We start from the raw sequence: 65,458 nt of genomic DNA on the forward strand, positions 1-65,458 counted from the left end.
CACATTCAAAAGTAGAACGCCACTATGATTTTACTTTAACATTTGCTTCTCTGTGTCAAGAATAAGGCTCAACATAAATTTGTCACTTAAATTCGCTGTTGATTGGCGTCAGAGTTATTAACTTTGAACTGAGTGAACTTATTTGCTGTGTCTAAACGGAGAAAATCCAAACCCAAATAGACTGTTTTCACTACCCAATGTTTGTCTCCAGAACACTGCCAAACCAGTAGTCAGAGAGGAAATAGGCTCTCAAATATGCGGTTGTGTGGACACTCTAAAAGGAAAGCATAGAGTGATTCTGTTATTATAACAACATTTGACTTGACATATTTGAGCTTCTCTGACCAGGCAAGTTGTCTCCACACCACCATATCCAAAGTTAGACACACATTTGACACAGGTAATATACTGCAATGCGCCGGTATGTCACAGAGCCCTAACTAAAGCGGGGTACTCTAGTCTCTCGTTGAACGTTTAACTCGTAACTGACCGTTTGCGTTTTAGTGACTTTTGACCCAACTCCCGTTCCGTTGTGTTTGGCTGTATCATAGCAACCAGAGGAGACAGCATATGGTTTCCATAGAAACCCTCGATGGCTAACTGATATAGGCTTTGTAGCTAACATTTTCTTCGGAAAAAGCTTGAAATACACGGTAAGTTTGCAATTAAGCTCATATATAGAAAGAAAATAGTCCGTTATAGAAAAATGTATGGTGCAGCTATGTTCCATTGATGAGGGAAAGCTGCTGTTGTAAGGGCTGTAAGTTATCAGCTTTGCTGATAAGCCTGACGGCGTAGTTAACGTTGGCTACAAAGTTTTAACTTAGTTCAGCTAGCTAACTTAGTTAGCCACACTACCTAGCTTAGTTAGTTAGCTAACGAAAATAACTCTGGGAATACTATAATATATTTTGAAGGGATACTTTACAAATATCGCAGCCAAATTACAAGACACTACAGGAATATTACAGAATACCATAGGAGTTAAAAACACCATAAAGTACCATAAGGTCACTATAAACTCACTATTGAGTACCACAGACACACTTTAAGTCCCTTTTGGAACATTATAACAATTTTACATTCATATTACGTAACTAAATGCATGGTAAAATATCTCGGATTTAGCGCTCTACATTGATATTGTTTTCAGTAGTTTCAGTTGTCCTAGTCTTGTTTATTTGATGAAATGCTGCTTTAACATTAAAGTTAAAAACTGAGGTGAGTCTTCTTCCTCTCTGTGTTGCACTGGACCTGATGATTCTACACAATATATTGGAAGAAACACTATACAAGTGGAGCTAATGATTAGAGTAAGGCTTTATGCTGAGCCTCTGGCTCGCCCATAGTAAGTCATATACTGGAATATAGTGTTGTTATTGATATTACCCATTTGAAATTTCAGAAGGTCCCAGCCGCTGCTATGGGGGCATCACTGACCAGGGCAGCCCAGTGGACCACGGCCAGCTCTGCTACTGGCAAACTGGAGATCACACCGCTCAATGAGTCCCTGTTGAAAGAGATCCTGCGCTTTGTGGAGCAGTTCAGCTCCAGACACCCACAAGAGGCCAAGCATGTGTTCAAGGAGCCGCTGCAGTGGAGTACCACCTTAGTGGCTTCTGATTTCAAAACAGACTATGACATCAGGTAGGTCTAATCATGAGGCAGGCAGCCGACTGGCCAAGTGCTTTCAGTATTATGTGTCTGTGCAGGATATGTTGTCACCAAAAGTGTCCAAATGTATTTTATCTTAGTAATACTCATGGCAGTAGGCTATAATTAATTTGTTTTTCATCATTCTAGCCCATCTCATCAGAATGTTCTGTTCTGCTTTCTATTTGTGGTTAGCTTTATACCTGATATCTTGGAGGCGGAGTGCAAAATGCTTATACAGACTCTGATTTTTCTAAAGTGCATAAGCATTTTTAAGCCCGGCACAAGTATTGCATGGCAAAATGATAATAGAAATGAGGCTGTGAGTGATATTTGTTTTTGTTTTATTTTCCCTTCAGTGGCCCGACTGTACAGTCCCAGGAAAAAGACAGTGAAGGGCATCCCTTGTTGCAGCTCTCCCCCCCTACTATTTCTGTGCACAGCTTCAGTCAGCTTTCTAAACTAGTTCAGCTGGCAGACGATAAGAAGCTGAAGGAGGTTCGAGCATGTCTCGAAGGTAAGCATGGTGACCACAGGATGAGATTTGAATCCCATTTGCATCCTAAGCAGTCCAGCCGCCAGCATACTTCCATAACCCACAGACTTAATTTGTTTGTCCTCCTTGTTATCCTCTACTTCCATCCAATTATACTGCCATCAGATTATGTTTGTAATTCTTTACAGATATATATTTACTGTAGGGCCAATGCCAAAAGCAGCTATGGTGATATATATTTGTCTGGGAGAGGAATACATGATGAAGATGGTATAAAATAGCCCATTTCCATTGCCAGTGGATGTTTTGTAAAAAGAGTGTGTTAACTTAGTTTGCTGTATTTTCAGTTTGGGTTCCAAATCAGGTAAATTTAGTCATGGACCCAGATTTAATTTAACCTAGACTTAAAACACACAAGTGCTGTTGTTATGCGGGGACCCACTAGACACATTTTGAGTCTCAACCCACATTTTCAGAAACACTGATGTAAAGTATACAGCATTGTACAGCATTGAAACAAGGGCTTCATTTGAAGAGTTGGTAAGGCTACCCTTTATTTAACCTTATTCAGAAAATAGAGACCCTGTGATAAAGATTCTGGGCCCCAGCTTTGCCACTGTGCTGGAGGGGGAAGACACCTCTGTGCTGCGTCTGGTGGACAAAGTGAAACAGGGGGACCAGGCAACGGACTCGGATGTCCAGGTCAAGCTGTTCCTCTTGCTGCAACATCTGGACAACCAGCTCCTCAGCAACTCCCTCAAACAGATCTCCCAGTGGGTGCCTTTCTTATCTCCTACCCTTTCTGCATTCAATCAAGCTATCTATCCATCTTCCACGGCAATCCTCTTTCACTCTGATCCAAGCAGACTTGCTGCAACATGTGGTTTTTTCTGATTAGAATAGGCAGCCGGTTAAGAGACAGAACCACGAATGGACCAGATAAATTGGCTGTTTGTTTTGTTTTGTTTTGCTGCGTTTTCATTACAGAGAAGTCAGGCTCAACCCCGCTGCGGTGAAGACTGAAGTGGAGCTGTTGAAACGCTTCTGCAGTGAAGGGGAAAAGAGGGTGTTGAAGTCGGTTCGATACACATCAGGTTTGAATTATCTCCACATTTCACTGGGTTGCAAGAAAGGCGATTGCTATTAGGGCTAATACTAGATATTCCAAAGTATAAAAAGTCTGTGTTCTGTCCGCCACAAAAAACATGGAAGTCATTATATCTGTCAGATTTCAGTTTACCAAGACATTAATCAATTTATTTACTCGCCTCGGTGCAGCAGATCTGTCGTGGCATAACAGCTAACCGTTCATGGAAATGCACCATGCTCACCAAGTGATAAATGCAGCCTTTGAAAAATGTGTCCCCTTTTGCTGAGGTTGAAATGAAACCTTCTATGCAAATATTGTGACGCCAAGCAGCCTTAAAATAATGACGGTGTCACGATGTGGCTGTTGTTTGGTGAATGATTTATAAAGGGAGTGAAACTATGGCTCTAACCAGGCAAGGCTCATGTCTGAGACCTGTGCTGTGCAGAGTGATATGTCATCCTCTTTGGCAGCACAGGCACTTGGGATGATTTCTCCTTTTGCTGCTGTCTTATGAACCAATAACATTTTCCTGCGTCCATTGGGGACAATAATGCTGTGACCTGATTTCAGGCAGCACTACACAATATAAAGTTTACTGCAGTGTCGTTCCTTATCTGTTTTTTTTAGATTATGAATTTGGCAATGGCTGTCACACCCCTCCGTGGCGGCAGGTGCATGGAGAGATTTGTTACCTTGTGATTGAGCCTTGTGACACTGAGACCCTCTACATCACCTGCAGCACAGCGGGAGTCTTCCTAAATGGGGTAAGGCTTAGAAGATAAAGTCAGTGTGGATTGGCAATAACAAAGACTAGAATTTTGATTCTTCTTTCTGTGTGAGAATATGTTAAGGACCAACTTTTTTTGGGCAGATATGCTTGTTGACAGACCAATTTCCATCGTACAATCAGTTAATTGGCAGCAATTTTTGTATGTTCAGTAATTTTCAGTGCTAGCTCATACTATCCTTTAATCATATACATTTAGCTTAAGCACTAGAACTTATTATAATTGATTTATGTATCCTGACACCAAACAACTGCTACCAATCTTCTACCAATCGTCATGTTACACAATGGAAGGTTGAATTAAGACCTTATTCGATTAAATCATCCCATTCAATTAAAGTTTAACAAGATACTGAAATAGCCACGCTCAACTGCAAAATTGGACAGGCAACGTAATATCATATTCAGTACAGTACAATGCTCCTTCTTTAATCTCATAGTAATGATGATGAAAATTTCCAAAACATTAGGTAAGTGTCCCTAAAAAGCAGAGAGCTTGTTTTCCAAGCTTGTATAGAGAGATTCCAAATGCTTTCCAAATGCTAGGAATCACTGTGAATGTGTGTGCAATCAATCCTGAGAAGGTTTTGCATGCCGCAGCATCTTTCACTCTTTCAGCGACTTTGCTGACAAGCCCTACGTTTCCTGTCTCTATTTCTTCACCTGGAAATGGTTCAGCTAAGGTCAAAAAACTACACCCTAAAACCCAAATGTGTCCAAATGGGTGACATTGATGCGAACGAAAACCTCAAAGAGCAGGAGTGTCTTAAACATAATTTAGTGGTTTACACGGTTTTACACTTCCCTTTTTTAGGCTGCCTGGTGATACTCTGAGCTCCCTAACCTCAGCTATTCCAGCAGACATGTGGGTCACATTATAATTGTGGTTTTAGTATTAATGAAGCTGTTTTCAACGTTGTTTTCACAGGGCATAAAACAGGAGGGGGAAGAGAATGCCTACGAGCGAACGAGTGATATGCACAAAGACTTGGTAACACTTCTGAGGAACAGGTCTCCCCATTTTGCTGAGAACATAAACAAGCAGGTACAGTGGAATTTAGGCAGATGCGATTAACATCAACATATCAAGCCCCCCTTCATGGCCTTGGGTTTTAGCTCCTGAAGCATAGAAGTGGGGGTGTTGAAATGCCTCTTTGTCCCGTGAACAAGGCCCTTCTCTCTAAAGCGTTGATTTGATCATGGATGCTATATGACTCATGTGTATAGAGCGAGTTAGGATTGTGTAATCAGTGTCTGTGCTGTTCCTCGCTAGTGAGCTAGTGTCTGGTTGTCACTGTGTTGAAAAATTTCTGATGCGACCTCCTTCGTGTTCCAACGTCAAAACAGCCCAGTTAGTCACACACAAACACACACACACACAAACACACACACTCACACATACACAAACACATGCACAAAGTCATTTGCAGACACCAAAATCCGCGTGATTCATTCAGTAGTGCCGTTTCCTGCTTAAGTGATTTGATGACATAACAAATCGCCTCAATGATAGATACCAGCTGCTCTCAGAAATCTGTTAATCATTTAAAAATATGAACATGTTTTTTTCTCACTCACTCTGATGTGTGTTGGAAAATGTGGCATCATCACAAGCTCATCAGAGACATCCAGACTGCACAGACGGTGCCTGCTGTATATGGAAGTCGCAAGAGAAGAAAAGGCGATCACTATGATCATTTTTTTTTACTCTTCTGGTATAGTTATGTGGTTACTTGTGGCTAATGTTATTCTCAGCCAAACAAAATGTAAATATGATTAAGGACCATATGATTTACCCACTGTGCAAATCTCGCTCTCAAAGAAAGAATCAAAAGTACATCTATCAGAGTAATAGTATTTGCAGATGTAAACTAGGGTTGACATGGATATGTATTTTTCCCAATGATTTTTCAAAACTATTCTGCATGTGAGGGGCCAAATGATTTCACTGAACTATTCTGCATGTTAAGGGCCAAATGATTTCACTGAACTATTCTACATGTGAAGTGCCTTGGGGACAAAAGCTCAAGACAAAAGAAATCTCGTACCAAAATGAAAATGCTTTTCGAATTCTAATTGCCCTAAGGGATTTTCTGTGCACTTTATAGTAAATGCCAGGATGTTACTGGGACATTTACTGCTGTAAGTAGTCTTTAACAGCCATCAATGTTCATCCATTTTGAAATAACATTATACTAGACCTATATAGCATACATAGAAGAATAGGGCTTGCCTGATACCTGTCAAAATGTGGTCGGTCAGTGTGACTTTTTTACAGTAGGTGATAGAACTCAGGGTGCCACAGAGAACTGGGCTGGGGCAAGTGAAGGCTTTAATAAACCAATGAGTAGTGCCAGGCTGAGCTGTGTAAAAAAAAAAAAAAAGACATCCAGGCTTTTATGTTTTATGACTCCTGTGTGAAGAGTGATGCCTTCAGCCTGAACGATCTAAAAATGATAGACAGCGGCAATAAAAAAGTGCTGTGAATGAGTTTGCGCAGGCACAAATCATTGTCAAGGTCTTTTTCTCTTCGTGTCTTCAACTCCTTTGAAGTGTGCCTCGCGTGGTCCAGCAACATTTGTTTCACTTGCTGCCATTATTGAATATTTTCTCCCTGCCCTAACTTGAGCTAATCGCCTTTGTACGATTGGTTCAAGTTAACAAAGTTTTTGAAATTAATTTGATTGATTGCTGACAGTATTTCAAATGAGTAGACGGCGGCGCAATAGGCATCCTACATCTTCGATTATGAAATGCTAAGATATTAAGTGATTGCAGTCACTCATGAGGACAAGATCCATTCCAGTTTTAATTTGAGAGAGGAATAGCGGCGGCGTCTGTCAGAAACACGATCCCGCGCAGCTCCGGCCCAGTTCTCTGATTGCAATGCGGAGAGCCCAAACTTGGAAGGCGATAGCCAAAGATAACAACACCTAATCTCCAAACATATCTGCTCGCTTCCAATGTGAGGAAGCAGATCTTTTTTAACAGTTGTATTAGATTAGACAGCTTCAATCAAATACGCAGAGGCAGCCAAAGGAGAGGAGGGCTGCAACACAGGGAGGAAGCAGACTCCACTTCTCTGTTCAGTGTTGTGGATTCGTTTTGACATCACAGCGTGATTGGAAATTGGACATGCTGTGTATTTGCATGCACGACACACACACTGAAAAGCAAACTCTACTCTCTGGGTTGTAGATTTATTTATTTTTTTGTTATTCAGATCCTGAAATTAATATAGACTGCTTCACTGTCATAATCGCTCAGTAGACACTGCTTGAGTCTCGCCACTGACAGATATTTTATGGCCAATGGCTGCAGATTTGCTGCCCTGCTGATTTTCCATCATTGTGGATCAAGTAATTAGATACAAGTCTACCCCCAAACATATGTAAATAGTTGGGGTTTTAGGTTTTAGTACCCAAATGCAGGCTTGGAAGAAACAAGACAAATGAAGAAAGAAGTCAAGTGCTAATGATTGAATGTCGCCTGCTATAAAAATGTTTGCTGAGAAACATTTGGGGCTGCAGGCGTCAGTCCTGCTTAACATGGCATTTGTCTGCTGGCCTTTACTGTGTTCTGATGCAGAAAGGCACCTGTAATAGGGCCCTTTACTGTGGCATGCCATAGAATTTGGAGTGTTTCCTCCTGCTGCAGCACATGGACTTTGTCCATTTCACGTATAATAGAATTAAAGAAGGTCGGATACCTTAATAAAATCAGACTGTGGCACTGCTGTGGAGTGAATTGGCTTGTATGTTTCCAATAGCAGGTCACTTTGTGTTTTATGAAAAACAACTCTTTGGAAAAGTGACTGGGCATGCTTGGCTCCAGCTAGTGTGCGAACACAACCCATACAAATACATCTCAATTCTTTTTTTCCCTGCCCGTAAAAAAATCAGAAACAGTTGAGCTCCTAGCGACCAATGACAGTCCGAGCTATTTCTGCATAGCAGGTGTCTGTGATTAAAAACTCTCCTGCCTGCAAACCATTCATATGTGTCTTGTTGGCATTCTTATGTAGGTTGTAAAGTTAGGCAAAAAGACCTTCAAAACTTCAAAAAATCATTGCTGAATAACAGTGACACAAAGGTTCTACTTTGTGTGTGCCAAGCTGCAAGGTTTTAGGTCAAGGAATGTACAGAAACAATAAACTTTTTGATATTGTTCAGCCAATTAACAGAGGGGGACCTCTTCTGTGTGAAGCATTGGGAATGTGTTATTTTATTCCAATGGCTCAATAAAGGCTGAATTGTTACCCAGGCCTGGGGATTGTTGAGAGAGACTGTTTTTATGTGAATTTTATGTTTTTATGTGTCATTGATACTGTTTCAGAACCCTGATTAGTTTTTATATGGCTCTTCTTGGACTGCGGTGGCCAGCACCCTCTCACACATCAATATGTTATGTGTCTCAAATAATGAAGAAAGAGGCATCATGTCAGATGTTGGGTGGAAAATACGGCTCACAGCTTGAGAAGAATCACAATCAGAATGGCTACTTTGTTTAAAGAACAATCATTCAGAGGAAGAACTTTTTTTAACAGCCCAAGTTCATATAATTTTACGACCCAAATTTATTGTATATATCTCGCTGCTAGCATTTTGGTGCAGATTGAGAGCGGTCTTTTTCCTCACTCTCCAACCCCCGTCTTTTTTCCCCTCACCAACAGGATTTTGCAGTTCAAGAAGAACTTCCATCAACACAAAAGATCCAACATGTGGAATCGGTTGATGCGGAGGAACAAGGCCAACCCCAGAGGTCTTACGAGCATCAGGAAAAGAATGTGCATGAGAGGGCGAGACAACAGCATACACTGAACAAGCCAGGCGGCAAGAAGAAATTAGAACCATCTCCGAGGTGGAAGAATCTCGGTCTCATGTCTCCCTATGAGTATGTGATAATTCCGCTCGTAAGATGTGTTTTGAAATATTGTCAGGCTACCACGTACTGTGCGTGGTGGGGCTCTCTCCGCTTCAAGACATGAGCCTTAGATGGGGGGGGTGATGCCGGAGTCAAGCCTGAGCCACATGTGCGCAGTGTGTCTGCTCTGCATGCCAGCAGTCACACATTATAAAGAGATGGTTATATGGTTTATAAATTTTAGGGCAAGCGCAAATATTCCTGATTATACAGTGATCTAAGTTAATAGATGCGTTCACAGTGTGGAAACCCTTTCTGCCCAATTACAGACAGAAAACTTGGGAGAAGCCTTAGAAAAATCCCCAAAAAGATCTATCACATATGGTCTTTGATTGATAAATAGATCTAGCAAGGGCTGAGCTGTTGCAGCTGTACCTTGTGATAACTGTACCCATTTGAGGAGAAACTGGCCCGGGATAAAAGTAGCCAAATTGCTAAAAAAAAAGCCCGCTGAACCCTCATCTCGAATTATTAAATAATGATTATGTTCGAAAAATAACAATTTTCAAAATAGAAACAGGCATAATGACTCTTATTTCATGTCATTACAGTAAAGCAGAGGAAAAAAAAGCCAGCAAGGGCTCCGGGAAGGAGAAGTCTGGTGAGGTGCAGAAGAAGATGCTGAGGTCGGACAGCAAGAAAAAAGCTGAATTCTCTGTGTCCTCCTTACCTGGGCGCCAGTCCTCCCAGAAAACGTAAGAATCCTGAATGAGTTCACTTTGGTCAGACCTTATAATGGCTATCTCTTCCTCTGCAGATGGAGTAACATACATGAGATTTAGTCACAGAAAGAAAGATTAGCCAAATGCTCTTTCACCACCAGTGATATTTGCAGTGGAAAGTGGAAACCATTGTATAGAACAAGCGCCAATGTATAGACTGATGTACACTTTTCCTGCCTCCGGCTCCTGGCAGCCAAAGCTCCCCAGCTGTCTCCATAATTGCGTCTGCCAATGTATACAGGCCACTAGCATAATAAATTCACTTGGTTGATTCTAGCCACCGTTCTGCGATAGCGTTTTTTGCCGCTCATCAGTCGGCACACATGTCACTGGGACCCGAGGGAGTGTTCACCCGGCGCCCAGCACCCGGGACGGTGTGTGTAGGCCTGGCTGCTTAATGAAGGCCTTGTTCAGTGTTTATCGCGCCGCTGCCGGGAAAACGCTCACTCCCATCGGCTGGCTTCTTCTGATAATGGGCTCCCCTGGAAATGCTATCTGCGCGTACATGGGAACCGTCTCCCCGCGGCCTCATTTGAATGCGTACCAAATTTCATTGCTCCGCAGTGCCCAGTTTGCGTGATGCAGTTATCCAAGTGGCCCGAGCGACTTTCAAAAGCCATCTGCATTTCTGTTTGCATGTATGGTTGCAGCGAGAGTCCCTGCACGGCGTATGATGACGACTCCAGTCCTCCCGTTACTTTATTCCAATCTTTATTTCCCTGCTGCTTAGATTGTGAGGAAGTTCAAACTTGACACTTGAATTTCAATGAGAAGCATTAATGGCTCTCCTTGTGTAGGATGACCAAGCTGTTTTTCCGTTTAAAACACAGGAAAAGAGAACTTGGAACCGGGGCACGAACAAATTGTGTTTTTGATATTCACGATTTCACGATATTATACTTTCCATCCCTTTGTCTGAATATGCCCTGTTTAGTTGTTACTCTATCCCTTCGCTTTTGCAGATTGTTATCTGCTGCCTTAAGTGCACTGCTCTTTATCTGCTCTTTGTGTTCAGTAAGACCCCAGCAGGAGTCGTGCCGGTGGAGGATTTCAGCGAGAGTTCATCGGAGAGTGAGGAGGACGAGGAGCAGCCAGAGCGCCGTCCAGAGAGCAACACGGACCTGCCCTCCGAGTACTGGCAGATCCAGAAACTGGTCAAGTACCTCAAGGTACAGTAAAGCCACCCTGCACACCGCCGCACGTTGCCTCGGCTGGAATTCGACCCAAAATAGTGCTTTGTAGAGAGACTTGTACTACTGCAGGCAAAGGCGGTCGGCAACTGACAGGAAACGGTAAAATCCGTGCTCATTCCTGTGATCCGTACAGGAATTTTGATGCTGACCTGGGTCAATATTCAGACTTCAAAAACTTCTTGAAGTGCCTCTCGATAAGATTTAGTCATGATTGTAGAACGTAGGATGGCTGCATAACAGCACACAATCTCACTGAAAATAATTCCACCTGTCTGTTTTGCCTCAGTGACATTATATAAACTTGCCAATCATTAAGAAAGGGGGTGTCAGATGAAATAAAGTATAGGGTGCTCCCGTTTAAAGCAGTGCTTTATAGGAGGATGCTTATTGAAGTGGTTGGCCCGGCTCATGGATTCCTGGTTTCTGACACAGGCCTGTTTGGTTGCACATGTGAGCCAAGGCACAGGGGGAAAGAGCTGTCTGACGGCAGCAGCTGTACGCTCTGTTTGCCCACACCGCAGAAGCATAAAAATGAAGCGCGCCTGCGATAGGTCTGACAGGGCATATGGTGAATATTAATGTGTCAAAACATGGGAGGAAAAGAAAAGAGGACAGAAACGCCAATGACCCAGACTGACTGGGAATGCCTCCGACCACTTGACTTGGGAGATCAGCCCGCCTCCCTCAGCGGATACCCATTCATCTGGGCAGTATCATTTAGATAGAACATGTTAGAACTGACTGCCTTCACTTTATTTTAACAGGATTCTGTTTAGCTACACATTGCAAACCTGTCCCTACCCATTCAGCAATAATAAAGAGCTTAAATGCTGCAGCCCTAGCACAAGTGCTTTCAATTTAAAGGAAGAAAATTCAATGAGTTAATGTCATTTCAGTGTGGAAAAATAGTCTACATTACCCTATTTTTTTATGAATTTATGAATAGGATTATTAGACATTACCAAAAGATTTGTGTGCTGAGTTTTGTGGCTTAGTGCTTAATAAGATCATTCACAGGGCAACCAAGTAAATCTTGTATAGCAAACACTGCTGCAAAGTTGAACTCAAGGTAGATATTTTTAGCTTAACAAAATAGAATATAATGGAAGGAAATTCCCATTCTAAAAGCAGGCTGCTACTCCTTTCCAGAAAGGAAGGGGAAGATGTAAATGATATGAAAGAGGCAATTTCAGATAAAGAAACCTCACTGGGCTTGTATATGTATACTTTTCAGCGGGATTGTGGTGTGAGCTTTAGGGTTGCGTGTGTGGCTGCTTCAACAAGATGCAGCACTGCAGTAACCGACATGTCCCAGCCTTCTATCTGTCTGAAAACCACACAGTGCAGTTATTTATAGGGTTTGTCCAGTAGTCATTTTATAATATCATTACCATCAGAAGCTGAAACTTACCATGGGCCAAGTTAAATATCTGCCTTATTTTAGAAGGAGATTTTTTTTCTTCCTCCAACACTATAGACAGACGTTTGTACTGTAGGAAGTTTAAGACTTTCATAAAGCGACACGTGGATATTTACCTAAGGTTCTAATGTGTTTGCTTATATACCTGTATGACTGGAGGTCTATGCCCGTAACATTATTATATGGGCTTCCCCAAAATCCGGCATGTGGATATCAGTCTCTGTTTGTGTAACGTGTGTGCATGTCTAAATATAAAAGAGGCATAGTGACATCCAAAACAAGTGTTTACATAAATCACCCACCTGAGTCCAATCTATAAGCCATCGATGCCACAATTGCCACAACATTTTAACATACCATATAGTAAAGTATACAGTATGTGTATGTGTGTGTAACAAGGCACAGTAAGCCTCATTAGTGAGGACATGCAACTAGGCTAACCAATGTCACATATTTTATTATTTCACCAAAGCTGTTAACATTTAGGCTGCTGTGCTGTGCTGTTTTTGATCAATGGCAGGTGAGAAAGAGGTTTGTCTAATATATTTTACTGGTTAACAGATAAAAATGTCAATATTGTTTACTTTAAAAATTTGCAGAATTTATAATTTTCTGCTTTTTTATTGTGCAGATGGCCTTTTCCCATCTCATTTTTTACAGTGACAACAAAATAATGATTCATCAGACAGCTTTTTTAACTAAATAGTGTTGATAGAAACCTTTCCCCAAAGCTTAAATATGGTGTTTGTATGAGTATAAGCACAGTTTGGTGAGAGCAAAGTGTAAAAGTATATTAGCAAGCTTTACTCACATGGATGTTGTGTTGAACCCTTATTAAGGTTGCTCCCCCTCTGCTGGGCAGTCACAGTACTACTGCCCCGGTCTTCTCTCCTGAGAACCATTCTCCTAATTGCTCCACTAAAAGTTATCCTGCCTCCAGTGCAAAGGAGCCAGTATCAGCTAATTTTCTCACCAGAGGTGAATTTGTAGCTAATTATACTGTAAGCAGTTAAGCATCAGTGATGCTATTTCAAGAAACATAACACTCAATTAAAAACCTTAAAATTTTAAACCCTTGTAATGCATTTACAACATGTCTAATCTGGAATTTTCTAACAAGAATAATTGCACAATTTCATTTGCATGAGTTAAGCAACTTTTCATAGCGAGAGAACCTCACTAGACGTTTGCTCAGCGTGCACTGCTCTAATTGTAAGACAGCGGGGCCAGTTAAGTGATCAAGTTTTATTTTATAGGAGCTCTTATGTCAAATATGAAGTAAGAAACAACCGCTAATCATTCATTCTTTCCTTTTTCCTTGCCCATAATAGAGCAGGGGGTCAGGTTTGCTCTTTTCATTAGAAGCCTTCCCTCTGAGTCTGCTCTAGTCGGCAGAGAAGTATGAAACCTCATGCATCCTCCAGGACTCGACCTCTGCCAAGCCCCGGCACTTCTCTCTTACACCGAGGTCTGTGAAGCACAGGCAGTGGCCCGAGTCCACCTGTCACTGGTCCAGCGTTACAGACATGCACTCATATGCATGTGGGCACGTACACTCGGCGTGCGCGCTCACCCCCGCTGGCACGACACAAGCCCAAACACACACACATACACAGTTACGTCGTTAAGGAAGGGGCCTGGGGTCAACAGGGTATCATTGACAGCCCTATTAACCTCATCCCTGCTCCCACATGGTTAGTGCTGTGATTTATTGGCTTGGAGTGGCTCAGGCAGTGCAGTCTCTGTCTGCAGAATACAGTCTGCTGCTCCAGAGGAACCAGACTAGAATAAGAACTCCATTCAGTAGTGCGAAAGGCTTCAGCTATTTAGTAGTGAAGACGGAGACACCTGCAGTAAAGGAAGAGACAACATGCGTAAAGCATCTTTAAGTGGCTCATATCAAGTTCACACCATGAATGAAATTTGATTCTTCATAGTGCTTTACCTCTTGTAAATCCATTTTTAATTCCATAATTGCATCAGATGAGGAGATAAATCATTTATACAACATCAGCAGAGGGATTACAATTAAATTGCTGATTAATGATTATTATCTACTTATATCGTATGGTGTAAATGCCACAATGATAATAATATAAATTATCTTTATGGGTTGTGTTAATGTAGAGGCAGTTGCTATTACATTTTTGTACTAAAACAGTTTAGGAATAATTGTTGTTATATACATTTTACAAATCTCTCTTTCCTTCCTACCTCAGTAATTTGTGCTGTCATTTAAAGGTATTTTCTTCCATTGGGTGTAATTTACGTGGACATTCATCACTGCTATTGTTATTGCTAAACCCTGCTGGTAGCAAATCTCTTGAATAATGGAACCTTGCTTCAGATTTAGGAAGCAGACCCCATCATAAGTAAGATTTCACCTGGATTTTAAAAGGCTTTGCAAGCTCCCCCTATCCCCATATTTGACACAAAAAAATCAACTGAGTATTGTTATTGCATGTTGATGATTGAAACACCAAGCCAAGCGGTCACGGTATGCAGTATCTAATCCAAGTTAATACGTCCCCACACAGACCGTGCAGATATATTAGACTACTTCTCGAAACTCTCGTACTGAGGTCGAATAGTGGTTGAATTCGTTCCACTTTGAGCATCTGCCCCTATCACGCTCAGGGAGAGTCAAAGATCCTCCGCCATAAAAGATTGTCAGATGTTGTCAATGTTTTAAAGAATGTCTACAATACTTCAAGACCAAAGCTAACAAAAATGAAAGCATATGATCTGTTTTCTGTTCTCTCAGCTATCACTCCTAAACATAGCGTTTTTCGGGGCTTGTTTTTACAAGGTACGAACCGAGCCTGCCGAATCCTTTGAAGAGTCAGCGCGCAGGAGACAAAGGAAGCAGTAGATCCAGTGCTGTTAATGGGCAAATGGTTCACATTTAGGCTAGCGTCGTGATATGGGGAACACATGTGCCCGGTATCCCAGTGTGTCAGAGCATTTCTTTTTGGGGGAGATATGATCAAACACCACTTGAGATTGTGGTATAGGCCTACACTGATGAGCTGGCCCCTCCAACAGCTGCATGAAACAGTTTATCCCACCAGCCTCCTATATATTGATGGGCTATTTTCTACTTATATGGATAGCTGATAGCAGGACATGTTACATTCTTATGTTTGGTTGAAATCGCCTGTTTAGCACAGTCCTGCAGTCTGAAATGTTTATGAAGTGTGCAACTAATAAAGGCTTATAAAGCTCAGAACGATAGAGGCGGCCTTGAATCCACCCAATGAAAAGTCTATCTGTGGCACATTTAAACCGCTGCAAAAAAAAAAGGAATAATATTTGATTGTTCACTTGCCAGGAGATTTTGGACTGGACTTTCAGTGTCACATATCAAAGCCATGTAGCACGTCTAGTATTACAGCAGCTTACTGTTGTATTTTCTACCTACTGCCATGAACTTCTGTTTCCATCTGACTACTGATTTTTTTCCCCCTTTCGTGATCAAAACCGTCGCACATTAACAAACTTTGTTATGCAACTACACTAGATATGATACAAACTAAATACAGTAATATAAAAAAGCCATTGCTAACCCAACAGTACTTTGAATACCTCCATGACCTAACCCGTAGATTGTTATGTTTTGTGCCATAACGCTGTCAACATCCCCCACAACCAGGACATTATGTGGATCTATGCAGTGTGAGGGGAATCTGAAAAAAGGACAGCATTCATTTACCATGCTGTCCTTTTTTAGCACAGAAGAACAAAGCAGAGTCAGGATCAGTGCCACCGCAGCACATGTCAGGGTTTGACCACACATGCCCTATTTTTAATGTATTGTTTCTTTATTTTTTTAGTGAACACATTGTAGTTAAGAGGTAATAAAACCTAATCGGTTCAATTTCCTGCCCCATGTGTACGGAGAGGCTTGAATTTAAATCAAAGAACAGAGTTTTCCCCCCAAAACCACTTGTTGACTTAGTAATGTTGTAGTTACTAAGTTGCTAATTGTCCGGACGTGAATCTAAAATGTCATGTGTGTATATAGCAACTGTCAAAACAGATTCTCTTTTTTGAAATGCTAACTCATTATTAGTTTCAGGGTTTCGATGCTGATGGTGTTCTTTTTCATCTTAGGTCATTGTCTAATGGTTTCTGGCCTTGGCTCCGCAGTCGGAGCACAGTGCTCCGTTAGCAAATAGTTTCTTTCCATCAGTGTTTACCACCACAAAGCTAAACACTTACCAGGCTGTGGTATAAACAAAACAACCCCAGCAGGAGTGGTATTATGGAGGGAAACAACAGAGGGAGGGAGGGGGCGGCGGAGGAATGGAGGGAGGTCTGTATCCTCCTCATTCCCTTTTCCAAATGTCTGTTTAATGTTTAATTCTCTCTTTCTCTCTCTCCCTCTCTCCCTCTCTCTCTCTGTGTCTGCCGTTTTCATTCATTCGTGCTTGGCATTATTATTTCAGGGAGGCAACCAGACGGCCACTGTGATTGCTCTGTGCGCCATGAGGGACTTTAATTTAGTGCAGGAGACGTGCCAACTGGCCATCCGGGATGTAGGTGGCCTTGAAGTCCTCATTAACTTGCTGGATACAGAAGAAATCAAATGCAAAGTGAGTAGCCATGCCAAAGCTGGACCTGGATGGCCCGCAGGCCCGAACAGAGCCAGCCCTGTGTGCCAGCCTGTGTTTTAGCTAGAGAAGCACTAGTGCGGGGAAGAGAGCATGCCTTTAAAGACACAGGGTAGCAATTACTCTCCAATATACCTAATGACATGTGTGGGTGCTTTTTAACCTGCTTTTATTGAGGCTTTTTGTTCTGTCTATTTTTAGTGGGAATGTGGGCGAATGTTTGGCTACCAGTTATTGCTGTACTACCCCAATACAGATGGAGACCTCATGTTGGCATTAGGCGCAACAGTTTCTCTTCCATCTCAAAACATGCCTGTCATTTTTTGATTGTTTTATTAGTAAGTGAGGGTGTTTGGTGTGTCTGTGCGATTAGATTGGGTCTCTGAAGATCCTGAGGAAGATTAGTCACAACTCTCAGATCCGTCGGGCCATCGCCGACCTGGGTGGCCTGCAGACCATGGTGAAGATTCTGGACTCGCCGGTCAAGGACCTCAAGGCCCTGGCTGCCGAGACCATTGCCAACGTGGCCAAGTTCCGCAGGGCAAGGAGGACCGTCAGGCAGTACGGAGGTATCAAGAGACTGGTGAGTCAAAGCACAGTCCAGGTTGGTATAACATGAAAGGACGATAAAGGAGAGATTTCCCACTCTGGCCCTTTTTCTGTGTACCGTCATTGTGAAGTGCAGCAAGAGAGAAAATTATAGACCAGACCCTGCTCTCAGTGTATTGGCATTAATGAAAAAGTTTTGGGATACGGTTGCAGATATTTTCCATTAAAAACATTGAAAGCTTATTTGGACTGAATTACACACAAGCTGAAAGTACTGTTCACCTCCAGAGAAATGAATGTTTTTGTGATGAGTAGCTTTTGAGAAAAACAACATTTTTTCAGGTGTGAACCAGATCGGTAACGACGTTATGCGTAGGGCAGAACGCCCACTTTTGCAGACCAGAAAGCGGGTCGTTTTCTTACTATTGATTGATTAGTCTTCTGAAAGATATAGCGTGTAGTGCAGCTTAGCACGGCATGGCTGAACTCTTCACCATTACTGTTTGCTTTCTGTCTACATAGTAGATGACATAGCCAGACTATGCTAAACCAAGCATTTCAATGCACGGTAAAGCGTTGACCTATACATGCCCTTTTCACACTGCATAGCAGTTGCCAGATAGTGGCCCATCTGTCCCTTTTTCACCTAGTTTGAAAACACCAGAGTGGGTCCAGGGGTAAAACAGATAGAATGTCCCTGACATCCCCCGACCTGCATTCATGTTTATTGACAGAGGGACCTGTGATTAAAGCCTCCATGCCTTGTATATTTTCCTCAGCCCCAAATCGGATGTTCTCATGTGCAAGTCACTCGCGGAGGCAGATTAATTTCACGCTATGCTACGAGACCACCTTTGAACTGTGCAGTGTGTAATAGCTTTGCCTGCTCTGTCTCACCGGCCAGGAACTATGGATTAGAACACTGAATGATGGCCATAAACCGTCACACTGGGCTTTTCAGGCCTAACATCAACATCTGCCCTGACGGTTTTCCACTCCCAGCATCTCTGGCTTTTTAATTCTTTCAGACCCAGCGGTAATAGAATTTTAATTACGCCCCCAATCACAGCCAACAACTTGCTATTCTCGTCTGGAAACGTCCATTATCACCCCAGTTCAGCCAGTGAGATTTTCAGAGTCCTTGAATTTGAGTCAAGTTCATCGAGTTTGCGTACATGCGTGCGTGCCGGCGTCCGGGTTACCGCTTGTGCGCACATGCGTGTGGTCCGCCTGTTTGTCCGCACGCGTGTTTGCGTATGTGTTTGTATTTATCGTCGTGTTTATCCACGTGTGCGTCTATCTCTGTGATCAGGTAGAGCTGCTGGACTGCGTTCCGGATTCGGCCACGCTGACTGCAGAGCAGGAGAGGGATGTGGAGGTGGCCCGCTGCGGCGCTCTGGCCCTGTGGAGCTGCAGCAAGAGCACCAGGAACAAGGAGGCCATCCGCAAGGCCGGGGGCATCCCTCTGCTGGGACGCCTGCTCAAATCCCCCCACGAGAACATGCTTATCCCCGTGGTGGGCACCCTGCAGGAGTGTGCCTCCGAGGTGAGGGGGTCCGCTCATGAGCACATGACCTGGCACTAGCGGATGGGCTGAAGCGGGATGAGGAGTGGGTGCGGGGGCGCATGGATTGTGCAATCAAAACCTGTAACTCTGATTATATGTAATAGTAACAGTAACAGTAATAGGATACAGCTAAGAAAAAAAAGAGTATGAATAAGAATGAAGCAAATTACGGGTATTAAACATAACACAACTGACATTTAAGTAGAATGAAATATATGAAATATATGAGTGCAAAATAGCAGTAGAGCATACTGAGTCAAAGAAATGCACAAAACACATATAATACTTGAAAATATACAAAAATGTAAAATGTATGAAGTTTGAAAATGAATTAAAGATCAAAAAATAGCATATATTTGCAGTATATAACAGATGAGACAAATATGAGAATATGAAAAATAACCAAAATGCGAGTTTGTGGCGTGTATACAGCATAGCATATTTATAACCTATTTTTTTTGTCCACCACAGAGAAGCTACAGGATTGCCATTCAGACAGAGGGCATGATCGAGGACTTGGTCAAAAACCTCAGCAGTGACAACGATGAGCTTCAAATGCACTGCGCCAGTGCAATCTTCAAGGTAGCTGTTTTTTTCCCCTTCTGCATACAGTATCTCCAGTGGCTCTGCACGTATTCTATATATGAAAAAAACTAGCGGAAATTGAAGAAACGATATAAAGCAGTCTTTCTCAGTCTCATAATTAGATCCAGACTGCAGAGGGAGTTAATGTACACCTTGACTCTCTCTGGTGCTCCGCAGTGTGCAGAGGACAAGCGAACCCGTGACCTGGTGCGTCAGTACGAGGGCCTGCAGCCCCTGGTCTCGCTGCTGAGCAAGGCGGACAACAAGCAGCTCCTGGCCGCCACCACCGGGGCCATCTGGAAGTGCTCCATCAGCATGGAGAACGTGGCTAAGTACGCCTGGGTTCAGGGTCTCACCTTATTACCTCTCATTAACGCACACGGACACATACACACACGCATAAACACACAAACACACACACACGCATGCGAACTAGGCAGCGAAAGCATGTCGACTACTACTAGTGAGGGGTGCTGTTTTTAACATACCAGGGGTATTGGAATAGCCCCATGTTTTAAGATGTATGACTATGTGTTTGTAATTAGTGGTAACGGATTTGTCTGACTTTGACAAATCACGTACATAGGAACAGTCTTCTAATGAGCCTCCATTTAGAGGGGGGTTAATAGCAATTAAGCATTTCACCCACATGTGCCCATAATGTTTGGAAAATATGTTTGCTAAGTTGATGTGGTTACCAGCAGTCTTATGTGAATACAATAATGGCAGAGGTGGATACGGCACAGCCTGTAAAGCCCTGCAACTGCATTTCGGGGGTTCAGCCGACTCTTGAGTGCATTAGGGTCGCCGTGCAATCATCACATGTGCTGCTTTTATGGGGGCTCTCATTCGTTCGCATGCCGGCTGTGTCACTTTTTCCACTCTCGTGCTGTTGTCATATCTCCTTCTCCTTTTACGTTGTGTCTGGTTGAAGTGATTATTTGGGCAAAATGTAAAGTTTTTGTACGGATTCTATTAGCTGTGATCTTTTATGTGAGTGTTTGCCAGCCGAATGCGCGCTTTTCCACTGTTAACAAAAGATGAAGTATAAGTGTCGATTTTATAGACTTCAGTGATGTGTTAGTCGAGGCAGTGCCCCGCTCGTATTGAACCAAGTAGGCATACTGAAAGAATCAGCCTTGGGATGGCAATTTTGTAATGTCAAAAAAGGCAAGCTGACATTGCCTTTAATCATTTGTCATGTACGGCAGACGTTTATTTAAGTGTCATTTAGCCTAGTTCCTTCAGCAGTGACATTTCTGGAATGGTTCTTGGCTTTTACTTTAGTGTCAGATGATTTTTTAAGTCAGTAATTTTCCCTGTAAAATAAATAATGCCCGGAGACCGTGCCCTGGCAGCCCCATACCTTTCCAGTGGTGCTCCCATGAAAGAATGATTTAGCTGTATTTATTTTCTTATTCAGTGTGAGGCTTGGGACGTAAGATATAACCCACATGCATTGATTTAATACCACGGTAACTTCATAATAAATTCAAGGCCTGTTTTCCACAATGGAGCCAAGAAACTGATAAGACATTGTCTGTTAATAATTTTTTACGATAAGAGCACTTTTGGAGTTTTAAAGTTTTCTGTTGAGGTAAGATTATATGGAAATCTTTCGCTTCTCACTCAGAAACGCTACATAATTCAAATTGCAGTGGAATTCTAAAAATAACAAGAAAAAGGCGCAGTAGCACTCACACGGGTCTTTCTGCACTTCATATATCATAACTGACAGAATGATATCCTACATTTAGAGTCTAAGTTAAGTCCTCCCAACTGGAACTGAGTGTCTGTTGCCACATTCAATTAAGTAAGGATTCCATTACAGACGCATGCCAATAACCTCTCTTTAAAACAAGGTGGACAGATCGCTGTCTGTTTGACCAAGTTCAGAAAGGATAGGATCAGTAGATGAACACTTTAATACATTTAAGCCTGAAAGAGACTCATCTCCTTATATTTTAAGGGTACAAAATGAACCTTTTAAATTCCTCATCCGCTGGCTTCTAAACAAGCTTGCATATCCAACTCGGTTTTGAACAAAAAAAGCCTCTAAAAAAAACAACAAAAATGGCACAGACTGGGAACCCTTCTGACTGCAGCTTGGCGTGGTGATAAAACAAGTTAACTGCACTGGCCATGAGTAATATGGCACCTTAGTACACTTGCTCCCAGTACGGGCTCTGTGCCCTAGGGTAATTACTCATAACACTGTTGCTACGCAAAACAGTAATAATAATCATGATAATAACAATAATAGGAATGCTGATAATGATACCATTAACCACATGTAAACCACAATTAGTGACACTTCATTTACAAACATCAAAAGACTTTGAAAGTTGCCCTGACTCTCATTACGGTTAATGTAATATTTAGCAAAGGTATCTAAGTGAGAGAACCAAAGGGCCATAACATGGATACAGAGTTCCCATTTAGCGGTTTCTTTTCCTGTGTGTGTTGTGTTTTGTTTTGCTTTTTGGACGGCGTGGGCACTTGGGTGTGAACGAAGGTGAAATTTGGCCGCCTCTTCAGGAGGAAACCAGCATGATGCGGAGCGAGTGTTTTTTATGCACACTTAAATTTGCAAGTGGATCTGTTTTTTTCGTACTCTCCTAGGGTTATTTGAATCACTTATAAAAATGTCTAGGTCAGGCGAAAGCTTGGAATGAAATGACCGAGCCATTACTGTCAAAAGGGAAAGGCTGCTAATGGTAACAGAGTTTCAGGGGCGTGCGCTCATTTCAGAATCAATCATAGGCCAAGCGCTGTGCCGAAATGAAAATCATTTTGGAATATATTTTACTACAACAGTAATGAGAGGGAGACAGGACTTTTTTTTCTTTTTTTCATTAAGTGCATGGACAACTGAAACAGACCTTGTGGCCCGTTGCAAACAGCATGCTTCTTTGTGTGAGTGATGTTTAGCATGGTCTGGACAGTATAGAGGTGGGGAGGGAGACCTCCACTCAAGACCAGCAGCAGCATGTGTTAGCCATTTGCCTGATTAATGATGCATCAAAATGAGAGATGATTGATGCCCAGAAATATAATTACATTCATAACTTAAGTGTGTTTGTTTAAAGCATCATCTTAACGTCCAAAGCTTATGTTTTTCATGAGACTTACAATATTACTGAGAGGGCTATGCCTGGGCCATGGTTATGTACCAGGGAAAAGTCCTGCAAGGAAACATTATTTTGTGCAGATTTAAAAGCAGATTTATGGATGCACTGATATGTGGCCCCCTGAACCTGTATTCTGAGGTGTTACGGACACACACAAATGCTGTTATAAAAAAAAGCCTTAACAAAAGAGTGAGGGAATAACTTTGCAATGGAAAGTCATGACTGCCAAGTCGTGGACCGTATTTGCCAGCACAATAATGTTTGGGGTCAAGATTGTGGGGTTCGCTTCCAATTACTGACTACCCCTCCATCTTACCTCTGTTCCAGCCCTATGATGAGCAAACCATAATTGCCTATCCAAATGATACTTCTCCTTACCTCACGTTCTGTCTACAGCTCTTTGCTCACCCGAGAGTTATTCAGTTGTACCCTGCTGTTCCCTTTCAAATGAAATAAGTCAATCTGTCTGTAAAACTTCAGGTTGCTAATGTGTCCCTTCACGGTCACTGCTGAGCTTCTTGGAGGGTCTCTTCTCACAGTCCCTGAAATGATGTCTTTCTTTCACTCGGGCCCTCCTAAAAACCCTCGTTGGTATAAAAGGCAGCATTAAAGCTTTCTGCACCACCAGTTGCATGTGTTGCTGCAGCAGATGAATGAGGGAAGGAAAAGGAAGACAATCAATCATAGAAATCTGCTGCACAGAAGCCCCACTGTGGTTCTTGTGTCTTCTGACAGGCTTTAATAAAGCTTCCAGTTGTGTGGAGCCCAGTGTTTTCAGTAGAAGCCGCTTCAGGCAGCTTTGTGTAATGTTACTCTTGCCATCACGTAATTACGTTGAGTTGGGATTGGTTTAACAAAAATAGACATGACTTGCCGTTCATTTATCAAAAGTTATGTCTGTGATTACAAGATAATTCTACTGTAGTCCACTGCCGATGACACTTCTGTGATGGCAAAGGAAAACCCTTGTTTTTCTTTTTGGTGAATTTGAAAGTTAACTTCTGGCAGCTTCTCTGTTCATTAGCAGTGTTTTCACTTGCAAGAATAGGCTATGTTTTGGTGGACCCTGACCAAAACCAAATGACCTTGGCCATCTACAATAGCCTACGGACTGTGTTGCCAGCAACCGTAACTGTGAATAAAAACAGTCGTAGAACTTAACTGTACATCAGAGGATTATTGAGGCTTTCTGCGACCGCATTATATCCTTTTTAAGTGTTTACTATAGTTTACCACTCTATAGCACTGGCAAGCAACGCTAAATCACAGCAAAACAGGGAGTGAGCGCTTCCAAACCGCAGCAAACCTTCGGTCATACAAAGTACATGCGTGGGGCAGCTGTGAGGAGCCGTGGGAAAACTGCCTCTGCTACTGGGTTAAGTGTTCTGCACCCAGGCCACCCGAAGGCAAAGCCACCCAATTCCTGCACAGTAGCTGCTAGATGTCACCTTGCCAACTGAGGTCAATGACAATTTATTACTTAGCTAATATGATGCTGTGATGATTACTGAGCCACTGTGTGAAGCCGAGCCTCTCATTCTCTCCTCCGAAGGTTTCAGGAGTACAAAGCCCTGGAGACCCTGGTTGGCCTGCTGACTGAGCAGCCTGAGGAAGTGCTGGTCAATGTGGTGGGAGCCTTGGGGGAATGCGCCCAGATAGCCGCCAACAGGGCCACCATCCGCAAGTGTGGAGGCATCCAGCCGCTGGTCAACCTGCTCACTGGAACCAACCAGGCATGTTGAGTCATCTCTGTCTGCATAGAGAACCTGCTTATTTTTTATTTGTTCATATAATTATTCATGCACGTGCTTTGCTTTCTTTCATTCATCTAGGCGCTGCTTGTGAATGTGACCAAGGCGGTGGGCGCCTGTGCAACAGAGATAGATAACATGGCGTAAGTCTCTCTCACTTCATATGCATCCGACAAGGTCACACGGCCTTTGAGGTTTGGCCTCCTGCCACAGAACACATTTACAGCACAGTGTTTTCACAAGGTAGACAGTCCCATGTGAGGTGTCTCTTAAAAGTTAGCGGCTCAGTGGCTTACCCATTGTCATACTGAATTAGGTCCAAACACATATTCTTGGCTGTGGAATGATGTCATATGTTATGGCAAAGGACTGACACACTCCGGGATCCAAAGACAGTATCATTACACTGTCATGGGCCAATGTTTAAAGAAATCTATGTTTTTTTAATGTGTAATTATACAGGTAGCTCTCTCTTTCATCCCCAGCTTAATGACAGATGTTAAAAGCTTTGTTTATTGTACCTGCTGCGTTAAATATGGTTGTGGTTTAATTCCCAGTGTTTTACTGTAGCGCTGTGGTCACTGTCAGGACTTGAGCTGGTCAGAGATACATACCTAAGGCTGGCCCTGTCCAAGACTTCATGGCTGGGAAAACACAATGAACCTACAGTCCAGAACAGTCTGTGTTCTGCTTATTCTGTGTTCATTTAACCTCTGCAGAACATTGTGTGGCCTCCATCTGAATCTCATTGCTTTTACAAGGCTGTTATGGACTGCAAGATCCCTCTTAATTAACACTGGACGCAAATGCAACTTGATATTTGAGTTCACATTGTTAGTTAGCTGTTAATTCTGTTGTTTGAGAGTATTACATTTGTTGGTTGAGCAAAAACCCACGGGTGCAATAAAAAGTGCTGCATGTTTTGACAAAATAAAGCCACTAACTGTGCTAGATTCAACACAAGAAGAGGAGTGTTTTACATCTAGGCCGGTCATCCAGCAGACATGTTCTCCATGTTTTCTCACGGTATGTATATTTAGGCCAGACCTTGTAATCTTTTAGCGTTCACACTTAGCTGTAAACAGAAAGTCGTTATTTCCACAGGCGCTTTTTGTATGTCCTGTGGCGGTGGCATATTTTGAGACGTATGTGTACAGTAGTTTGCTGAGCAATTAACATAACTCACATTTGATTGTTTCCTGCTCCAAACCGACAAGGCCAGCGCTGTTTTTCAGATTCCCAGTGATTAGACTCTCGCTGTTTGGCTAACTAACAAACACGATGATGTGATGTGTGCATATCTACGGTGTTGCCACACAGTCAGCTACAAAATCCCTGTCTGTTATGCATCACTTCACTTTGCCAACAAAAGCTATTGCTCAAGTAGCACCTTATGCTGTTCGGCACGATCATTCTCTCATCATCATTCTGGTGCAGGTCATCCATAACCACCGAAAGCCAAAAACAAACGCTGATCACTTTGAAATTTTCCATGAAATACTCTTGTGTTTGTTTTCATTCTCAACCAGTAGGCAGTGTGCGGTTAATGACATAGCACACTTCCTCCGATGAATCCTGTGTAGCTACAAGGAGGAACACACGTTGTTTAATGCCTCCAGGGTTTGCGGTCTCCTCCTCTAATCCATCACTGTCAGCTGCATCTTCATCGCTAATCTGTTTCATACCTGCTTCTTGGGAGGACGGAGCTGTTTTGGCGGACGATATGACGCTTCGTTTTTGTTTTCGGTCCGGATTTAAGAGGCCCCGCGGACTGGAATCTTGTGTTATGATCCCCCCAGACTGATTTATGTGCAAACGGAAGACAGATGGCGCAGGGGACGTCCCTGATGAGTGTTCGCTCGTTGCCAGTCACGGAGATACTGTGATTAGGGAGTGTTTAAGTAATTATGACAGCATTCAATGTCGGCCTTGTTGGTGGAAGCACACATGGGGAACACGTTACATGTTATTTATACCAGACAACGGGTGCACTGTGGCGTAATTCTTTGGGTTCCCAGACCCTGACTGCAGTTTTGACTACAGTCATGTATGCGGCATGAAATACGGCTCATGCTTAAGTAAACTTCACTCAGACCCTATGAAATATAGAGAGACCTGTCTGTGGCTCTGTTTGATTTGGAAAGAGGTCCTCCTTTTGGCCCGGGTTGAAAAACAAGCCACCAACATACAGCGTAACTTTGTCTCAGTTGCTATTTATAAATCCATGTATGAAGCGCTACACACAGATGTATACGAGTTAACCTCTGGCCCTAGCATCGCTGAGCTTTCCCATGGAGAGCGATTTGAGTGAGCAGACAGTGGGTGGGTTTCAGGTCTGGAGAGGAACTGTGCAGGACTGAAGGCGGGTTGTGATGGGAAGCCCATGCTTAAATTGATCCCTCCTTTGATCCTGCTTGGCAATAGTTATGCACTGCCTGCTCCTGGCTGGGGTGATATGGTCAGAGCTTTGAGAAGCAAACATGATCAGAAAAAAAAAGCTGCACTCTTAACTCAGAGTATATGAAATCACAGTGTGCCTACTTTTATCTGTCATGCTCATTCTTGTATTCTTTTTCTCCTTCTTCCCCTTTCTCCCCACTCCTTACCCCCACCCCTATTCTCCCTCTCTTCCTCTCTCTACAGAATCATTGACCGCCTTGATGGAGTTCGCCTGCTCTGGTCCTTGTTGAAAAACCCCAATGCAGATGTTCAAGCCAGCGCCGCATGGGCCATTTGTCCATGCATTGAGAATGCAAAGGTACGAGAGAGCATTTTTCACTCCTCCATGACCTAAAGTACATTTGTCTCCCGTAATTGCCTCTGCTCCATGTCTGTGCGGGTGAAAAAGACCAAAGGCACATAGACAGACTATAAATCAAAGAGGTCTGCAGGGTGCGTGTTGTTCTAGAATAAAGGGTTATCAGGGTTAGATCCCTCTCACCACACAGAAGCCTGCTTATATCACCCATGCTTGTCTCCAAAGCTCTCCTTCCAACCTGCTGTTGGGAGGTTTGCAGGGGCAGAGCAGTGTCAGCCGAGGCTTACATGAACCCTGGGCTAATATGAAGCAGAGAAGCCTCCTTGGCACACTGGGATTGGCGAACTGGGAAGCAGGCAGGGAGAAAGACTGAGTAATATCCTGTGGCATGGCTTCTGATTCCCCAGCTGAAAATCTTCCCTCAACATGCTACTAGTTACAGAGGCACACAATCCAGGCAGCAGACTTGCATGCGGCACAAAGTGCTAGACGGTGTCTCCGGTGAACCCACTTCTATAATACAAACATTACTCAACATGAAGAAAACAAAGGTTTGCAAAAGCAGCCAGCACATGGCTTAAATGCTGCTTTCATCAGGAACGTGCAACAGGCAGATTGGTCTGCTTTAAAACTTTTGCTTTTGAGATAAAACTATTCGAGGAATGAAAATAGATATTTTGGAGTTCTGTAAACATGTGTGTAATATTATCATGTTTTCCTTAAAATATTATGAGCTCCTTTATGCCCTCCTTCCAAGCCTGCAGCCTAGTATTACACAGCACTGGTGTCAATCAACTCTTATTTCAGTTAGACGTCAGCAGGTCTTTGATCCCCTGAGTGCTTGTATAATTTCCAAATACAAACGTAACGTTGTTCTATTAGATTATCGCCGTGATTAAGGTAAACAGCTTGTCAGTGGGACAATCTGGTTAAGTTTAAACAGATATATTGGGCCCAGACAGGTGTCTTGGGGGTGAAGCCTTTTTTGCTGGCTGGAATTTCTCTGGCCCAGAAGTGTGGCGAAAATGATGCATGGCAACCATATGGAGGGAGAGGAGGTTGCGCGGACCCGCTATTGAGCGCTAACAAAGTTTGACAATGTTTGTCTGGACGTCACCGTGCCAATTTTGAGGGAAATGCATGTACATGCTCTTTGGGTGATTTTTCTGAGACGGGGGCAATGACAAGAGCTAAATAGTGCTTTTTGCCCGTCGAGCCGGGGAACCTGATACAGCTGCTTCGGTGCAGTAGTTATTTAGATAAAAACCCCCATGTGGTTTGAGTTAGCAGTTCTATAGAGGATTTATGAGAGAGCCATGGTATAAATGCATCTGCTGGATGCTCCATGCTGCTGCCCCTCCTCAGACACAGACAGACACATACAGCACACCCCACTAGCACTTGCCTGCCAGGTCCACGACTTCAACACACTTATTATCATACAAGTGCTGTAAAGGCTTAGTAGTGAATCAGTCAGTTAGCTTTGTTCCTCAATCAAGGAAGTAGAACCTGCCCGGTCGCACCTAATGAGGTGTATCATTAATTTGCCTGGACATGGAGGCAACTTTGGACGCTTGATTTATTTTTCCTTTACATAGTAGCCATGTATGTTATAGAAGCCTGATTGCTTCAGAGAACGGGTCAGGGCAGCTTCTGCCATTCTGAGCTTGGCTTCCTCCCCTCGGCTCGAAATCACGCACAGCAGATAATGTGTTTTCTATTTCATTTCATCCTGGGTAAGAGGAGGGGAGAGAGGGGATAGCGAGAGAGGCCTTTCCGTGTGCAGCCTCATAATGCTGCGGTTTTCAGATCTGGGGGCCCGTCCAGGCCTTGAAAGAGATCCTGGCTAGTCTGTCGCAGCTGGTGGCTTGAGAGAGCTTCCTGTGTCGCAGGGACTCCCGGCCGGCCGTCATCAGTATTCCTGAGGAAGGGCTTCCTGTGTGCGTCGGGGGGTCAGCTCCTGGCCCCGGCCCCCCCGCCCTGCGCAGCGCACACGGCTCATCCTCTGGCACGGCATCACAGGACCCATAGACAGCGACCGCGCCCTGGCCAGATCTCAGCTATGAGCTCTCTGTTAGAGAGGGCAACACAACAGTACATCCAGCTCTTCCAAAGTAGCTGTACACTAAAACCGCACATCAGGACCTGCTTTTTGTCTGTGCCGAATTTGATGAAATCCCTGTAGACGTCTGCTGCCTATTTTAAAGAGTGAGGAGCAAACGTACAGTATAGCCTACATATTGAATTCTGTGTTTATTGTACTCCGCAGGACTGTGCCATACATCAGTAGTGGACATTTAGATTGATGTTGAAATGGACTCAAATTAAGCGTGCTTTGTGATTTGCATCCAGTCCATCCATAATTGTATGCTTTTGGGGAAATTTCTGTTCTATTTTCATAGCATTGAACATTACAGACTCAGCCACCTTGATGTATTCGTCCCTTTGGTGGCTGGCGATATGGTGAGTTGTGATTTTAAACAGCGGCCTGGTGTGCCAAGCCATACTGAAGTCAGTGCCCATGCCAGCTCTTCCGCTGTGGTTCCCTCGGCACTCGCCACCAGCCTCTTGGCTTGGTAGGCATCGCCCCATAAGTGGCTGAGAGTCCTGTGGTACCCGCTGGTGCCATGAACTCAAACCATGAAGCCTCTAGTCTACACTGTGTCAGCCCGGGGCAAAGGCTTTAAATGTCACTTCTAAGCTCTAAATGCTATGTTTCTTCCTCACTGACAAGTTCGGGCGAGAGGAGGAGAGGCTGACAAAGATGTCAAAGATGTATTGCCTATTCAGACAGATCCAAATGACAGTTCTGCCATAGACAATATAGCAGATGCTGTTGAAGCATTTTCATTTTTGATAACATTATCCTGTTCTACGCAGATGAAGATAGACATGACGATGATGATAAAGTATATAGATTGTTGCAGTCAGGTCTCACATTGACGACATCCTTTTTCCACTCAGTGTAATGCAGCGTAGAGCCAGGGCTATGTATTCCACCTCTGATTGGGTTACACTGATGGGACTTTGATTGTTGCTTAGGCTGATGAAAAGACTTTGTTTTTCCTTATTTTTGTGTGTCTTTTGTTTTCTCTGCCTTGCTCAAATGCCCCTGCCTGCCTCCCCCTCTTTGCTCACCCACTGCAGCCTCCCCCCTTCATCAGCCTCCCCCTTCATTTGCACAGAGCGAGAGCACCAGCTAATAACAGGCCCTTTGACTTTAGGATGCAGGGGAAATGGTGCGCTCCTTCGTCGGTGGATTGGAACTGATTGTTAATTTGCTGAAGTCAACAAACAAAGAGGTACTGGCGAGCGTTTGCGCCGCCATCGCCAAAATAGCCAAAGACAAGGAGAATCTGGCAGTCATCACCGATCACGGGGTTGTCCCGATGCTGGCCAAGCTGACTAACACAGTAAGTATACCTCCGCACTGGAGACAAACAAGATTTTCCTATTCAACAACACTGTATTTACTGCCGATATACGACTTAACTGTCTTTACAATGGATTTATGACGCCATTTTCTTAGTCATTGCGGCATAAATCCAGCTAATGAGAACGTTGATAGATTCTTGCAGCGATATAGTAGAACCGGTGCTTGTTGTACTGTACAGTGTACAGACCGGTCTCTGGGGCCCAATAGCATCCTGTTCTCCTCCACACAGACCGACGACAGGCTCCGTCGCCACCTGGCCGAGGCCGTCGCCCGCTGCTGCATGTGGGGAAGCAACAGGGTGTCTTTCGGGGAGGCTGGTGCCGTAGCCCCCCTGGTGCGCTACCTCAAGTCCAAAGACAGCTCGGTCCACCAGGCCACGGCCCAGGCCCTGCTCCAGCTGTCCAAGGACCCCAACAATTGCATCACCATGCACGAGAATGGAGTAGTCAAGGTCAGTCGCACTACTGTTGCAGTTGCTTTTCTTCCCCCAGCAGATATCCTACAGACTCCCTATTTTTTGCTTTCTTTGGTCGATCATTTACAAAGTAGTTATTTCTTTTGATTTAGTTTGGTGTTCTGAGACTAAATCCGGCATAATTGCATTGAGGAAAATGCGCCTTGGCCTCCCACCACCCTTGTTTTAGCGATGTGTGAAAAACACTGAGTAATAAACTTTGAAAAGCTGTGACTATTTTCAGAGCCTTTGACCGATGGAGCAGAAACAAAGTGGGTTTTATTCGCCGGCGGAAACATGACTCCACTTTCTAGCCGTCATGGGAATTCAGAAAAGCAAACAGCTCAGTGTGTGCGAAGTGCCATTTCCCCGGTAGACCCTAGATGCCATTACAGCACAAGTCAAAGGGCTGTAGCTGGGGGTAACAGTTGCTAAGGGCTGTTCCTGGACATCAGGGCAGAATGCAGCAATGATATGGTTCAGGCCAAGGAATAGGGTCAGAGCTGTTCAAGGCTAAAAGAGAACAATGTTTTGGTACGGTCAAGGGTTTTCTTCTCTATAAAGCTACATCCGCTGTTTTTTTTTTCAGCATTTTCTTCATCATGACAGTTATGCAGTGTAATTCCAAAAGGGAACAAGCATTGTTTTGCCAGTGCATTTTAGCCTATCGGGCTATTTCCATGCTCCACTCCAGAAAGTGTTTATGTTTGTCTCTGACAGTGATGTAGAGATTTTATGTTAAGATTACCCTGTAATTGATGTCTTGTCACAGATGATCATGTAGCCATAATTCAGTGTTTGGGAAAACATTTCTAGCTTATTCTCTAATTTAATCATGTTTGGCGGAGAAACACTTTCACATGAGAAATCTTTTTGTGGCCACAGAGAGTTAAAATTGTTCCTTTTTTTGCTCAATAACAACTGCGATATAAATTATGAAGTGGTTATCCAATTGCAGCCAAATATTTTTTCCCATGTTCATTTAATGGTGTACTTTAGCTTGATCTGCTGTTACAGTGTATGTGGTTCAACACTAGCCATAATTGGTAGCTGGACTGAACATTGGGTGTTCCGAAAGAGTTATGTCCAATTTGCAAAAGTCGTTAAGCTGAATGTTTTTTGTAGTTCGAGCCACGACAAAAACTGGACAAGCCCTCTTTCTTGCTCTCACTGTGTGTGTGTGTGTGTGTAGTTGCACGTGTCTGTATATTTGAAAGCTCTGTGTATGTGTTTGTGTGTATGCACGGGCGCGCGTCTGTGTGTGTATGTGTGCAAATACACTGCATACCACCCTTTTTAATCTGTCTCTCTGTTTGCCCTTATTAATGTACCAGTTCAGAGTTGCAACACTACTCCATAATGTATTTTTGGACTTTTAAAGAGCTTAATTACCAAAGGCCACGTAACCGTTTCATTTGTTCTTAATCTCAGACGTGGAAACACAACACAGGCAGGCTCATTGTTCAGTCTGGCCTCCAGTCTCCACCAGTCTGGGGAGGGAGGCTGATGTTTACCTGCCTGACCCCCCGAGGAAACATTACGGCATGAGAGCTTGTCAATCTCCAGTGAGGGAGCCGTTCAGCCTGCACTGTAACGCTCTGCTTGGTGATATACAGGCCGCTACCGCAGAGAATGTGCTAAAACAATATCTCTCAATAGTTCTGAATGGGTCGGAGAGGGTTTTATCGAGGAGCGATGCCGGGCCCGGTCCGTGCGGCGCATCTAATTTACGGCCCGGCGTAAAACTCTCGACTGCCTCTTGTATTATTGCAACCGTATTTCAAAAAGAGCGTTTCTGTGCCACTGAGAAGCTCTCAAAACATGTTCACCCACGTGTAGTATATGATTTCCAATGATTTCTCGCAGCGAAGGCCTCTCTCCCTGCGAATTCGGTTCAGTAAGTAACTTTCCTCCCCCAGCACACTTAATGGTGTATAGCCCGGTCCCCCAAGAATCACGGAGGAAATTAAGCATTGAAAAGAAAGTATTTCACACTGGAAAACACATTAGTGACCCGTCTCACTTTTTTTTCTTCTTCTTTTTTCTCTGTCCCTTCCACAGTGTTAAAAATCCCAAATCCATTCAATTCCAGTTTTTCACTTTCATAAATCACACATGGACCTTTGTGGTATATATAAATATAATATAATTAGAATAATATATAACATCTTTACATAAAAGTTTAATTTCATGTTTTGAAAGTCTTTAAAACTCTTGTCTTGTCTTCCATTTTGGACTCAGCATCATCTTGCCCTTTGTTTCATTGTGTGATTTTGCTCTGGTTTTCCTTGGTCTTGTCAAGGAAATCTGTTGCCTTCTCAGAAACGAGTCTTGTTCAGGATTCAGGAGCACGCTTTCCCAGAGGAAATGTCTACCAGGGAAAAGAGAATTTTAGCCTGAGAGATGAATTGCCCTCCCCGTTTGATTTGACATCTACACTTGGTATCTCACAGTTTTATAAGGATGTGCTTTATTTTGTCCCATGTACAAAATCAACACGCCCTCCCCTGTGCTTTACATTGCTTCCAGAGGACTGGGGATTGTTTGCCGAAACCATAAATCCTAGTAGACAGCTTTAGCCAGCTTTTTGTATTAAAGAGTCTCTTTCATAAGAAAAGCTTTGTGAAGTAAATTGATGAAAATTACAAAATGCCGATGGTAATTATTGGTAATTTTCAACTGAAGGTATTCCAGAGCATAGCTTTTGCCAGGTCCTGGTATGTATTTTAGGCTTTTACTAATCTAAATGAGAAAAACGTTTGCACTTTTGTTGCCATGAGCACACTTCTGCCCCGTAGTGTTTGTTTTAATTTTTTTCTTCTCTCTGACAAATTCAGGCTTCAGGAGTGAAAGTGTGAGGCTGTGGGGGGCAAAGACTACACCAAATGAGAGGGAAGGAGAGGAAAACAAGCAGCGTCAGAATTTAAACAAAGCGTCGCAGATTTATTTTTGAGGTTTCCTCTCAGTCATGCTTTGTGTGTAACAGGATTTCAGGACGCGGGTGTGGTGAGCAGATGACACAGGCGCCGCATGCTACCTGCTCTGTTTTGACTACCGTGTTTTTGAGATCCATGGAGTGTAATGCTTCAGGCCCACCGACATAAGCCTCTCCCCCGCACGCCGGAATGCCAAGTGGTGTCCTTCAGGTTGAAGAGGCTTTCGGGTTCAGACTGAATGTCTCACAATCAAACTTTCCGCTCAAAGTCATTGATTTTAATGCTGCTTTCCCTCCTTTTCCTCTTCTCCTTGAGAGACAGGGAGAAGCCAGCTTAACAGTCTTTGGCTCACTGGAGGCTGTAGGGAATGTTGTTTACCTTGACTTCCCTCACTAACTTCCCCTCCGCCCGGCTAAACACTGCTGTCTGTTTGTGCTGTTTGCCTACACAGGGGAGCCTGAAACATGGGAACGGCGGGGCTGGGAGGGGTAGGGGGGGGAGGCTGCTGGAGCCATAATGGCTGTCAGACCCGGGGCACAGGGGAATTTAAACCTGAACTCCTGCAGGGAGCGGCGGTCCAACAACGTGCACTTAACACCGTGACACCTCCATGTGTGATGGGATGTGTGCGTGCACATGCAACAATGTGTGCAGCCCTCCCACACCGCACGCCTTGCTCCTCTCCCCCCCCCCCCCCCCCACCCCACCCCGCTCCTTCCACAGCAGCCAGAGAAGCGTGTTCCCCAGCTCCCTTCTTGGAGGTCAGGACTCACTGGAGCTCTCTGAAGTGCAAAAACCTCAGACTCACGATTCATTTTTCAAACGTGGGGCAAGTGTTCATGTTACCACGGTCAGGGAATATCCAACAAGTGGCGTATTATATTCTTTGAGATCCCAGCTGGGAGGGAAAGAGCAAGGCAGAAAAAAAGAGGGCAGCATAGAGAGACACGCTTATCTTAGCCTAGCTGTGCGCTTCGGGAGACCTTATTTGGCGACGTCTGAATAACATGCTATGAGGTTGGCATAAATGCTGCCTCTGGCACTTCTCAGGCATCCTCTCTTTTCACAAAAGAGGCTTGTTTGAGCGAGCTGCATGTTTTCTGGAGCCTGTGGATGTAAGTTTGCTTTCGGAGGTGTTTTGGATGCTATTTAAAAATCATATAAAAACCGAGGGCAAACGCTTCACATATACTCCCTGACACTAGCGCATTGAGAGGAGCTGACACCTCGGCCCGCAGTGCGCCCTTTTCCACCAAATGATATGATTATAATCAAGAGGAATGATAGTATTTTCTCAGCTTTTAGCGGGTTGTACTGTATTTTAGGTCCACAGCCCGTTCGTGCTCATACACAGAGGACGGTTCGCCTTCATCTTTCATCTGTTTTCTTTTCACTATTTATCTTTGTGCAGAAAATTCTGGGAATGTCTCCTCTCCACTTCCTTGGCTCAGCGCTAACCACACAAATGTGCGGAGCAGCCTTTTAAGTTTGCATGTAACATGGAGCGGGGTCAGGGTTCAGCCGCAGCCCGACTCTGACATGCATTATGAACGCAACGATAACACGGGACGAAAACAGACTCCGGTTTGCCCGAGCAGCGATCGGATGAGTTCAAGACGCGGGCCGAGCAGTTTCATATGGAAGGAGATAAGAGAAGGCAACACATGATGGGGATTAGCGGGTCTCTATGCGCAGGCTGTTAGCAGAAATGATTATTCCTAGAAAGGATGACAGTGACATTTTGTTAGCGTGACACAGACAAAGGAATTGCAGCGCTTCCTATCTCCACATCTGGTGTCAGCGGAGGTTTCGAGTGAGAGGGAGGCAAGCGGGCAGAGAGACTGAGGCAGGCAGGACTTTTGAGAATCATTCTGCTCACTTAAACTATAATTCAGTGGACGGATTTAAGTTTTAAAGAGGCTCGGTCCTCGGTTCATTTCCTTCCACAGTGACAGTCTAGATATTGTCTGCTGTGCTGCTCATAGGATCACCAAGGATGTGACATGGCAGCAGTGAAACCAGGGGAAACAATCCGGAGGGCGTTCAAACACCACTTCTAAGCCTGCTACAACACACTCTTGTTAAACAAGTCTTTTTGAAAAGATTTTTTCATTCAGTGGAGAAAGAGGCCTTGATATATGAGGCTCAAAAGTGGCTCAAATGGCTCAACAATTAATGCATTTATCAAGACTTCATTATGTTTAAGACTAGGGAGTTCTTAAGTGCTTAGTTTGGGGATTTGATGTTGCCTTTGGTTCATTATTGATGTAAACAAGAGTAGCCAAAATAATTGCCAGTGTGGCTTAGGAAGGCTCAATGGCACACCATTGTGATTTCATGAAGGAGCACACATTGAACAAATTTAGATTCATACTTAGCGCCAGAGTGTTTGTGCCTACATTTACTTTTATTTTGATTCAGCCCTGCAGCCGCCCACAAACATAATGTAGTCATTTTGCTCAAGATAAAAAAGCAATAAAAAAACAAACAAAAAAAACAACGTCATGCAGCGGTATACCATAGCCAGTTTGTTTCTTTTTGCTTCTTTGTATAGGCTACCAACTCTTTGAACGCAATAAAAACGTTTTAATGTATAATTTTATGTAACCGAAAAATGCACCTCCAAAGCTAGAGATTTCTGGAGAGCGAAAAACCCTGTTCTGCAACGAGATCAAACGGATCCATTATACAAGCCAGTAATAGTCGGATATAATGTGACCTTTGGAGCGGTGGAAAGGCTGTCGAGTGGTGTGGTTCGTGCTCAGGTTTTTAATGTCGAGCCTGCCCCGCTCGACTTTCATCTGAACAAACTTACAGAAGCATGTGTGCTCGCAGCTGTAACCCCTTTGCTGAGGCATGGTTTGGAAGGTTAAAATGGGACACACACAGAGTACACACACACACACAGAGAGGGACACGTGCCACTGCAGCTTGGGACTGTCACAGCACAGCCACTGTATATCTTTGCAGCCATCGTCGGTGGCAGTATGCAGTGACTCCCTCTGAAATGGCTACTGGATGCTTTCAAACATACCCACTGCAGACTGTATTAGCCCTCCCTTGGATAACTGTTATTCCTCAAGAATCTGTTCCTGCTGTACATCTCGCCCTGCCAACTCTAACTGCTGCCTCCTCTGCTCCTACAGCTCCTGATAGGAATGATGGGTTCCACTGATGAGATCCTGCAGGAAGCTGCCGCCGGCTGCGTGGCCAACATCCGACGACTGGCCCTGGCCAATGACAAGGCCCGATACGGTTAGCGGTTACCACCAATCACAGCGCCCCCCTAACAGTCCCGCTGCTCTTGCCGGTGCCGAGGGGCAGGTTTGGACAGCAACGGCAAATATTTACACTCCCATCCATCCTCGTATACCACCCTCTTCTTTTCCCCATCCTACTCCAACGCCACAATAAGAGTGTTTCAAATAAAATATTGCATCTCGAGTGATGAGTGTATATTTATTTGCCGTCCCGCTTCCGTTCTAGCAGGTGGCTTTCATCCCGAGCGCCGCATTTACATCAATTATCTCATCAGGAGTTCATGCAAACATTTTAGGAAGCCCTCCTCTCCTTCTCTCCCTGTCTCCGCTTGGAAATTTTGATGATAAAAGTAAATGCTTCGTTCTTCATGTTTGTTCTGACGCCAAATGCCCCCGCGCGTTCCTGCGAGGAAAGCGGTTCGGAGCATGTTCTCTGCAGTCGCATTCCTTGCGTAATTCACACGAGACCACCATATCTAAACAAGAGCCACATCTGGTTGCGTTGCTCAACCTCCTCTTATACATATACTCCATAGCTGTGCGATGGTTAATATATGTACCATATCCAAATGCAGAAAACACACAACCCGCAGAGAGACATTTGGATAAACCGAATAACTCATTATCGGTTGTTATAGCACTGTGCAATACAGGGAGTCTGCACAAATGTTCTTGTAAACACAATATGATAGCATGTCCTTTATCCACTGCAAATATTACCTATAAGTATGAATTTAAACCATGATTGATAGAGGCATTTTCCATATTAGATACAATTGACTTAATTTTACATCTCTGTTGCACTATGGGTAGAGGTATTCATTATAAATAATAGAATATGTTTTCTAAATGTCCTCATTATTTTTGTCAGTAAAAAGAAAAACATTGTAGGTACTCGTGGCCAATTGGGACCACGTCTGCACCAAAACACTAACATGGCATTTGCTCAACACCAACTATAAAACAATCCATTGGAGGGTTTTTGGGGAACATAAACTGCTATTTGTTTTGTTTTTTCAAAAGTAATAACATTGTTCTAGGTTTTGCTTTTATTTTTTAATAAAATCGGAGGTTTCCATACACTGAGATGCCAGTTTTTATAGCTGTTGTTTAATAGCTTGTTTACAGATTATGGACATTTCCTTAGACGTCGTCGAATCCTGTCTCTCTATGCATATTTGCACATTGTCATAGTGATGGTGTGCGAGTGCTACTCCTTGCAGCTGAGCTGAGTTTGTCTGGCCCTCGTCTTTTGTCCTGTGTTCTTGTTTAGTCTAAGCGGGCCATGTCAGGATCAACTGTTGCACAGCGGATCTCAGTACAGGCTGTTGGCCTCGACCACCGCCAGCCTCTCGCATGTCTGTCTGCCTCTGTGTCTTTCTGATCCCATTGTCCTGGTCTCAATTAGCGTTGATGCTCAGCACACAACCGCAGAGACTGCCACAAAAGCTCAAGGGACTTTCATCATTAATATCAGCCACGTGCTAATATAGAAAATTAGCAAAACATCGAAAATATGTGGTCGAAAATCTTCATCACTCTTTGAAGTCGAAGCACTAGCAGCTGTTATCGGGGGTCGCGGGGAGAGCGCGGGTGGAGGAGGGTGGATGAGTGAACTTTAACTTGATTACTCTAAAGAAGCAACTCCCTCCAAAAACACAACTAGGAGCTGGAACTTGAAGTGAGCCACTGTCTCCAAACCATTCGAAGCGAATAAATTCACGATGATTAATGGCTCTTTAATTCCATGCAACAAGCTTTATGGCCTCCAAATCATGCCGTACGTCAAAACAGATTTTTAGGAAATGTTTAAAGGAAAAGCATTTAGTAACCTAAACAAGCAAAGACGGAAGCCGTTATTGTTATTATTCTCTCGTGTGGCTGCTTAATCTTCCCTTCTCTTTTTTTCCTCACTTTCTTTCTCACCCTCTTTTTGTATTTTGATACAGAGGTCGCTGACTGGAAGGATATGCATAACTAACATCATTAAACAAATGTTGCATGTTCCACTGAAGGGCAGGAATTTATGAGATGTGCAACCCCACTCCATGTTTTAGCCATCGGCGGGACGGGCCAGAGGCTCTGTTCAAGATGCTTAGCATTATCCACAGAGCTTAAAAAGAGAAAGATATATTCTTCCTCTCCACTGTGTCCTCAGACCTGGATGAGCCTTGATGTACTATTTTAAAGCCTTCCTCTTGCTGTTGTCGTAAAGAAATACTCCTTCGCTTCACTTTCTGAACCCTGTGTAGCACTTTGAGCGCAGGGGAGAGGCCGAGCGGAAGTAGCAAGTCGGTTTCGGGAGCCTGTCCCTCAGGCCCATTGGTCATAAAGCCACAGTTGAGTGTATTAGTTGAGCCACAATCCCTCTGAGAAAGGAAACTGCCACTTTCTTTGGCTTGCTGTCCGACACAGGGACATTATTCACGGGAAATTAGAGGTTGTGTCTCCACGCCTCGGCAGAGGCAGCAATTACGTCCGGCTCTGGCCTTTCTGGTCGCCGTTCGAGATCCCGTGCTTCTCATGGATTCACGGAAGGGATGGAAATAGTGGAGGGATATCCCTGATGTTGTGGCTCCTGTTTGGTGGGAGCATGTAGCCCCTGGCATCTGCCACACCCCTGTATCTCAACTGGTGTTTCTCACCATTGGCCTGACCTTCACCCTGTCCAGGCTCCAGTGGACGGTTCTCCATCGGTCAGAGTGATGGACACAACCACACTGAAGGACTTCATTACTCCAGAGTTATGTGTGGAAATACTGCTTCTACAGTCATGAAATGTGTTTGTCCACAGTTGGGTGGACAGAGTAATAAATTTATATCACTGATTTTTATGGGCAGGCAGCACTTTAAAGAATGGGCTGAAATATTGTGATACTAGCTCAATTGTTTCAAAATGGAACTGCTCTTTTGAAGTTTTTTAAAGATCCCACATCTCCCCGGGCGCTCAGCAGCAATATTTCATAAAACGAAACTAATGAACAGTAAAAGTTCCTTCCAAATATTAGAAGTGGCTTTCTGTCCCCTCCAGTGTCTAAGGGCCATTTTTTAATATAAAATCGCAAACTGCAGCACGGCGGCGGCGGCGTGGTTTGCCTGCGACGCTGCCATTAAAAACATGCGCGTACACAAGGGCCTCTCAGAGTCCCATCCAAACAGAGAGCGGGGCCGAGGGCTGCTCGCCGAGGGGCCGGGGGTGAACACGGCTTCTGTTCTCCGTCTGTAAATTAGCTTTTATACCGTTACGGGCCGCTCGCACACACCGCCGGGCCTGTCGGTGTGTGTGCGCCTCGCGTGTCGTCCCCTCCCGCTGTTTGCTCTGCGGCCGGCCCTCTCTGCGTCAGCTTCCACAATTCGTCTTCGTCTTGTAATCCCCTCGCGTTGCTCGGCGGTTTTTTTAAAAGGCTTTCGCGGCCCTAATGAATCCTGACGTGCCCTTCCATAAAGTGTAAATAACAAGCTGGCATGACAATAAATAAACAGAGAAATGAGTGGGGCAAATACCGCAGCGTCTGGGTCGGGTTTCAGGGCCGCAAGAGTAACGTCTCCATAAAGGTCTCAACAATATTAATAATACCTATATTGGTCGTGACAGCTGTGGCTTTTGGTCATGTGCATTACTCACACAGCTTACTGGGCTTCTATGAGAGGAAACGTACCTGCAATGTTGCGGACTAAACAGTAGCCAAAGTCTTAGGAGAGGTTTTCGTAAGGCTTTAAAACGTGCAGAGGAGTGACTGTAGGGATTGTTGGGATCGGTCACTTAAATCTCAGACACCACTGGTCTCATTTTGATGAACCTTGGGGGAAATGATGCATCTCACCACTGATTGGCCCAAAAGGTGACTGCATCATTTGTGAGGAACATGCCTTGTTTTGCCCCCTTCTTAATCTGTAAAGTGTTTATGTTTAATGTACTTTTTAAGCTTTTTGTTCACTTTTTTTTTTTTGATTGACCTAAAACCTTCCTGGACCTTTCTTGCTCTTCTTTACACCAGACTGGGAGGGGATGCTGATAGCCAATAAGCACTATTATGCATTTGCAGACAGAGGCAAATGTCTAGTAAAGATGCTCAAAAGTTCCTCACACAGCAGACAGTGATGAATTGGCACACGCTCCTAGCAGCACAGCTGTGAACCATAAGCCCAGCCAGGTTTCCCTCGCTGGATTGTGAACCAACCTGAGAGCTCCTCGTGGCACCCCACCAAAAATTATATTATCCTAGAGTTTTCATCAGGATCTTTTCATCAAGCTATCACAACTCTGGACCTGAGGGGAAGACATGCAACTGAGGGGAATAGCACCAAATCAACAAATCATCAGCAAGGCATTAAAGAACATCCTATTTAAATCTGTAACTGATTGTGCGCTTTGAGACATGAGCACAAAGTACAAATCTGCGGTAGACGCTGCAGGGTTGAGTTACTTCACAGAACTAGAGTAATACATGTAAAATCGGTCAATTAGGCAAACGTTCAAATGTGCATTTTTCGGCTCTGGCGTGGCATCGCATCTCCTTTTTTTTTGGTCACATTCTGCTCTCTTTGACCCCTCAACTCTGACGTTGTTTTTCTCCCGCTGTAAATCTGACATTAATAAATGTCCTTTCCCTCGGTGCGATGCATAAATAACCCCCAGTTCCAGTCCAGCTCACTGCCGTCTGTCAGTTTGCCCAAGCACTCCCAAATACTTCAGAGGTTTGCAACTGTCTGCTCACAAAGAAAAATACCTGGAGACTCAGCAAGCAAAGATAGTAAGAGCAGAATTATAGAGGTGATGACACATGAGTAACTGAATCATTTCACTGAAGTTTTCACACTGGCATTATAAATGACCAATTCAAATATGCCTCTTTGTTATTCTTACATGAGAGTACTTTTGGCAGTGCCTATGTGCACAAAAAGCACACTTTGTCTGACTTGGATCGACAATGCAAGAGAATGTAACGTCCAGTTCACAATGAAAGCATGTTCTTTGACAGCTGTATCCATCAAGCCCATGCAGACTGGATACTGAACTGGCATCTCCTCCCAGTGAGGCAGTATGTGCCTATTTAGTAGCCATTTGTGTATTCTTGGAAAGCCATATTTAGAGAGACAACAGAGGAAGGGAGGGTTAAAATAGTATTGGGTGTTCCAAGTTACAATTATTCCCCACTGTAATTTCAAGGAGCAATCCTAACAGCTTCTAATGGCATTTGGGTTTGACTCTTGATTGCTTCAAGTAGGCGTGGACAGACAGCGTGCGTTTAAACTTTCTGATTAGTGTCCCAAATGTTTAAAACCTTTCTGAAAACAGTAATTGGGTCATTTTAAACAACCTGAGAATTTTCTCCTCTGCTAACAGTCACATTTTCCACCAAAGCTGGCAAACTATTGAACAAATATGTCTGTGGCTTTACAAGTAGTCCCCGCTACACTATGTAATTCCAACTCGGTTTACATGGCAAAAATTTTATCCAACTCTGGTGTGAAAATGTCGGTTTAAATGAGGGGCAGATTATGGCTGCAGAGGCTGGGGTTTAAGAATTCATTTGGATTGTAATGGCATGAGGTGTTGACGTAATACTGATTTCAACTAATGGCCACCTTTCTGGCCAAATTTTCTAATACACGCTGAATGATGAATGTTTTGATTGTATCCGTAGGGAAAAAGTAGGGTGTTCCCCGCTGATTTTGTGATGTCAACTGCATGTCTGCTTTTCACGTTGACATTAAGTGCCTCAAAAGAGACCTAGAGTCCTACATTTGTGTCTTACTCTGTGCAAAGGTACAACGCGGATCTTCATTTTGCTCCTCCAAAACCTTTCTCTGCCTCTGTACTACAAGCACGTTTTATTCAGTAAGCCTAATTGTCTACTTAAGTCTGATCTGTAAAGGGATCAGAGTTACAAAGGTTTAGATTTTCCAGGATAAATCAAATGTAATGAATGCAAAGAAATAAAACCTTAATGACAAACCCACAGGCAGATTAACTCTGATAGATGTGGAGGGGAAGAGTGAGTGACGGATAAACCGGCCAATACAGGGAACACAGTTAGGCTAAGTCACATGCAAAGAGTGTAGATTACGTGCAAGGAGAGCGTTATGTGCCCCTTAAATTACACTGATGTACAACATTAAAATCAAATAGTCTCGGGGATGGAAGTCAAGCAGCTGACATTTCGGGACATAAAACTGAGGTTTCCATTACTGCATTGTGGAGACGGAGAGGGGATGAAAGTGAGGCTTCCAATGTTGGGATACTGAATGTCAGACGGTCAAAATCATTCAATGATGTTCAGGAGGCTACTGGGTATTGGAAAAAGCAAGACAGTGTGACTAGAAGGGTTAGACCAATATATCAGTTTGTGGATATATCAGCCAGTCATGTCGTCCACTGCAATGAAATTTTATTTCCTTTGGGTATTTTTATTTTTCATTTAATAGTTCAATCAATTCTGTTCATTTCAATCAAGTCATTCTTCATTTAAAGGCCAAATGCATCCCAGAGTTTCCTTCCCCATTTGATAGATGTGGTGGAGAGTTTTAGTATCACATGATGGTCTAAATCCTGTTACAGAGACTTTTCCACTTTGGCAAGAATACAATTTTTGTAAAGAATATATAACTTTTTGGCATGAAAATGGTCAAATTTAAAGATATTTTGAAAATCGGCACTAAATATCGGCTAAATATCGGCAACTTTGGACTAAAAACATCAGTATCGGTAGCCTTCAAAAACCCATATCGGTTGAAAGCTACTGACCAGCACAATTACAAGGATTGGACAACAAAGAACTGCGGTGTCAGTGCAATGCACAAACCCCAGCTTGAGATGAGACAGCGCTGTGTTCAGGCTATTGCCTTTACATGCGGTGTGCAGCAGAGAGTCCCACATCCCTACAGCCAAACCCTCACAAAGCAGGACGCTCATGATTAATGTTGTTCTTCTACCTGTTGAATCGCTCTGGTACGCCCACACTGGAGAGCAGGCAGGAGGCTGAATTAGAGATACAGAAGTGGGTCAGAGCAGAGGCTTTAGAGAGGTATAATTGGTAGATTTAAGATTAAAGAGATGCTACTGATAGGCCTCTATAAACTCTGAGGAATGACTGTGCCGTCCCACAGGTTCAGATAACAGTGACAAGGTCAGGGCAGGTAACAGAAGTTCACTTCAGGGGAGAAGGCAAACTTAGATATTGCATATAACTTGAGCAAATAAACTCTCCCCAGCCTTAATTAAAGTGATTACATGACTGGGCCATTCATGGTGTGTTTGCACAAGCTGTTAGTAAAAGTTACTTCCCCCGTTAAATGAAAATAAGCACAAATAAACAATAATTACACGGATCCCTAACCCTTCATATGGGTCTTGCTGCTTAGTCACGTCCTTCGAATCACTACCTTGGATAAACCCCAAAGGAGCAGGCAGCTGAGGGCCTCAGAATCTGTGACTCACGGGCCCATTATGTGACAGCTTTTATAATTACAGCCAATGAGAGGGTTCATCAGGAGTAATCAGCAGTGGCGCGGCTATATAAGACTCCCCCTTTTTTCTCTGAATGTCACCAAACCACCTCAGATTATGCTCGGTGTGGTTCTAATGGATTGATTTTCCTCACAGTGAAACCAGCAGGCTTATATCTGATAGCAGCTTTAGACCCAGGCAGGGTTTCTGTTGCTCAGGACGGCCTGACACTGAGGAAGAGAAGATGGGCCGTTTTATTCAGATGGAGAATAGAAAAGAAATTGCACTGAAGGGGGTTGTAAGAACTAATGCAGCACCCATAAAACTGCAGCTATGACTGTATCACCAGGGAAATTTATGCTTTATGCCGTTTGGGACAAGGTGTGATTTCGTAGTCAAGAAATATGTGGGTTCACATAATAAAGCTTTTTCCAAGTGCATCAGCATCCAAAACAAACTTAAACGACACTAAAATATGTCTGGTTGAATGCTAGACAGATGGTAATAGTCCAGACTCGGTGTATCCATATACAGCGCAGGGGCTGTCTGCACTGCAAAAAATGTCCATTTTAACAAGCCATTTAGATTAAGACTCAATATTAAAATTTTATTTTCTCCAAACAAATAAAATCTGCCATTGGGGTGAGATAATTCCGCTTGGTTCCAATGCAGTTTCAACTTTTTTCAAGGAATTTCCCAGAAACAAATACCAATATGTTGAAACAAGACAGAATGAGGCAGATCAAGAAAATTACACTTGATAAAAATAAATAAATAAATAAAAATAATTAAATCCAGAAACCAGTTGATTAGCAATGAAAACAAGTGAAATGATTCCACCTCAGTTTGACAGATTTTCTCCACTTTTTTTTGTAAAGAAAAGTAAGATTTCAAAACGCTGAACAACTTTGAAGACCTTGTTTTTTGCAGCGTGATGCCTCCCTCCCTCTCCCTCTCCCTCTCCTTCGCTGGCGTCGGCCCGGGAACCGGCATAACCCATTGACTGTATGTTCGCAGGCTCGGCGCCTGTGCTAGGAAACATGAGAAGGGTGAGATATTCAGAGTCCCGGGCGCGGCGTCGCAGGCCGCTGGATAAAGCGGAGGAGGCGACGGCGGTCCGTGTGGTTTCAGCTCAGGATCTCAGGACGGGAACATGTGAGCGGGGAATGGGCGACTGGAAACGGGATTATTGTTATTATACGCAGCAGAGAGACGCAGGAGGGGCCCCGGGCAGGTAACTGAGCAACATCCACTGACATACTTCTCTTTGTTTTGACTGATGGACTGACTTGGTTCAACTTTGATAGGGCACCCAAGTTATCCTGGGCATGGGACCAGGGATGTAGTGGAGGGTAAACCCACCTAAACCCAGTTTACCCAGCGTTAAACTTACAGAATAGAGTTAACGCGCATTGTTAGGCAGATACAAGTCTTCATAGTAGAGTAAGTAGCATTTAACGTGTTTTAAGAGAATATGATCTTAAAGGAGAAAAAACATAAAATAATGCTTTTGTGAAAATATATTTGATTTTTGTTTCTATTGGTGGTTGTTTGTCTTATGATGATCACCGACTGGAATTCACAGTTTCTCCACCTTTATATTTATCACTACATCACTGCGTGGTATTCACTGTATTTGGCAACATTGTCCCATATGCTGATGGCACCGTATCACAGTGCGCCTTATCCCGTGACTGGATGTAAGCTCTCACCCTACACAGAGGAATTCTAAATCACATGAGCTGAAGGAAATAAAAAAAATGTTGGAAGCGCAGGCTGGTCGTTTTAAAACAACGGGATGAGTAACCTACTCACCAAAATAAACCAAAGTGGATTTCATAGCAAACATGCGACCGTATGGAATGCGTTGTCGGTTCACCTACAGGCAAAGCGTGCACTGCAAAAAAATATTCGTGTTAACAGGTCGTTTGATCTAGTAGTGAAAAGTTAGTTAGTTTTTTTTTTGTCAAAACGAGTTTTCAAGCCAAGTCAGTGTGATTGTAGTGTGGTGAATTGTCTTATTCTGCCCTGTTTGAAGGTACTGACACTTGCTTCTGGAAAAAATCAAATCCTGAAACAAGTGAAACCGCATTGGAAAAGAGTGGAGTTATCTGACGCAGGTGGCAGATTTGTTCCACTTGTTTAATGACATTAGATCTCAGCTCGAATACGCGACTGAATGATTTGTTAAGATGGGCATTTTTTGCAGTGTGGCACCATTACGCACGACTAAATTCAACTCCATGCACCCATCCTACTCATCTGCACTGCGTATGACTGCAAGTTTAGCTTTATTCTCATATTATGCAACCTTGGTTTTTCTTTTTCTCGTTTCCAAAAATATTTAGACCCTTCGTGCTTTGAATTGATGGCAACTCTTTGGATTTTTTTTAATTTTTTTTTTGAGTGCATTAGTTTGAGCAAATATTTGTCACCTCTATGAATTTGAATTGCAAATTGCTGCTGTAAATGTTTTAGGGAAGAGCTCGACCTTATAATGAGCATGCATCACAACAGCGCATGGCCCGATTTTGCGCAAGGCGATCTGTTTTATGAACAGGGATATAGAGGGATACAGAGATACAGTTCACTCACTTTTTATTTGCGGAATACAGTTTACCATAAATTAGACATAAAACTTTATGATAGTGTGATCACAGTCTTAGTAAGCGGTATCAAACTGTAGGCTATGTTATACGATAATTCGGAGGGAATAATATATTCATGGTTTTGTGAAAAATGATTTTTGCTTATATTAGTGGTTGTTTTCCTTGTGATGATCAGCTGATAGTTTTATTTACCGCTGTGTCACTGCTTATGAAGTCTACCTGAAGTCTACCCCTTTTGTAAAATATCCACGCTCCCACTTGTTCCACAGGAGAGACGCGGGGATACTGTGACACATACGAGGAGAGGAGACCTTTTTTTTTTTTTTTTTTTTTCTCGCCACAGAGAAATCGTTGGAATATCGTTGGCCAAAGATGAACACAATAGTGTTTAACAAGCTGAGCAGCCAGGTCCTGTTCGAGGAGAAGGCGAAGGAGGTGGAAATGAGCAGCAGAAACTATCTAGAAGTCATCGACGGGCAACATCCAGACCTCCTCTCCAGCAACCAGGCCATCAGAGACAACCAGGCCATCAGGCACAGGAGGACGGGGTATGTGGAGCGCACTGCTGTTATTTAACGCTGGGTGGACCGTGTGTGTGTGTGTGTGTGTGGTGTGTGTGGCTCGTGTTGACTGGAGGCCGGGGACCTCCAGGGGTTCTTGATGGAGGCCTCGAGGAATAGTTTCATTTCACTATTATTTCACTCATTAGACGTTTGTGCAGTGAGAGAGTGTGTAAGAGTGTGTGTTTTGTTATCAGAGGTTTCACTCTCCCTACTGCTATCATCCCACCTACAGTATCGACAGTTATATGATTCTGCACCAAGTTATGTCTAATGACAAAAATCTTCTCAGATCAGATGGGGCTTCTTGGGACAAAATTCTATCCAATTAATGTTGGTGATCAATTGCTGATTTATTTGGGGATCCTTGACTTGAAAAAGTTTGTGAACCCTTGGTCTAAGAATTAATATATAACTTAATTTATGAAATTGTTTGATAAAATTGTAACCTGTGCGTTATTACGCATTTACGCACAAAAGCCATCCAAAAGAGGCTAATAACGTCAGCCAAAATGATTTAAATTCGGATCAATATCCACAAGGAAATGTAGTTTAATGGTCACAATCAAATTAGGAAAATAACATATTCACCAACTTATCATTGCGCATGTAGTTTTCCCATCTCATGCAACATGATCTGATGCTTCCAAAACGGCAGGAAATTAATATTTACCGTTCCCCAACCTGGTCTCCATTTATGTGCTGATGTTCACAGCTAATCTTAAAATTAATAAGTAGGTCATCCGTGTTCGGTAGCGTTTTAAAAGAAGCCTACATCTGTTCCCAATAAATAAATGTGCCCTTCAACTCCCTGTGTGGTCTAGTCAATCACACAGGGGCCCCAGATATTTTTTTTTTATTTTCATTTTATTTTATTTTTCTGTGACAGGGAGCCGGAGTAAGGGAAGACCATGTCATGCTGTTGTGATATTTATTATAACCTGCTTATTAGAGACAGTAGCAGTCTTTACATATGTGTGACTGTGTTTGTGTGTGTGTGTGTGTGTGTGTGTGGGGGGGGTGACCTTAAGAAGCCTCCTCAAGGGGGAAGTATCAGCACTAATCAAGAGTATTAGGAGTCAGTGAACTTACGTGTGTGTGTGTATGTGTGTGTGTGTGTGACTGTAAGGTGCCACCTCAAGGGAAGTATCAGCACTAATGAAGAACATCAAATAATTCCATAGAGGTGTGTGTGTGTGTGTGTGTGTGTGTGTGGTACGTGTGTGTCGAACGGAAATTCAGAACACGGAGCAGGTCTAAAATGTCCTTTAGGATGTTCATACAGGTCTGGATTACAAGGAAAATATTTGTAGAACATGAAGCTCAGGCAGACTTGAGGTTAGAAGAAAATATGTTACATCTGCAGTGGAGCTTTTTTACGCTGAGATAAAGGCAAGAACGGAGCACAGCGCCATACTGACATCTACAGGTTCAAAAAACCTGGAGCTGCAGGTGAGGCTGAATCCCTTACAGCCTACAGCTCACCAGAACCAATAGACTTATAGATCGGCTAATAACTGTAATGATGAATCATTATAATATCCCTATAGGGACTTGAAGTGTGTCTGTGGTCCTCAATAGTGAGTTTATAGTGATTTTATCATACTTTGTGGTGTTTTTATCTCCTATAATATCAATATAAGATTCCTATGAGGACTTATAGTGTGGCTGAGGTATTCAACAGAGAGATTATTGTACTTTATGGTATTTTTTACTTCCTATGGCATCACTAGAATATTCAAATGAGATATCTTTAGGGCCTCGGTGTGATATTTTCATAGCATCCTTCTGAAATGTTTTATAGGATAGGATGTATAATTCACTTTTGTAAGGGAAAACCATAAATACAGCTTTCATTTCCATGCTGTCCTTGGATGTGATTGCGATCCCGCTACATTGTTCTTGAGGCGTTCCTCCCTTGGTGTGAAATGTTAATCTAGCAGAAGCGCTGGCCCGAGCGAAATGTTTTTGTTTGCTCCGCTGCAACGTGTTGGTGGTTTGCGGCACACGCAATGAAAAATAAAGTGCGAGTGTGCCGTTCCCTCTCTGTCTCTGTCTGTCTCCGTCTCTCTCCCTCTCTCTCTCTCTGTCTTGTCTATGTCTCTCTCTCTCTTTCTCGCCCCCTCCCTCAGCTTAATTGCAGTGCTTTTGGGTGAGAAAATTGCACACTATAGAATGTTCACTTTATGTGTCACCGGCTCTAGAGAATTCAGACAGCATCCCAATGCATTTAGGATTTCAATTGCTGCTGCATGACACTGTTTGGTCTGCTTCAGTAAACAGCGTTGTCTTAATTGTCTTTTACGAGTTTGGGCCCAGAATTTCCTTCAAATTTAAAAAAGGGGGCAAACTCATTTAAGTCAAGGCTGTGTCCTGACATCTTGGGCTACTGTCATGCGGAGAATTTTAGGATGCAATGTGTCAAACCTTAAAATTGTCTATTTATACCTAGATTACAATTAAGTTAAAAAATGAATGGCCCTGGTTCAGATTAAGAAAACAGTACCAAAAGCCAAAAATGTATCCCATACTTCATCGCATGTCAACGTATGCCAGGACTATCTAGGTGTGTGTCCTAGCCTACAGCTGAATTAACACACTTTATTACAGCTACATTGAATATTATGCGTGTATTATATCATCTGTAAGGTCTGATTTTATGGCAGCAGAGCTAGGAAAATCTAAAAAGGTTTTGGCTGTTTTCCTAGATCTACCCCTTATTGTACCCTAACGAATAATCACAATATTCCTATTATATTCCTATTGGGGCTTATAGTGTGTCTGTGGTATTCAATAGTGAGTTTATAATGACCTTATCATCCCTTATGGTATTTGGTATGGTTTCAGCATAATATTCCTATAATATTCCTCCAGGGGTTTGAGGAATATTATAGCGATATTTGCATAGAAGGTTTATTCTAGGAGTGCTATAGCTCATTTTTGTCAGGGGAAAGTTATTTCTTATAGGGGTATGCATGTGAAATTCATCAGCTTTACATGATATCCTGTTAATAAGCTTAATGGAGCGTGTTGTAGTTGCAGCCTGGTATTTTGGCTGACACACAGTGCCTGTTCCTCTGGTGCAGGGGTCGTCCCAACGGGGGTAAAGTGCGACACAAGCGCCAGGCCCTGCAGGACATGGCGCGGCCGCTGAAGCAGTGGCTCTACAAGCACAGAGACAACCCCTACCCCACCAAGACGGAGAAGATCCTGCTGGCCCTCGGCTCGCAAATGACCCTGGTCCAGGTAAAGTCCTCTATAATCCCTCCCATCTGCATCTGTTACAGGCTGTGGTCAATAAGTGTTGGTCCAGTGAAGAAGGAAAAATGAAGCTGAGCAAATCAAAGTGGGAGGATTCATCTTGTATTAATGCAAACATGAGTGTAAACCAACAGGGAAAACTGAAATTTGATTTCTGAGATGTTGAGTGTCTGTGTCTAATCTAGTCTGCAATGTTACATTGTAACTGCAGTTGAAATTAGTAGATTTTTTTTAACATCTCATACCTAAAAACACTTGTGTTTGAGTTGTGTTTATGTTAAAGTCCCTGTGTATTGGTGAATATTGATATTTCTATGTTTTTCCAAATGCTACCTGACCGTTGCATTCATCCTTTTTTGTTATTTCACAGTAATGCAGAAACATAGTTGAATTCAGTCTGGAGTCGGTCAGTCAGTAGTTAATATGAATGCAGTTTTCTTGTACCGCCTTCAGATTTATTGCACCATCTATTGCAAGTACAACAGCACAATATTAACAGGAGGAGATTACTGGCCGGGTTTCAGCAACTGACAAAATGGCCACAGAGATGGAACTTAGTTGTGTGTGTGTGTGTGTGTGTGTGTGTGTGTGTGTGTGTGTGTGTGTGTGTGTGTGTGTGTGTGTGTGTGTGTGTGTGTGTGTGTTCTCTCTGGCACGTGCAGCTGCGTATGTACAGTATCATCTGGCTGACAAGGTCATTGATACGGCCTAGAAGTCTGCGGCGGCTACTTCAGGACGCCGGCCACGATGCCTAATCTGGTTCTCATTTTGGGCCTGATGAAGCTGTTTGTTTTGGTGAGGGGGAGCAGAGTGCAGAGGAATGCTTTGTGTTGGACACTGGGATGCTGTGCTGCACACGCGTACGCACACACACACACACACACACACAAACCTAAACTCACACACATGCATTTAAGCTGACACCCTAATTCCAGTAACCGTGTCAAAGGTCTTACTGAGTGGAAGATTTCTTAAAATTGAACAAAGGCGATGACAGGCAGGTAAACTGTTTTCCAACACATTTTCCCTAATATGGAGGGATTTAAAGTGATAATCCATGAGTTTCTCCTTTTTGTTTTAGTATGTTGCTCAGCACTCATCACTGTGGTGTTTCTGCACTGCACTTCCCAGAGATCACCTGTCAATCAAACAGTGTGTCCAGCAACACTGTGACGTCTTTTTCCTCGGATTTTCTGTTGATGCAGTTCGAGATTCTGTAGGTGGCGCTCTGTTCTTTGTCTGTTCAGCCATGGTGGCTATCGCTGCTCATGCTAACTACCCAGTTCTTCTTCTTCTATTTATTCCAAACAAACCGCAAACAAGGGCAGAGGTTTTTTCTCGGGAAAGACCTACTAGACACCGGCTGTTCAAAACGGCAAACGTGAAAGCTTTCATGAACTGGATACAGGTTGTTAGAGCAAAACGGACATTTATTTACATGAAAATGTCGTGGAACGGTACTTCAAAGTTTGAGCCAATAAGGTGAAGCCATCTCCCTTCATCACCTCTGAAATGATGTCCTGGTCATGCTCATCCGTCTCCTCTACGGTACACACAGTGCAGACAAGCCACGGGTGAACGAGCCGGTTTGGCCGCCGCCTCGCCCATTTCATCTCTCCGGGTGTCATCTGGGCAGGCGTGCCATCCTTCTCCCTCTCTCTCTCTCTCTTTCTCTCACCCCATTGACAGCCGTCTTTCCTCCAGTCCTCATTAGCGAGCCGCCTCGCCTCGCCTCGCCTCGCCTCTCCTCGCCTCGCCTCTCCTCCGTCCAAGCCACATGTACGAGACGCCTCGGCCGCCTCTCTCTCTCCCTCCCCGCCGGTGCGCCGCAGCCCCCGGGGCCCCCGAGACAAAGGGATGTGGCGCGGCCTTAGTTAACGAGAAACACGATACCGAAAGAGAGAGCGCGCGCGCGGGATCAGAAAAAATAAGTACTCTAGCATAAGGCCCCCGTCCCAGCCCCTTCATAAGCCGCTTGAAGTCTATTGAGCATGAAAAGTTATTCTAGTATAACATCTAATGGTCTCCCTTCCCAGTGAAAGGGAGAGTGCCGGCTCGAGTGTCCTTTTTATTGCATCTCGAAGACAGTGTTTGGAAAAAATGTATTATTGGAGGGAGGAGAGGCGAGTCCAGAATAAGCACGGGGGGACGTACATCTCGGTCGGAACATTAGTTAATGAAACGTTGCGCTCGCTGGCCGTCCGGCGCTCGGAGGGTGTTAAATGTTTCTGAATGGCTTCGATACAGACTAGATGAAATGCTGCTGTGTCTCTTTGGGTAGGGGCCGCTATTCCCCCCGGAGCTTTCCGGGATGTTTCTTGACGCTCAGCTTCAGAGAGCCGGGTAACTCGCTGCTCTGCAACTTGACTCTGTCTCCGTCTTTGCTTTGGTCTCGCTCTCTCTCTCTCTGAACGAGACTGATGGAAGACAGAGAGCAGACGTTTTCACAAAGGATAGTCTTTGTTTTGCCATGGATGTGGAGGTGTTTGGAATCAAAACAATAACAGATGTCTCTATTTGCTGTGTGCTTCCTTCTATTTCTCTCTCTCTCTCTCTCTCTTTTTTCCCTCTCTCTGTCTCCGTCTCAGGTCTCCAACTGGTTTGCCAATGCCAGGAGGCGACTGAAGAACACAGTGAGGCAGCCAGACCTGAGCTGGGCGCTGCGGATCAAGCTGTACAACAAATACGTCCAGGGCAACGCCGAGAGGCTGAGCGTCAGCAGTGACGACAGCTGCTCAGAAGGTACGGCTTCAACGTCTCAACCGCTTCATGTCCGCTCTCCGTTCAAGGAGCTCCGTTGGCGCGATCCAGCACGACTCTATGTTGTGAAAGCACAGTGGAAAACTCTTGACTCTGATTCCCATTTCCCCTCTCTCTTATCATCCTCCTCTCCTCGCACCGCTTTCGCCTCATTAAAATGTATTCCAGAGTTTCTGCCCGGCTCTTATTGCTTTATCCAGCACTTCTCTGTCAAACACGATCACTCAACAACAGGAATATTTGCTATAGCCAATGTCAATGCCTTGTGGCTCTGACCCCTGACCTCCTTAGTAACGGTTGCTTCTAATATTGATCTAGGAATTTGAGGTTGGAGTCAGTGTAAGTTGCTCTGATTGAAAGCATCAGCTTAAAGCCTTTAATGTAAGTTTGAGGAGTCTTATTGGCAGGCGTTAACACAGGTATTATGTTGTCAAAGCACAGTGGAAAACCTTTCCATCTGCTTAACAGCTCATGTAAATCTCGACATCTGATTGATGATCACTTCGCAGATTTCACAACATCAAAACGGCTCCGGCTTCCAAGTTGAATTGGTCGCACACCCTGACGTGAACTTGAGGCTAGCGGACTATTTATACAGTATGACCGGGAAAAACTCCTTACATCACACTTCTCGCACGCATCTAGCATTATCACTGGAACCGAGGCGGAATGCCCGGCCTCGTCCCTATCTCCCTCTCTGCCCGTCCCAAAGCAGGCGGCCGCTATGTAGCGCCACGCTCTGGGTTTATAAATGGTTGAGTGTGTGACCCAGCCGAGAGACGCCGAGGCCCGCGGGCTGTGACACGCTGTCATTAAGACACCCCGCTGGGCCGACCTCTGTCTCCCAGCCTGCAATTGGAAATGAGTGGCTCTCTTGTCAGCCGTGTATTTATTGCGCACACACACACACAGACACGCCGATCCTCCGGGGAGGAACTGCCTTTTTCTTCCCTCTGACAGCACAAAAAACACGGTGGGGAATAAAAAAAAAAAAAACATATATACTCAAGTCATAGAGAAAGAATGAGCAGAGAAGAAGAGCTGTGGTGTCACTCGATGATCCCTAATTAAGTTTTAGAGGAGGAGAGACAGAGAGTGCGGCCGGGACAGGAATGCGTGCATGGTGTTTGCATTGTGTCCGCCGCTGGCCAACTGTACCACCGGAGGCTCTGTATATCTTCCCGAATCTTCTCCCTGTCACATTATGGTTATGAAGCTATCCGCAGCCTGCTCCCTCTCCTGACCCTTGCGCTAAAAGGCCCTCCATTATGTTTGTAAGCCTGTGCTTTTGTCCCAGAGGCTATTTACGGGGGCCAAACCTGACCCCACTGACCCAGAGAGCATTCCTCTTACTGTCCTGAAATGGTCCCGCGGCCAGCTTGTTTTAGAGGATCCAAGAACGCTCGCTGGTTGTTCGCTGGACGGGATCCGGGCAGAGAAGCACCAGAGAGGGGGAGGCTGCGTTCGGAGAGAGGCCGCAGGCCCCCGGATGTGACGGAGCTCGTGAAAGACGCGAAGCAAAACACCGTCAGTGGATTTTAACGACAGCTCGAATGTATTGTTGCTCTTACACGTCGCCGGAGGGGGGATCGGTTGTGTTTGGAGAGGAGATGGCGAAGCTGGACGTAGCGCTCCTCGAATATCTACCTCAGACAGCGCAGAGGAAGGAAAGCAAATACTGTCCCTCCATGTGGTTCTGATATGTGGAAGCTATAATTATAATTTGGCCCAGACTGAATCAAAAGTCCGACCTGCCCAAATTACCCAATTACAGTCTTGGCAGGGACAGTATCTAGAGTGAAGTTCCCCCTGATTTCAATCCCGCCAGAGGATATCTGGTTTTTCAGCACCGTGTTTTATCTTTCCTCCAGTTTCTTTCATCAGGTAGGGACCCGTACTTTAATTCGATCTGTTCGGCCGCAGAGCTCCCTGGAAATTATTTATTTCTGCGGAGGAATAGCGGGGCAATGTGCTTTTCATGGAGAGGAAATAGACTGCCATCCGTTATGGTTTGGTAATGCGTCTTAAGTCTTTGCTGGGGCTTGCTGCTCTTGAGGCGGTGCCAACTGGAGGGCAGAGGAGCGGAGCTGCAGGTTGAAGTTTCCCTGCCCTGGCATCCAGGTCCAAGATTAGCTCAAAGTAGAGAACTAGAACTTGAATTGAGTCACTAGGGACGAACAAACAAAGCTGTCTATATATCAGTTTGAAAATAATATAAAAAATGCTGGGAAATTTGCCTTTTGCTTTGGAAAATGTATTTCTGCACTGCATCGTAGAAAAAAAAGAAATCTAGATCTTTCAAAACAGACTGCATTTTTTAAATTGTATTAACAATAATATTCTCTCTTCTTCTCCCCCCTCGATGCCTCAGACGGAGACAACCCCCAGAGGACACAGAGCAGCCCGGGCGAGTTCAGCAAGCCCATGTACCAGAGCGTCATCAAGAAGGAGGGCTCCTCCATGGTGGGCATGGGCATGGGCATGGGCATGGCCATGGGCATGGGCATGGGCATGGGCATGGGCGCGGGGCTGCGGTCGGCCGCCGAAGCCGCCTCGTTGGCCGAGGACTACGTGTCTCCGCCCAAGTACAAGAGCAGCCTGCTGCACCGCTACCTGAACGACTCGCTGCGCCACGTGATGGTGGCCAACGCCGTCATGGACGCCCGCAAGAGGAACCACTCCGGCTCCTTCAGCTCCAACGAGTACGACGACGAGCTGCTCTCGCCCTCGTCCTCCGAGGCCGAGGCGAACTTTGTTTATCGGGCTGGTAAGGAGCCACATTTCTCGCATTCTTTCCCTTCGAGAGTCTCCCCTCGCACACACGACATCCTTCACTTTCTTCTTTTTTTTTTTTGGGCCCCTCCATCTGCACATTTTGTTTTAATTCCTGCATCTGGCCCATTATCCTCGGCACTGTCTGCCTCTCTCCCTGTCTATCTGCCTGTCTGTGTATTCCACTTCCACTGCTGCCGTCTCCCACTGCTCTCCTCTCTCTCTCCCTCCTTTCATTTTATATGGTATCTGTGCTACTTAATGTGATACTTGTGGCTGCTGAAATGGAGATGCAGCGAAGAGGGCCCCAAACCTTAAAATGAGCATTATATTAGATTTAAGCCAGACCCCTGTGTTTCTGCACAAACACACTGACACACATTCATACACACCCACCCCATGAGCACATGTACAATCACTACACACACACACACTCTGCCTAGCGGTCTCTCACTCTCTCCAACCAAGCACACGCAGAGGAATTCCCCCCAGCCTGCTCCTCTGACCAAGGTTTAAGAGGCCAGACACAACAAGGCCATGTGTAACATGCTCTCTCTCAGACTACTGTTCGGCATGCCTTTGATCCTGCCATGAGGTCTTACTGAGGGAGCAGGGGCAAGGCAAACAGGCTGTGTGTGTACATGTGTGTGTGTGTGTTCTCAGATATGGAAAAGCATGCATTTCTCTTCAGAGAGAGTGAGTTCTACCCCTCAAAAAAAGAAAGACACATATTCAATCTCTTAGATACAAGAATATGAGTGAATGTGTGAATTTCCTACAGGATAAATACCATTGTTTCTTTAAGTTTGTGCCAATTATCTAGGTTGCCCCTCTCCTTCATATTATTCCTGGTTTGTCTGCACACAGTCAGCATAGTTGGAGATATCGGGGCTCGTTTCCCTGCCTTCAGAAGAAGCCATTCATTCTCACACAGTATGACAATTTCCCATTTCATACATACTGCCTGGGCAAGTATGAACAACAACTTCCACAGACTTAAATGTTGCCCAAGCTTGATAATCCATCACCTTAAACATGACGCTTTAATTTGGTTTTGTCAGAGTGTCTGTTTTATTGTTATTTCATTCCGCCGAGTTGAGTGTTTCCATATCTGCGCTGCATTACGTTACCGCTTACTGTCAATCACCTGACACCCACAGGAAGAAATGGAAGTCTCCTCCTGGAAGTAATCCCTCAAAAACATGTCGCCTTAACTTAATTGTCACATCCACTTCTTTTTATTTCGGGCGTCTTTCTTAGCCAGGACAGCAGTTAATTTCAAGCTAAGTTTGACACCATAAAGTTTGTATTTTAAAAACAACAAAACACAAGTAAATGTTAAAAAAAAACTAATTACATACGTCATGCATTGCCAAATATTTTGGGGAAATGTTAACTAGACGTAGACAGAAGTGAAAGGGCTCTAACTCTAGTGTTCTTCTTTAACCTTGCTGGTTTGAGCCATTTGGTCAGGTCATCTCTGACCGCAGAGCGCTGCATGCTATGAAGGCTTTCACAGCGTTTCAGCTCGCAACTCGCCGCCGCTGTGAACAATCAAGGCCCGATCTCTCTCTCCAAGTTCCTCCTCTGCTGAGAACACTGGGCCTTTGTTCAGGCGGACTTCATATCCGATAGTAATGTTTTCGCTTTCTACCCGCATGGAGACGCCCCCGGGGGGGGGGCAGATTTCAAGGTGTAGGTGACGGAGTGATCGAGGATGAGGGTTTTTTTTTTGTGGGTGGAAGAGGGGGTTTTATTGTATTTCATTCAAGCCTCTTCTTATGGACAAATGTGTTTCATATTATCTGAAGTCGTCTCAGCCGGATGGTGGTGGTGTGTGTGTGTGTTGGGTGGGGTGGGGGGCTGCGTTGTGAAACGCATCACCTATCGTGACGGTTACAATCCGCCTGATCGAAAACCTTAAAACCCCGTGACCCGAACGAACGTCAGGGTTTTTCATGCTGAAGCACCTGCTGGGCCTCACCGAGGGAGAGAGAGAGAAAGAAAGACATGGATAGACCAAGAGAGACTTCTAACTCTCTACCAGATTTTAATAAGAGAAACCCCCTCCAAAAAGGATTCATTTACCTGGCTCGCCTGCTGTTTATAATAGAGAGTAACTATTTTATCTCTATGGTTAATATAATTTCTTGGCGCTGACGTCTCCCTCTTGGATTTCTTGTGCTCTGGCACCTTCGGAGGACTGTTACTCTCTTACATGCGAGAGAAGCACTTGAGTCGACGCACGGAAAGTTCTCCGAGGCGGTGTTGACTCATGGGAACGTTCACGCGAACAGCTGCTAGGGCCCCCCGATCATCCGATCACCCAAAAAAAAAAAAAAAAAAAAAAAACGAACAAAGAAAAGTGGAGAAAATGAAATTTTAATTCCACGTCTGATCTCGTGGAGGCGGACAGAGAGAGAGAGGGAGAGAAACAGAGAACATTTTTTAAGCTCGGGTTTGCGTCATTTCCTCTCTGCTTCTCTCTCCTGTCTGCAGCACATTCCAGATATTTTTGTAGTGAACAAATTCCTCAGGATTCTTTCTTTTTTTTTTTTTTTTTTTTTTTTTTTTACAATTACAGTGTCTGAAATTTTGGGCCTTCGTTGGCCGAGAGAGAGAGGGACGGAGAATGCGAGAGAGAAAGAGAAGCAAGAGGACGAATGGTATCTCTTGAGTTCTTGGCACGTTCTGTTACCTAAATTGCCATTGGCCAAAGCAGAAGTGGCGTGCCTGGCAACCGTCGTCCCATTGGCTAAATGTCCATTAATGGGACAGTTGGCGATGGCTGTTCTGGCAGCGGCCCGAACCCCAGTGTTATCTCTGACTACAGAGGGCAGTCAGACGTGGCAGGAGATGGTGAGTGTAGATTTACCCCGTCCGCACAGTGGAAAACTAAACTTCTGCTGGCTTCAAACACACACACACACGCACACACACTCATGTACTACACATATGTCACACAAGTGTTCGCAACCACTGTGACACACACACGCGCACACATAAAGGCACACACGTCCACCCATGCAGACAGTGCAAACACCCACACACGCACACACACACACACACAGTCAAAACTCTGTGGGGAATTTCATTGAACACAAGGAACAGTAGAATTCCATCACACATGCCAGGGGTTTCATGCCAAATTACCCTTTAATGGGATATTAAATGGCAGGAATCTGGCCGAATGTTTTTCTTCTTGCTCGGTACCAGATTTCGCCCCGTCCGATATGATATAGATCATTATACGCCAAATAACTCCCAACGTTTCTGCGGACGGGGACTGAGAGATCTCGGTCAGACGTTTTACACTGGGTTGACAGTGGTTCATTTTCTCAGGTTCTCTCCTTTACGGACTGTGGTAGCAGCAGCTGAGTGCAGCAGGCTGCTGGTGCATGAGTTACAGAGATGTTTCCAGTGTTTCCATCCATCTGAACTGGTCTTGGCTTTCATATCAAAAGTACTGATAACTGAAAGTCTCATTTCCATAGCACTCAGTGTCAAGAGATTACATTTTTATATGCCTTTTTCTAAAGTGCATCTAGTAAATCAAGATAATGAACACATTACTTTCTGAAGAAAACCCCAATTTAGAAAGCGTTCTTATTGTTTTCTGTTCATTTTCCATTGTTTGCTACATATTACCCCCTCAAACATTTTCCAGTCGCTGTTAAACTAAAATGCAGTTTATGTGTTTGTAATATTGTAAACGGCCAAAATGGCCTAATTTTGTATTTCTGTCTGTGACTTCCAGCACACGTTGTGTTCCTCATCAACCAGTATCTGAGTCGGTTCCATTACACAAGATGTTGTTGGCCGCGCAAAGCGGCAGCGCTCACCTTTATTTTACAGCGTCAGAGTGACTTGTTACTGAGGCGGGCGACATTTAACACATAGTCCTGTCAGAAATATGTTCAATGAAAACAGTAGTGTTAGACGGCGGCCGCTGAGCTCCTAAGGGCCTTTCAAATTAGGTCACAGCGCGCGCCAGACAGTTATTGAATCCTGGAGAGTTTTGTGGCACTTAAAAGGAGCGCTGGAGGAGGAGGTTTCGTACCAGAAAAGTCATCTTAATACGGAAAATGAGAATGTTTGGATTTCTTGTCTTCGGTGGCTTTCTCCCCGTAGGTTTGATCGGGCTCCGAGACAGGTGGAAAGATCCGACGTTGTTTATGATACAGATTACTATCATGGCTGTTTTCGTATTTTTGACTAACAAGCTATACTTAACTGGATTTCCTTTACCATTATTGCCTCTCCCGTTTCCTCTCCGAAGAGAAACTCAACTGTGGTGATTTACGCCGCAGCGCTGTTGAGGGACAGGAACCCGTGTCTTTAAGACGCCGGTGTCGCGGTGACGTTCTGCGAGCGTTGAGTGGCGGCGTAATTTACGGCAGGCCACAGACCTGCGAGAAAGACAATGCTCGACTCGGGGGCCCGCTCGGTGACAATGAGCCGCTCCCAGACAGTGATGGATGAGGACTCCTCGTCTCAGGAATCCAGAGCTCCGGATAGACTGGCCGCGATCCGCTCTTTCCACAGTTTCATAGGAAAGGAGAAAGGGGAGAGAGGGGGAGAGAGGCTGTTCCAAGGCGACGCTTTTTTGCCAAGACTCATCGGGTTCAGGTTGGGCTTTAGGAATCAGTGTGGAAGGGATGAGAGGGGGGAGGGAGAGAGGGGAGGGAGGGAGGGATGGGAGGGAGTCGTTCCATCCAGATCAAGAGCTGAGTTTCCCCAGCGGTGGAGGGGGCCTGTTGGGAGAAGAAAGGGAGCGTGGTGGCAATGACTAAGAGACAGAGGGAGCGTGGTTGGAAGAAATGAGTGTTTTTGTGTGTGTGTGCTTGTCTTTCTCCTCCAAAGATAGAGAGATGAAGGAAATACGATTTGATTATGGTGAGGGTAAAGGTTAAAATTAGTTTAGGGTTTAGACTTGGGTTTAGGGTTAATATTAGAGTTAGGGTTAACGTTAAGGTTAGGCGTTAGGGAATGAATGTAGTCAGTGAAGTATAGTAATACAAATGTGTGTGTGTGTGTGTGTGTGCTTGGATGTGATGATGGCATCACTGTAGACTCTGCTTTATTGAAACAGAGTGCAAACATGACTGTGGAATATGTTTTGTAATATGAAGCCCTGTGTGAAAGTGTGTCTTTCTACAAGACACACACACACACACACACACACACACACAGCAGGCATGCATGTCAACAGGTGTCAACAAACACATTTTGACACAGGGCTTTATGTAAGGACACATACTCCCCAAGTTTTTTTGCACTGTGTAAAGCAGAGTCTTCGGCGATGTATACGCTGGACTCCGCATGTGTCCCTTTGGGTGTGGCTGGTACAATGGTGGGAACGACCGGGAGTTGGCAGAGGTGAGGTATAATCCTGGCATCAGGCTGTGGTGCAGCTTCATGCAAATGGAAAGGTGGATAAAAAGACACAGAGGGGAAGAGAAAAACCCAGATGGTGAACCTCTCTCATTCGAAGATGGGATATTGGCTTCCGACCACTAAACAGAGGCTGGGTGCGAGGCGAGCGGAGAAGACAGCAGCAGAACCAGACAGCGTTCATTCTAGCCGTCATCCTGCGGAGAAGTGTTAACAGACAAACATCGACACAGGCGCTGTTTACGCACGACTCCCTAACATAGAACTGGAAGAGTACGGAATAATGAGCGGGGCCGCTCTCTCAACCTGATCGTTTTTAAATCATCAGCACGCCAAGGGTTTTTGGGACACACACACACACACACACTCAATCAGCTCATCGGAGTCAGAAAACACAGCTGCCTGCCTAGTCAGGGAAACCGAGCTGCTCTGCCCTGGTCTGTATAAAACACAAATTGTTTCCATTTTAAAAACCGAGCCGCGTCTAGAACAATAGGCTGCCATTGTGTTCCCACGGGACGGAGCAGGGCGGGAGGGCAGGGAGAGAGAGAGAGGCTTAATGAGAGACCAGAGGTGTGACCGAGCAAGGGCAGTCGAGGGCCTCACACACACACACATGCACACACACACACAGAGAGAAAGAGAACCCCACCAAGTGTGTGAGAGGGCAATTCAACCTACCACTGTGAAGAATTGCAACATAATGATGCAGTGAGTGCAGCGCAAACATATCATTTGGCCTCCAACTCCAGAAAAGGGATATTTTTGGGAACAAGAAAACACTTAAAAATCCGAATAATGTTTACTTGTGGTTTCCACTCTTTTTCCCCGAATGTGTGTGTTTCGCGCGCCGCAAACAACAGTCGTTCATCCCGGAGGACGTTGCCGAGAAACCTGTGACGGAATTGGCCCCAGCGGAGAACGCTCCCCCCCCCGCTTTGTTTTGTCTCTTTCGTACCTGTCCTGTCAAAGCAGGGATAACGGGACGATAAGGCATCTGTTGGAATAGTTTAGCCGTCGAGTCGCCGTGTGAAGCCCGCCTCGCCTCGCCTCATCAAGGGTATCGTTACTCTAGTAATACGTCCCGGGCCCTTCTGTTGTCATGAAGTCACCGTTTGAAGTACGCGCCCGCTGATCCTCAGATACCATCACGGTCTCTTTTTCAATCTCTTTTCTTTCACGCTGATTATTTCCGTGCAAACCGCCTGCGGCTCGGCGTGTCACGCCATTCTCAAACCCAAAAAGCCCAGTCTTCACCCATGATGAGGACAGTTGCTTTTTTTTGCCCAATGACACCCTGGCAGTACGCGCGCACACCCACCCACACGCACGCAGAACACTCGCAGACAAGGGCACACCGAGCCCTGACAACGTATTTACGTCTTCGTCGAGACGCTCCTCTCATTTTGGCTGATTTACGGGGGCCCTGATTACACTCTGTTTACTGGCACTCGTAAACACAATGACAACCCGGCAATGTTTAAACATCTGAAACGCTGTTATTATTTCTTCATCTACCAAGACACGGAGCGTAATCCTCACGGCTGGATCCTTGGTTATCTTTCCTCACCGCAGCCACACCACACCACTGTGTCATCTGCCGGGCAGACGTGGAAAAAGAAACGCAGGAAAAGAAATGCAGGGGATAGGAGGGAGGGTGAAGCTTTTGGTCGCTGTTGCCTGGCTGTGTGTATGTGTGAGTGTGTGTGTGTGTGTGCTATTTAATACAGTGTTGTAGCTAATTATTCTTTTCGCCCTCCAATATTTAAGCGATGAAAGTGTTGTCAGGGCAAATGGAGAAGGCGTTAAATTCATGCCGCGTATGGTGTCTTTGGCCGGCTGAGTGGAATTGACAGTTTGGTCCTTTGGAGCCTCAGACTCAGACTTACTCACCACCCATAGAGAGAGAGGGAGAGAGAGAGGGAGAGAGAGAGAGAGAGAGAGAGAGAGAAATGGCTGGGAGGGGCCGTCTAAAGCAGGGTTGGCAGAGCGCAGGCTAGAAGTGTGCCAAGGCATCTCTAACTTCATTTACAGACTCTCCTTGACATTATAAAAAGCACAGATCGTTAAACGAAATATATGAAAAATAGAATCGGAGAGCAAAGCCAAGCCCGGGAGCGCGAGTGATCGCTGTGTGTCAGCCCGTCTCTCACCCCGCGCTCGAGACCGCAGCTTGGACTGGTCTCAGATCAAAGATAGCATCAATAGGCGTCGTAGTATACCGCTGGAGGCATTAGTCATTTCCCCTCTGGTTGGAACCGAAAAGATGAACCTGTCCAAGCGTTCACATGTCTGCCCATTCAGCTACTTGAACGTGACTTTATATCCGGTAGGTTTTGCTGGAGGTTAGATTTTGCTGCAGAACGACAAGATTTTCTGTCCAAATCAGCATTATGACTCGACAGTAACGCCCGAGTCATCCTCAGACCCTGATTGGCTGCTGAACGAAGGCCACATGATCACACGATGATGCTGATCTGTCCTCATCGTTCGTCACGCAGGTCAGCGGCGAACGGATCGGCATGTCTGCAAACCCACTTTCGCCTCAGGTGCTATATGGGGAAATAAGTTTAGCTCATCTCCTTACCTCTTTTTGGTTTGGATTTGTGTGTGTGTGTGTGTGTGTGTGTGTTTCTCGACTCGCCAATGCTGGAATGACCATCCCATTCCAGTCAGAATAGCAGAGTCAATCCCCATTTTCTGTCATAGAATGAATCACATCCCCTCTGCTTTACTCATTCTAATTGTCCTCAAAAAAAAAAAAATCCCTTCTACCACTCTCCTTAGCTCTTACTGTATTCCTTTTCCCAGCACTTTGCTCTCATATGATCATATGATCATTTATGGTCACAGGAATATTAAAAGCTTACTAAGGACCTTTGCACTCCTTAGTTTTGGTTGCTTGTAATTTTTGGTGATCTTGGAAATTAAGCCTCTTCTGCTGCCCAACACATTGTAAGTTGCTTTGGATAAGCCTGACAGCTAAAAGCCTGCAATGTAAATGTCATATAAAATGTGTGTGTGTGTTTATTTGCCTCCCTAATTCAGCCCAGCCCTCGGTTTGTGCAACAGGGCCTGCCTTGTTTATTGTTGTGTGTTGCTAACAACAGCACCAGATGGTAATGATGATAGTCAACCGCTCTTCTCTCCCTCCCCACCACTCCTCTGAACAGGTGTAACCCCATTCCCTCTCTCATTTGTCAGCCCCCGCTTGTTTTCCCCTGTTTTTCACCAAGTTTTGTTTAAGCCAGTCAGGGTTTTTTTTTTTTTTTTTTTTTTTTGCCTCTTTTTGCTCTCCCTTCATTACCCCGCGGTGATGTTAAGTGAG

At 44.4% G+C, this 65,458-nt stretch overlaps 2 protein-coding genes across 3 annotated transcripts; both read left to right on the top strand.

Moving 5' to 3' along the window:
* The first annotated feature begins 1,423 nt into the window (after positions 1-1,423).
* odad2 (outer dynein arm docking complex subunit 2) lies at positions 1,424-37,450 on the top strand. 2 transcript variants are annotated; one of them, XM_071525933.1, is made up of 21 exons: positions 1,424-1,647; positions 2,013-2,170; positions 2,721-2,922; positions 3,137-3,243; positions 3,867-4,003; positions 4,955-5,071; positions 7,724-7,726; positions 8,738-8,919; positions 9,501-9,644; positions 10,687-10,840; positions 16,733-16,879; positions 17,271-17,480; positions 18,759-18,992; positions 19,485-19,595; positions 19,776-19,930; positions 24,282-24,462; positions 24,562-24,623; positions 27,124-27,238; positions 30,463-30,651; positions 30,904-31,125; positions 37,211-37,450. In XM_071525933.1, the coding sequence occupies exons 1-21, from the start codon at positions 1,424-1,426 to the stop codon at positions 37,322-37,324; spliced, it is 3,168 nt and encodes a 1,055-aa protein (XP_071382034.1). In that variant the 3' UTR covers positions 37,325-37,450. The 2 variants fall into 2 exon arrangements, with proteins under 2 accessions (XP_071382034.1, XP_071382033.1); XM_071525932.1 differs by lacking the exon at positions 7,724-7,726 and having other exon boundaries at positions 8,699-8,919.
* Positions 37,451-47,755: 10,305 nt separating this feature from the next.
* LOC139649508 (homeobox protein Mohawk-like) lies at positions 47,756-56,731 on the top strand (the record flags this gene model as incomplete). Its single annotated transcript, XM_071525931.1, has 4 exons — positions 47,756-47,931; positions 51,030-51,189; positions 53,793-53,946; positions 56,336-56,731. Coding segments are annotated over exons 1-4 (886 nt in total), but the record flags the coding sequence as incomplete, so codon positions are not given.
* Between the last annotated feature and the right edge of the window lie 8,727 nt (positions 56,732-65,458).

This window comes from Centroberyx affinis, unplaced genomic scaffold (genome assembly GCF_046629955.1).
Source record: "Centroberyx affinis isolate AG114_WGS23_722 - 3 ecotype Tasmania unplaced genomic scaffold, CSIRO-AGI_Caff_v1 ptg001367l_1, whole genome shotgun sequence".
NCBI lineage: Eukaryota > Metazoa > Chordata > Actinopteri > Beryciformes > Berycidae > Centroberyx > Centroberyx affinis.

What these genes read in the sequence shown, in the direction of transcription:
- odad2 (XM_071525932.1), top strand. Translation starts at nt 1,424, where the DNA reads ATGGGGGCATCACTGACCAGGGCAGCCCAGTGGACCACGGCCAGCTCT. An exon ending in AAAACAGACTATGACATCAG is followed by an intron (nt 1,648 to 2,012) that starts GTAGGTCTAATC and finishes TTTTCCCTTCAG; the next exon opens with TGGCCCGACTGTACAGTCCC. An exon ending in CATGCATTGAGAATGCAAAG is followed by an intron (nt 27,239 to 30,462) that starts GTACGAGAGAGC and finishes CTTTGACTTTAG; the next exon opens with GATGCAGGGGAAATGGTGCG.